The sequence below is a fragment of the Cavia porcellus genome, unplaced genomic scaffold (genome assembly GCF_034190915.1).
Source record: "Cavia porcellus strain 051 isolate PalLab524CR breed Dunkin Hartley unplaced genomic scaffold, mCavPor4.1 scaffold_8, whole genome shotgun sequence".
NCBI classification, from domain to species: Eukaryota; Metazoa; Chordata; class Mammalia; order Rodentia; family Caviidae; genus Cavia; species Cavia porcellus.
The window spans coordinates 3520267-3591523 of record NW_026947491.1 but is presented as its reverse complement, the minus strand read 5'-3'; the positions used below and the strand labels follow the sequence as shown (position 1 = coordinate 3591523).

At 47.2% G+C, this 71257-nt stretch overlaps 1 protein-coding gene across 2 annotated transcripts; it reads right to left on the bottom strand.

Annotated features, from left to right (window-relative positions):
• Window positions 1-26715: 26715 nt before the first annotated feature.
• Aqp9 (aquaporin 9) lies at window positions 26716-62408 on the bottom strand. 2 transcript variants are annotated; one of them, XM_063254282.1, is made up of 7 exons: window positions 62273-62408; window positions 61884-62133; window positions 39547-39673; window positions 35545-35682; window positions 34103-34221; window positions 30161-30378; window positions 26716-28063 (listed from the first exon to the last, which is right to left on the bottom strand). In XM_063254282.1, the coding sequence occupies exons 2-7, from the start codon at window positions 61992-61994 to the stop codon at window positions 27889-27891; spliced, it is 888 nt and encodes a 295-aa protein (XP_063110352.1). In that variant the 5' UTR covers window positions 61995-62133; window positions 62273-62408; the 3' UTR covers window positions 26716-27888. The 2 variants fall into 2 exon arrangements, with proteins under 2 accessions (XP_063110352.1, XP_003462107.1); XM_003462059.4 differs by lacking the exon at window positions 62273-62408 and having other exon boundaries at window positions 61884-62227.
• Between the last annotated feature and the right edge of the window lie 8849 nt (window positions 62409-71257).

The window sequence follows — 71257 nt, the reverse complement described above, 5'->3', positions numbered from 1 at the left end:
CTCTACAGGGACAAAAAGGGCTCTGGGTACAGGAAGGACAGGAGTTCCTGCTGCAGGAATTCCCAGTTCCTACCAGTACTGCCTGAGACCCTGCAAGCACGGTGGGTGCCACTGGTCCATTCCCACTTACACTGAATCTGCTGCCCCCATGGCATCAGGCTTACTTGGCAGCCTGTGGAAGAGCCAGATGGCAACCAAAAGGTACAAGAGAGGGAGTGTAATGTCCTATAGGGCGAGTCTGGCAAATGGAAACAAGAGCCAGGAGATTGGTTTTCCATTTTGCTTCTGGTTCACCGCGAAGGGAAGGGATGGAGAAGCGATTGCTTCACTTGTTACAAATCTATGCAGTAGCTACTTCCCTCCCTCACCAGCCCCCTGCCTGCTTTTCTGGAGCTGTCCTCCAATGCAGGGTTAGCAAGCGGACGTTTGCCTTGGGCTCTGTTTTGTGGGGAACCCAGATGGAGACACACAGAGTCTGTGAGCTCGAGCTCTAGCCTGGACAGCGGGTCAGACTCTTGGTTCTGGTCCAACTGCTCACAAAGGATTAGGCAAGTTTCTTAACCTTATCATGTGTCAGCTTCCTCTTATGGAAAATGGTGATGGTAGTAGGCTCACAGGCTTATGCGTAAGATTAAGTGATTTAAAAAAAAATATAGTAGACACCCAATAAACATTAGCTGCTATTTAGCTAATGTGAATTCCTTAATATCATTTTGGATGTTTTCTCCTTTTTGTTTTCTGGAACACCTGTTGTGTGTTTACTGGTCTTTCTAAATTGATTCTCTGCATTTTTTAAAAAAATATTTTCTACATATCTATTTTGTTGTTGTGGTGGTAATTTTATGAATGACCTCTTCTTTGTATTTTAAGGCTTGGTTTAGATTTGTTTTTTGGTATCATGCTTGGAATGTCCAGGATTATTTAGCCTTCTGGTTGTTGTGTTTTTATTCTGTCTTCTTCTTTTGGGGGTGGGTGAGGAAGTACATGTAGCCTCACCTCATGTATTTCAGGATGCTCATGAAAAGTTTTCAAGGTTTTCCTGCTCTATGTGAAGCCCTGACCTATTATCTAGTTTTCTTTATTAATGTTGCTTTCCGCTGGCCTTTGAAGGGTGGGAAATCCCACCAGGAGCAGCTCAGGCCAGGCGGGCTGCATTTCAGTCCACAGGGTGGGGATAGCAGGCAGCCTGGGTGCCGGGTCTCTGGGGCCTCCCTCTGGCCTCCTGCTGCTGCCTTCACAGAGCTTCTCTTGCTGCTACTGCTGTTTGTCCAGGCCACTTGTTCCTGTCCTTCCTACACTGGAGCCCTTTCTGTCGCACAGAGAACAGTTCTCTGGTCTCCTTCCATGATGCCAGCTGCCTTCTATGGAAGGATTTGGAGGCTCAAGGTTCCTACTCTTTGCATCTAGGCCTGAAGACAGAGCTGGACCTGCAGTCCTGGATGCCCAGGACACCAGGGGTCCCACAGTCTCCGAGCACGGGTCCCACAAACCCTGCCGAGGTGTGCACGGCAGGGCCATGGCTCCTTCCCTCCACCTCCAGAGCTTCCCTGAGGTCTGTGTCCGGCCTTACTCCACCCCCTGCTCCTTTGACCTGACCTCTGATTCCTCCCTCCGGGGGAACCAGAAGAGCCCTGCGAGGTGCCGGCCAGGGCACACCAGACAACATCACACCAGCGGGCACAGGGTGAGTGTGCCAGTGGTGAACTCTCGCAGGGGCCCTTCGGAGCGTTTCTCCTGGCTCCGAGGTTGGCCAGGGCCTGGGCATCTGCCCTCAGCAGCCTTGCAATAGCAGTAGTTCCCGCTGTCTGACACTGTCCCGCCTGTCTCCTGGAGAAGAGCTGCAGAGTTCGCAAAGAAGGGCATAGGATGCCCAGTCAGTCTGCATTCTGGAGACGCTCTGCACAGTGGTTTTAGTCCTCAGGGTGCCCCACACCACACTGGGAACACATCGATATTAAAAGTGCTTTTGTTGTGTGAGGTTTAAATTTAACCGGTGTCCTACATTTCCCCTGGCAGCTCTGTCCTGCGGAGCAAGGTGGTGCAGTCAGGCGGCTCAGCCACGCACACAAGGGCTTTGTCTTCCAGGAGCTCTGTTCTTAAAGGGACCGCCAGGCTTCATGTAACCCCAGCTCAGCAGCCAGGGACAGGCAGGTGCCCTGTCCTCGTACACAACAGAAGCGTTGTGTTACCATGTCACCTCTCTTTCTCTTCCCATCTCTGGGCCAATGTGTTCAGAACTAGCACCCCTGGGTGTCCCTGTGCTCACAAGGACCCTATGGCCAGCCCAGTGTGACCGGCCTTGAGGTTCGAGCCTCTGTTTAGGCCTCGGCTTCTGAGAACATTGCAGTGCCATCTTGCTCTCTTCACGGGCTGGGTGGACAGGTGACAGGTGAGCAGCAGGACTCGTCAGGACCGTGTGCCCTGGGAACACAGACTTGGGAAGGAACACTCACGCGAAAGCGAAGCTCAGCAACTACAAAGCTAATTACACGAGCGAGTACAGGGAATGCATGTGACGAATGTACACTGCTCTAGAAAGCAGCCCTGAGACAATGCAAATGTTTTCTTCTAGTCCCTGTGCAGCCGTCCTTGTCCCTTTTCAGGTCATTTCTTGATTGGTGTTTTTCAGGTTCCACACCTGTGTGGTTGTCTGACTCCTCGAATGTGCTTGGGGGAGGGGATGGGGTGAACTGTTTTCCAGGTGGGTAAGCAAACCTGCCCAGGAGACGTGGGCCCCTTCCGGGTCACTCCTGTGAGCTTGGGTCCCGCTGACACCAGGCAGCCTCTTCCGAGGCTTTGCAGACCAGCTTTCAACTCGAGACCCCCCAAAGGGCCTGTGTGCTCCCTGAGGTGGCCCTGAGTGTGGATCAAGCATAAAGCACAGCTCACTCAGCAGCCAGCTGGGCTGTACACTAAGGCAGGTTCTGTCCACGAGGTCACTGGGCTCCTCCAGTAGGGAACACAAAATGAAGGTCCTCCAGCTGAGGCTGTAGTTTTTCAGGTTTCTTTGGGACTCGGAAGTTTGCTGGACTTTCCCTATGGATGCTAGGACAGCGTTGGACAGAGCCAGCGACAGTTGGTCAGCCCCTGTCCAGCCTTCCTGTCACTTCCCTTCATGGGTCTTTCTTAAGCTGCTCCAGTGGGATTTCTTCATAAAAAAAACTCTTTTGGGCTACTTAAAATGTTGGGATGCAGCTTGCATTTCAACGTTTCTGGAAGTGTTTCTACCATGTAAAAAGCAGACAGGTTTGTCACTACAAATCGGTAGGGTTTGAATCCAGAACCTCCATCTGCAATTTTAACATATCCCCTGTCTAGTGTCTCCGGTCTCAGTTTGTGGCACTCTGCCTCCCCCTGGTGGCGGTGTGCCTTAATTAAGTTCTGCCGCTGTGTGTACGTGTGTGTGCATGTGTGTGTGTGTGTGTGTGTGTGTGTGTGTGTGTGACATGAATGCCTCCTTTCACCAAAGCAAATCCTACAAACCGAATTCTAAACATGCCTATTTAACCTATATGATACTATTGCCATTATTTGATTTGGGGGCAAAAAAAATCATGTCTTTATATTGCTGTTCAACCTTGCTATATAAAACAGTATGGGGACCTTTGAGCTACTTGACTGCCTTTACTGCTTAGAAAAGATAAGAATATTGTAAGCAGAGACCATGAAGAACACTATTTGTGGAAATATCGTGTGTGTAGATTTTATTAGATTATAACAATCTTCCAAAACCTGTAAGGATTCTATTAATCAGACATGCTTTCTCATCTATCCGCCCTCACACCGGCTTCCCTAGTTAGCAGGTACAAAGATTTGAAGTTCACCCCAGGGGCTGAGCCAGGACTGTTCTGCACAGATAATCACTGGGTCCCTGTCTGTATTTGTTAATTCTTTTCTTATCTCATCAATGCTCCAGCATCCAAGGTAATCGCTGAAATATGCACTGTGTTGACCTTACCGCACCCGGGTGAGGGCAGAAAACTCTTATCCATTTTGCATGTCTCTGGGGAAGGTCATTCTGTTCTGGGAAGGTGGTCTTCAGGGCACCTGCTGGGGTGAGGGTCGGGTACGGAAGTGCCCACCCTGAGGGCTTTGTTGTCACAGGCAAACTGAAGAAGAGTCCAGATGTTCTCCTGCTCCGAGTGCAGCCCTCTGTGCAGAGCCCGGGGAGCTGCCCTGCAGTAAAACCAGACATTCTGATTCTCTCTCACTCTCAGCCTCATTCCCGCCAGGGCCTCTCCCAAGCCTTGGTCTCCAACCTTTAGCCTCCACGGCAGCCAGGCTAGAAAGGAAAACAGGAAAGATGCAATACATAAAGAAATGTGAAATAAAAGGAGAGAGAGAGATACAGAGAGAGAGAGAGAGAGACAGAGAGAGAGATTGTCAGGTAGCATGAAGAATGTATCTAAAGCTGTACTTGATTTAATGTAACTGTTTTTATGTTTTATATAGTTTTTTGGCTTACTGGTCTGGTTGTTGGTTTGTATATAACTAACTTTATAATGGCTTATAAGACAAATCAATGCATCTGAGGCTGATCACATGAAAGGAGGTGGCGGGAAGGGGAGAGGAGGAACTGAGCTGTGTTCTGTCCTTGCACCAGTTCCCTGCAGCAAATGTGATGCTTGCGTACCATCCACACGTGCTAATAAAACTCAGAGAAAAAAGAGGACATGGCCTAGTCTGAGGGTGGGCTCTATGGGTGGGGCTGGGTCCACCCCTGTGACCAGGAGCCTTGTCTTGAGGGAGCAGGGGGAACAGAAGAAGGGAAGCAGGGCAGGGAGAGGGAGTGGGCTGGGGAGAGGGGCGTGGGGAGACAGGTGGCCTCCTCCTGGCCACCTCCACCAGGTCCACTGCTGCGAGCCTAGCCAGTCCACCTCCAGGCCCAGTCTCAGGGCCAGAGGATCCTCGCTCTCGCCCTGTCTGTCTTCATCTTTTTAAAAGGTGGGGGGATTTGGGGGACACGCATCTCACCATTGTCTCTTCTGCCACCCTGATGGTTCAGTCAGCTGAACCAAAGGTGAGAGCAGGACCCTGGGACCCACAGGGACCACAAGGAGCAGAGGCGACGTAGTCCTCTCTGGAAATGGCAAAGACCCCCACGCCGCTGTCCGTCCGCTGTGTGAGGACAACAGCGGCTTTTCCTGTCTAGTGAGTGCAGGGTCATGTGTGTGCATTTCCAGAGGCCCCTCTGGTGCCACCCTTCATCTTGGCAGGTGAATTGTATCCCGATCTCCCTCTGGATTTCTTGCTAAAGCAAAAGAGTACACACACACACCCCCAAAACTGCTTCACATCTCTTTTGGAAGGAGGTCGGGCTTTCCAGAATTTTGGCTGTCTTTAAAAGCACTCAGATTCAGAGCTCTGGTGTCTCTGCCAGCTCTCTTCTGTGTGTAGAAAGACAAAAGCCTTGGAGTCTGCTGCCTTGCTTCTGCTGTTGTTCCGGTCCCTGGAACTGCGGCTCTGACAGGAAACCGGGCTGCCTCCCTGCTCACAGCTGGGCCCAGTGCTGGGCTGCCAGGCTGCCGAGTGTCTTCCGGCAGGAGGAGAAAGCCGGCTTTTCCTCCTGTGGACACTTCCTGCAGTCTGGCAGGAATACACCGCAGCAAGTTTAACCTTCCAGGACAGAGCACGGTGTGGCCCTTGGGTCTGGGGGACCTGTACTACCGCAAGGAAGTGGCCAGAAACCTGTCAGACATCCTGGGGGCACATCCTCCACCTGGCGTGGCTGCAGAGGGGCCACTGGGGCATCTGGGGGGCATCCGTGCTCTCCAGGGGGACCTGGGCGTGGCAGCAGTAGGAGCCAGAGAACCGGGCCCTGTCCCCAGTTGTCCAGAGGGAAATTTTCTGAGCTGCAGTTTGCCTTCAGGGGATACTTCACAGGGGGTTTACGTTGCATTTGCAAAATCAGAGCTGCTGATATTGCCTCGCATCTCATGACGCACCTTGCACATAAAGCCAGTTGAAGTTTTTTTGTATGCAACTGTTGCCAGAAAACATTTTATCTCTGCAGATAAAACTCTGGTATGAAAAGGAAAATTAAACTAATTCATCACATTTTCCTCTAAGTCCTTTTTTTTTTTTTTTTTTTTTTTTTGTCTTTTTCATTTTTATCGGTACCAGGGATCAAACTCACGACTGCCTGCTTGCAAGGCAGGCGCTTATGCCACTGAGCTAAATCCCCAACCCCTTCCTCTAAGTCTTGACAGAGAATTTAAGGCTAAATTCATCGTTCAAATGTCTTCAGCTGCTCATCAGGGTCCCGGGGTCTATTCTCCTTCAGCTGTCCTTTTTCCTTCCCCTTTTAACTATGCTGTCTGTCCATGCATCTGTCTGTCTTCCCCTCCATGCAACCACACATCCATCTGTTTATCCATCCATCCATCTACCCACCCACCCATCTTTGGGGATAGTGCTGAGTTTGAATCTGTATGAAGCCCAAGTTCTTGGCAGAAGTTGATATAAACTTAAAGTTAGTTTCTCAGCCAGAAGTCCCAGGAGCACAGACAGCTGGTCTCTCCTCTTCAGTAGGACCCGGCTTTGGGAGGTCGGGGAGCCCGCAGTGGCAGGAGTGACTGTAGGTTTAGGATCACTGTCCTGACCCCTCCCCGGGGACGGGCCCTGGCCGCCTGTCTCTGCCTGGGTCCAGCCACATTCCTGGGCTGGCTTTTTGGCCCTTGGCCAGTTCCGTGAGTTCCCTGGTACTCTGCCCACAGATTCTCTTTCTGCTTACGTTCATCACATCGAGTTTCTGGTGTTTGCATGGAAGAACTTTGTCTCACGTACTCAGCAAATTAATTAGCTTGTGATGCACTCCCGCGGCCGAGGCTTCCTGAACAAAGCCCCCTGTGAGGAAGGATGCTTTGAAAATAAATATTATAACTTAATGTTTGGCATTTGAAGTGGTATTTTTCTGATTCTCCACGACCCTCTTGCAGGCAGTGGAGTCAATATTTCATTTCAAATCCTGCAAGATTAGGAACTCTGGTAATGAGCGGAGAAGCCCCTCTCTGCAGGACCCATCTGGGCATCAGTCTGGGGGAGCCTGGGGGTGATGCCTCTTACCAAAGGAGCCGCTCAGGCCCAGGCATGGGGAGCCCTGTGGGCCTCGCGGACCAGAGCCAGAGGACGACGACTGGGCTCACAGGACAAAGCTGGAGGTTTCACTGTCATTAGTCACAGGCACAATGCCCCTCATTTGAACAAATGACTCTCCCTATACCCCAAGGAGCAGGAGACTTCATAAACCACGTCTACCGAAACGTAGGTCATCTTCTTTGGGTACTGAACACCAAGGTGAGACCTTTCATTCCCTTCCAGGAAGAGAAAGAGAGAACAGTGTCAGCCATTGGTCTCTGATGAAACCTCCACTCCCCAGCTCAGTAAGGGTATCGATGACTGGCCAAGTGCACAGACAGCCAAGGCCACTGCTCCTGGTCACAGTGATGACGGTGGATAGAATCCACCCAGCTTTCCAAGTCTTCCTGATGAGCACAGGTAGTGCCCTGCCCCCGTGCTCCACAGGGGAAACAACTGGAGGGGAGACCCAGGCCCCTTTTGGGGTTCTAAGTGTAAAGAGTGGAGGAGAGGGAGGAGAAAGATATGTTCTCAGATTCAGGCTGCATTTTATTTTATTTTATTTTATTTTTGGTGTTTTTGAGACAGAGTCTCACTTGACAGCTCAGGCTGGCCTCAAACTCACAGCGATCCTCCTGCTTCAGCCTCCTGAGTGCTGAGATTATAGGCTGACATCACTATACCAAGCCCTTGGGCTGCATCGTTAACCACCCACAAAAGGGCCCTGGATGAGGTAGAGACCACTCACAGCTGAGGTGATGGTTCTCTCTGCCTGTTCTCACGGTGTCATCGACCAGCTCCGCACTGTTTTGTCCTGCGGTCACCACCGGTCACTCTCACCTCATCTGTGGGAAGGTGACTTAGTGGGCTTCCCTGCTACGCTCCAGCTCCCTGGAAAGGGAAGCATGGAGTGGCTCTGGGGACTCACAGGCCACCGGCTCTCTCCCTACCTCTGTGTCCTGACTCTGCTTTAATGAACACTTGACAGGGGGTATGACTTCCAGACCCCCGCGCTCTCATCCCCAGAGAGGAAAAGGGGATGTCCTTGTAGCTTTGATTGCTAGAACTAATCAGGTCCCCGGAAGAGACTCTGATCTCTGGGCCAACCACTGTGGCTGAAATAAACACAGGGAGGAAGAGAGGCACTCTGAGTTGGATCATGTACTACAGCATTGGGAGAAATCGATCCAGGAGCACCACTCCCAGAAGAGGCGGGTACTTACTGAGCACCTGCTGTGCACCAAACAGTGTGTTTAGAAGCAGAAGGTAGAGCCAGAGTTGTTTTAAGCACAGAAGCTCTTTGCGAATACTCAGAAATCTTGTTTAACACTGTGTGTGAAATTTGGTTTTACATCAATCTTATTCTGATCACAAAGGGTTGAGAGATCTTAGCTGGTATCCTACTCCCATGAAAACCCAATGAAAGTACTATCTTCGGTGACGGGTGACTCTGAAGAGTGAGACTCTTTTCCCGGAAGGAGGTTGGATTTCAGAGTTCTCAGCAGCGGCGAACTTGACAGAGAACTTCGAGATGACATGATGATGGCAGATTTAGGGTGAGGAAACTGGGTGTCTAGTTCTGATTCTACCCACAGGAAACTGGATATCTACGGGTGTCTTGGACCCCAACTCAAGTCCTGAGTTGGGGTGGGGTGCTGGGTTTTGGGTGCAGGCTGGGCAGCGGAGACTTGTGGTTGGAGCAGTTCTTCCTAGCATTCCTCCCCGCAGGACTGGCCTTCTCATGCCAAGGAAAATCGTGGTGGGAGAGTCTGATGCCCACTACACCGCTAGGTCCTCTCAGTGCCTCAGTCACTTGTGCAGTTGTAAAGTGGAGACACCCTGCCCAAGGGATCCATATGCCTATTTCCAACTGTAAATTGCCTGCATTTTGCAAATACGACTTTGAAAATTCCTGGTGAGACACACGACAAGTTGAAGAGGTTCTCTAAGTGAGTTTAGGTAACCCTAAGGAAATAAGGTTAAGTAAAAGAACACGGGTACAAACAAAGTATAATATAATAGGATATCCTTTGCCCGGAAAGAAAGGAAAGAGTGAGTGAGTGTGAGTGTGTGTGTGGAAAGAAACATCAGAAAGTTTATAAAACCTACAAAAGGCAGGGTGGGGGTGAAGTGGAGGGAATCACGTGGGAGCAGGGGAATGTCCTACATATTTATAAATTTAAATTAAGTCAAAAGCAATGCAAAGGAATACCCTCAAAGGTTAGCAAATGCTAAAAACAGCTATGCATCATACTGATGAAATCACCACACAGAGAAAAAACTGATTCAAGGAGAAGATTGTGATACTAAGTCTCTGGGCAACCATCCCTTCATGGGGTATATTTTAGGGACAAAAGACTTTTTAGAGGCATCTAAAATATTTATGTAGAATGCTTATTGATTTAGTAGTGCTAACTTTATATTAATAAGTAGCATAAACTAAATAAATATAGCATTATTAAGAATCAAGATTTTAATATAAGTGAAAATAAACAAAAGCAGAAATAAAATATGGTTTAAAAAGCCCCTTTCATGTGGGATTTGGGTTGGGGAAGCCTAGGGTAAATGCAGTTCCTAGCTTTGCCCCCTGAAAGGACTAAGAACAGACAATGTTTAGTCGCACATTTACTGCTTAGAGGTAAATACCATTGTCCACTTAGGAAAGGACTCCTAGACAATGTCTCAGTCAAAGTCTGGTGAAGGAAAATAAAAAGCTAATAGGAAATATTTCCTATTGGCAGAAAGCCAGAAGGAACTCAGAAGCCCACACATTTGCAAGAAGAGGACACAGGCTCTGTTGCCAAGGAGATCCCTCTAGCCAAGTTTAGAACCATTTGGGCATTCAACAGAATAAACAACTGATTGCAATTTACTAAACAACAAAGAAATTCATGAGACCATAGTTAGGTGAGGCAGAAGGTGAGGAAAGGAAGAACAGGCAAGGTGAACAGAGACAGAGAGTGGAAAACAGAGAAGAAAAGACCAACTTTACAGAATAAAATTGGCCAATAAAGACAGAGGGAAAAAAAGAATGAGCCTGTCTTACTGCCCAACATGGTGGGGATTCAAATAAGGATCTTCAGTGGATATTAAAATATCCACTGAAGGTAAAAGTTTTGAACAGTTTGTTCACATAATGTCAAAGTACTACCCTGCAAATTACTGATGACAAAGGAGGAGAAATGTGTCTCTGTTCTGGAGATATTTGATCATTGGCACATTAACCATGGACATAAATGTGACACAACAGGAATGTCAAAACAGTTTGTTTAACTGAAATGTGCCCAGTGCCAGCACCTAATTTTGACTTCACAGAAAACACAGGGATAGAGGCACAAGCTCAACAGCACAAGAAAGCCATCAGCCTTTTTCAGAAGGCATGGAACATTGTACCGAATGACCCCTCAAGAAGTCAGTGTCAACAAGTGTTTAAAAAAACAGGAAAAGGAGCACTGCTCATACTTTACAACATCAGTGGCCAAAATAATAAAATAATTCAACAGGCTGAAAATACAGTCAAGTACAAGAATTTGACACCATTGGATACAAATTAGAGATAATGTGGAAAAACTGTCATTTTTTGGATTGAATTACTACATTCTGGTTATGTAGGGAATGTCTTTAATTTTAGGAGATGCCTGAAGTACTTAGTGATAAAATTTCATGAATGATACCAACTTACTTTAAGTGATTTAACAAAATATAATTATATATATCTATATATCATGTGTATGTGTTATCTTCTGTATTTTCTCAACATAAAACAGTAGAAAAATATAAATGGAATAGAGTAAAACATTAAAAATAGATGTATCTAGGCAATGTGTGTATTGTTAGTTAAATTCCTTTGTTTTTCTATTGACTTAACTTTTTTTTTTGGTACTGGAGATCGAACTCAGGACCTCATGCTTGGCAGAGGGGTGCTTATACCACTAAACTAAATCCCTGGCCCTGACTTAACATTTTTTCAAAATAAAAGACTGGGAAGGAAATGCCTGACAATGTAACGTAAGACTTGGAAGAACCTGTGGATTTTTATATTTTCTAAAATTTCCACTTTATAAATTGTAAAGTGAAAACTCAAAAGATTAAGGCGTTCAGCCTCTGGTGCTATCTATGGTCATTGCACTTTTTCACATGTGAAAGTCTTTTTTGTCTCTTCCCTGTCACATAGGCTTCTCCTTCTCCAAAGGATTGGGGGACCTTGGGCACACAGGAGTCTCCGACGCGTCTCTGCCTGTCTCCTGTAGCCTGTGACCCCCCTGCTCCTCAGACCTGAGCTTCCGGATTGCAGGAATCCTCGGGCTCTCTCATCCTCCTGCTGGGTCCCCACCTCAAATCCCGGAGGCTTCAGGGACTCTGAGTCTCACTGACAAAGTGCTGCCTCGAGCTGATCTGAGAAAGGGTTCTTGGCCTTCTAGAGAGGACTCATAACCGATCTAAATTAACAGGACAACATCTTGGCTGTGTTTGTCGGCAGCCAGGGCTATCTAGGGGCAGGAGCTTCCCCAGTCTCTCTAGGGGTGACACCCTGTAAGTAAGCTTACAGCTCACTTTCCATCTTTGCCTAAAACAAAATGAGTTTCATCTTTCACATATATTGGAGAGTTTGATATTAAAAAACAATCCCAGACGCTTGACCCTTTTCCCTACCTATCTTCTGCTTATACCAAAACTTTTTTCAATGAATATCTAATGAAGGTAGCTGCTAAATAAACATGAATGTTATGTTTGAAATTGTGCAATGCTACTTTCTACCTTATAAAGGAAAAACCTATCAGTATGGCATGGATAATCTATAGTAGAGCTGGAAGGCTACAGTCCTTGAAATAGCACCAGGCATGGAATAGACAGAAAGCCTAAGGTCATCCAGGAAAGTGGAGGGTCTTTTGGCGCTTACAAGATAGTTCTCAGAGGTTTCATGTCTTTGCTGAGTCAGGTCCTTAGAAAAAACCTGCCAGTGAATTTGCAGTTTCTGCACTTCCCTCCCTTCTTCTCTTACATTCATTGGACTAAATCTATTATCGTTAGCCTTAAAAGCAGATGTAGCAAGCTGCTGGCCCAGACACTATATGTTCTGCACGGTATTTTTTGAAATATGAAATTTGCACATGCAAACACCGTTCCAACTTCTCTTGGAAGATCCAATAACACTGGGCTCAAACTTCCTCCTGGTGGAGGCTGGTTTTTTCCCATGGCTGTGGACTCTGGGCTGTCACCGTCCCTAGAAGTTTCTGATGCTGTTACATCAGACAGCCTCATTTCCATGGCTGGATCCTGGTGGCAAGAGTTTGAAAGCTGCGGTATTCACTTTCAGTTCCTTCAGGAAAAGTGATATCTCTTGACAATGACTAATGTTCACCTCTACTACAGCTCTGTGTGCCTTCCCAGCAAGAACTGGGTAAACATAATTATTATAATCACTTTGAAGATATGTTTCACTTTGAAGATATGTTTCCTTACGATGGCATGGAACTTCCCAACACCACACAGCTATAAGCAGGGTCAGGATTCAAACCCAAAGCCTGTGCCACAGAAGGCGGAGGCAAAAGAGATTTGGGGGCTGCAGCTGAAATACCTGGTTTCCCTGAAGAGCACGCTAGCACAGAGAAGACTGTGGTGCCAGCCCCTGGAAGTAGAACTTGTGTTTCTGAGGTGTGGGAAATCCCTTCTGAATTCTCAGCTTTGGCTTTGCAATCTCTGGAGTAGAGGGAGAGGCCTGATGAGCAAGAACTCTGAAAGCCCTCATCACCCATTTGGTACCTAATTCCACACGGGACTGTTCCTTTTCTTTTGCTCCCTCTGCTGGGCGTGGCGTGAGACAGCATCTTTGCTGCAGAAACTATCTTGGATTTTGTTTGGTTAATCCTCAAGGGCCTGGCCTGTGTAAGGTCCCCGGGTGACCTCCGGAAAGGACCCAAGCTAGCAGTGATTGTGAGTCACTTCCAGCTCACCTCAGAGCAGATTAAACTACTGAAGGTCAAAAGTGATGCAGGACCCTATTGTAGAGATGGAGATCATAGAATCAGAAATGATAATCCTGGAAATCATGACAGCTAACGTTGACAGGAGCTGACCGCATGCCAGGTACTGCCCCAAGTGCTTTTTCTGTGTCACTTTTACTTGGTCCCTAAGGGAATCACATGGAAGTTTTTTATTATCTTTGTTTTGCATTGGGAGGGAGGTGAGAACCTGAATCCTTTTTTTCCAAATGAATTGAGGCCTGGAGATATTAATGACTTCCACAAAGTCACACGGAAGCAGTCCAGTGGCAGAGCCAAGGCTAGAAGCTGGCCCTGAATTCTTTTCCTTCAATATTTCATTCAGTTTCTTCCATTTAAAATTTGACCAAGGAAATAGGATTAATATACCAATAACTAATTAGCAGGAGAAAGTATACATAACTGGAAACTTATTTTTTAAATTGAAATGGACCTTGGAGACACTCTGGTGTGATTTCCTACCCGAAAAGAAGCTTCTTTGTATTCCTGGAAATTGGGTACTTGGCACTCTGACCTTAATTTTGTTCCCCCGAGCTGAACAGTATGTACCTGTGCCTTCGTGTGTAGGTATAGACATATGCTTTCTTTTGTTCTTCCTCCAAGAACTTCAGAACAGCTCTTATGAACCCATAATTTGGCTAAAATGCCAAATTTGTCTATCTTTCATATCATTTCTGTGTTCCTCTGAAGTTTGACAGTCACGTCATGGATATTTTACTCAAGCCACTAATAAGACTGCTGAACAGAATCTGGCAAATTCCATCTTCGGTCAGGGCACTGGAGACTTCCTTCTGCGTAGCTTTTGATCCATGAGTTGAGTAACACTCGGGAAGAGACCGTTCCAGCTACAAGTCTGTTTGATCTCTTATCCAGGGAGCGTTGGTTTTGCTTTTGGTTCCTGAGGATGTAGAGAATTTGCTGAAGTCCGGGCACCTTTCCTCTCTAGCTTTCAGGGTCAAGTGCTCCAGTAAAGTGGTTTAAATTGAGTCTGACATGACTGGCTGCTAATCAGCTCCTGCTGGTGCCTGATGAGAACCACTTTATCTCCTACACGATCATGAATAATTTATTTTCAAATTTGAAGAGCATGGTTTGATAGTCAAACACATCTGGGCTGGAATTCTGGATCTTTTCTTTGCAAACTAAAGCAAATCACTCAGCTTCCCTGGTCCTCACTTGTCAAAGGAGAATGATGATATTTTCCTGGGTTTGATGATGCAAACAACACAAGGTAGGGACAGCACAGGGCCCTGGGCACCAATACATGTTGGTTGAGGTCCAGCACTGTTACTGCGGTGTCATGATGAGAAATTGTCCTCCAATCTGCAGGTTTGAAAATTGGCCTCCTTCTTTTCCCTTCTCTGGAAATTTGAGTAACACATGCCAGTCCCAGCGCTCATGGCACACAATTGTAGATAATGGCAAAAATAAAAACAGTGCTGCTTTCTGCCTGCCATCCACACCCACCATCTGCCCAAAGTGGGGTCTGTCTCCCCGTCGTTTTGTTGTTGTTCTGCTCAATGCATTAACAAAAACGTCTGCTCCCACTCCTGCCTACAGGTGCCTTTCGTGGCCCTAGGACGTTTCCAGTGGCTCAGATCATCCAGGGCTCCACTGATGTCACACAGACCCCTGAGGCCCCCATTCACATCCCCACTTCCTACATGCTGCAGGCTGACTTCTGCACCGATCTCTCACTGCTGGGATAGGGACCTGCCAGACCAAGAGGTCGATGGGGCAGAAACCTGGCCCACGTTCAGAAGTTGTAGGATCCTGAGTGAGGAGCAGGACTCTGAGGAGCAGAGGGGCACCCTAGCCTCGGGAGAACCCCGGCACCAGGAAGGAAAGAAGACAGAGTCACAACAGTCCAGCCTGGGAACCCGGTCACATGAACTGCCGCAAGGCTGCCGTGGTGTGGGACCCAGGATTCTCAGACCTGCTTGGAAAGTAGATCCCAACCCGGGTCTCTGTGAAACCTGTGCCCAGCACATGGCCACCCAGCAGGGGAAGTCACAGCACTGGCCCCTGGAACCCAGGAGGGCCTGGCGTGCTCTCCCAGGGAACAGCCGGGCTCCTGCAGCTTGCTAAGCTCTCTCTGTCCTTCTGCCAGTCCTGAGCGAAGCCCTGGAAAACCCTTCTCTGGCTGCTTCTGGGCAGAGACGATGTGGAGACCAGTCAGATGTCCTTCCTCAGACAGGCTGATACATGAGCTACGGTGACCCTGGTCACTACTGACCCTCGGAGTACTTAAATTGTCAGTTGAAGGCTTGAACATTCCAGGTCAGAATGGAGAGAGACAGGGATGGGTCAGATGTCACAGACAATCATTCTCAACCCACTTGAAAAGTCCAAGAGGTGGATACCGTTACAGTTCTCTGGCGGGCTGTGCCACCAAACTGTCCTTCAACATCCATCAAAAGCCATCTGAGACTTTTGCTATTTCTTAACCTTTAAAAACTGAAGCATAATCTAAGTAATTTTCTAAAGAATATGGAAGAATAAACCCCACTACAGACCATTTCCTGGAGAAAGATCCGTTAAAATTTTGAGGTGTAGCTGTACTAACCTCTCTTCTGCTACCCTCTCCCTCCTTTTTCTGTTCCTTCTCTTTATCACTTTGGACCTCCAGGGTGGAGAGTTATTTATACTTTTTTCACGGGGCCACTCCCTTCCGCCATGGTGCTCCTGCCTTGGAGCCAGCCAGCCACCCAGAGACTAACGCCTCTGCAACTATGAGCCAAGAACCCATTTCCTCCGTGAAGCTGTGAGTGCTGGGTATTTGTTTGCAGCAATGATCAGTATTGTTTCTCTGATCTATTTAAGGTGCAGTGTGTCTGTCTGACTCACTGGCTAACTGCCCCATGGTGTTGGAGAGAGTGTATTCTCCGCATTGTGTTTGTGCAACCCTCTGATAGCAGATTCTAGGTTACCGCTAACAATCAGATGCCCCAAACAGCACAGTGTAGGTGCCACGCATGAGCCTGCAGGGACCTCATTATTAGAGCTGTGCAGATGTGAGAGTGACTGCTGGTTCCAGACACACACATTCAATGTCACCGAGTGCCTCCAGATTGCACTTCTTTTTTCAATTAAGAAAGCATTCCCATGCATAAATATCATCCTGCTCAGCGTACAGCTCAGTGGCTTGTGGATTTGCAGGGATGTGGGTTCATCGTCATTCTCTAATTACAAAATGTTTGCATCCCTCCCCAGATAAATTCCACAACTGTTGAAAGTCACTCTCCATTTTTCCCTGTCCTTGGCCTCTGGAAACTACTAGGCTACTTTTTGTCTCTGTAAAGTTTCCTTTTCTGGACATTTCGTGTAAGGACAGACATTTGTAACCCTCTATGGCTGGCTCCCCACCCCTCATTTAACATACTGGTTTCCAAATGTACATGGTTTGTGTTAGTGCTTTGTTCTTTTCTACACACAAATAACACTCCATTGAATGGAGATACCACCTTTTATTCATCCATTCATCAGCCAATGGTTCTTTAGATTGTGTTCATGCTTTTGTGATTATAAATAATACTGCTTCTTTAGGTATTATGCTAAGATGCTGGGCATCTGTATATATACAGATGTTTTTGGTTCTCTTGGTGTAGCTTATGAGTAGAATAACAGCTAGGTAGTATGCTGTGTTTATGTAATCACTGAAAGCCTTTAGTCAGAGAACATAATCTGATCAACACTGTGAACTTAATACGTCCTATCTCGTGGTCTAACACAAGGTCCCTCATGGAGCACATGAGAAGGATGTGTACTCTGCCATTGTGAGCTAGAGTTCCTTGGAAGTTTGCTATGTCTGGCTGGCTTCCAGTGTTTTCTAAGTCTTGAATTTCTTTGTTGACTTGCTGTTTAGTTGTTTCATCCATTATTGAAAATGAAATACCAAGGTTGTGGAATCATCTGCCTCTCCCTCAATTCTACCAGTTTTTGATCGGTATACTTTGACCTTCTGTTGTTAAGTACTCATGATAATACTTGTCATGTCTTCTGGGTGGATTAGTCAGGCTATCATTTTTAAATCTTCTTCCTTGTCTCTACTGACAATCTGGTCGTGAGATCTTCGTCTACTGGGGAAGCATAGCTCTCCCAGATCTCTGTTGGTTACTGTTTATAATCTTTTCCATTCTTTTATTTTCTACTTTTCTGTGGCTTCCAACCTGAAGTGTGTCTCTTGTAGACATGTCTACATACTTTTATGTTCCGTCGCATCAATATGTATTTTCCGAGGGGAATGTTTCATCCATTTACATTTCATAGAAGTACTGAGAAGGTTTTGTGGCTTGCCATTGATATCATAAGTCGTTTGATTCCTCTCTTCCTCTATTTCTGCCTTTGGTTTTGTTAAATAGATATTTCCTACTGGACTATTTAATTCTTTTGTTGTGTGTTTTATTTTTTTAGTGGTTATTTTGAAGATTACAATTACTTTCTTAACTTACAAAAATTTAGTTCAGATTGATACCAACTATACCTCAATATTATATAGAAATTTACTCTTACATAGCTCTGTTCTCTCCCTACATTTGCTCTATTATTATGCAAATTATGTATGTATGCATTATAAGCCCATTAATAATGACTTCTAATTATTGTTGTATGTAGTTATCTTTTAAATTAGATCACAGGGGGAAAACAGAATTACCAACAAAAATAGACATTTACTGCTTTTTCTATTTCACCTTGAAGTTCCCTCTGCTAGTCTCTCTGTTTCTTTGTGTGAATTTGAGTTACAATACAATATAATTTCATTTTGAAGGAGTTCCATTGGTGTTTTCCTTAGGGTAGGTCTGTTAATGGCAAACTTTCTCAGAGTTTTTGTTTTTGCTTGTTTGTATATTTTATTTTTGTTTTTTTATTGGGGAATGTTTTCTGCTAGGATGTGTGGCTGGATACAGAATTCTTGGCTCAGAATCCTTTTCATTTATTCCTTTAAATATGTTACTGTGATAGAAAAAGTAAAAATCAGCAGTCTGATGCTCCATTAAGGCAAAATGTGCTCACCCAGCCCACCACACAGTTAGAGCATTTGACTTCATCAACCTTGACTGACCACGCCAGCTGTGACTTAGAGATAATCTGACCTGGCTCAGTCTGACCACATCCATCTGCACTGCCTGTTCTGTCTGATATGTAACCATATTCCATTTCCAAGGACTGTCCAACCAAAATAAACTAGTCAAGGACGTACTTGGTTTCAACCACCCACTCAGCCCCAGCTCCTCCCTAGTTTCTCACACTTCATGACAAACCACCCCTCTGACTAACCTGCCTGGAAAAAAACCTGCCTGACAACATACGACTGGATTCATGTAACCACTTGTGTGATAACTTGCTATCAGCTTTGTACTTCCTGCTTGCAAAATGTATGTAAGTTTCTGTTTCACTCTCAGCTGGGGCTGGTGATTTGGACTTGGTCCTGCCAGCCCATCAGTGTAATAAATAGTTGCCTTCCAGCTCCTCAGTGCAGAGGGCCTTCTATTTGGTTTGGTATCAGGTTTCTGTAACCCTGCCATGCTGCCTTCTACCTTCTGTGAGAAAGCAGCTGTAACCATTTTTGGAAGTTTTTTGTATAATGTCTACACAGCGAACTGCACAGATTTTTTTTTGCATTGCTGAGGATTTTTAGGTGTTAGATTTGGGGAATTTTAAGATATGTGTATATCTGTGTAGCATCCAATTCAACCAAAAAATATAAAATTTTCTGCTCCCCAGAATATTACTCAAGTCATTTTATAAATGATACCCCTTCCATCTTTCTATCACTATGAAATTTTTCTATTTTCAAACTCTATAAAAATAGAATTACACATATTGTGCACTCTGTTACCCCTGCCTGTTTACTCATGATGTTTTAAAGACTTATTCATGTGATAGCCTGTATTAACAATGGGCTGTCTTTATTGTTGGAATATACCACAAGTTGCTAAACCTCTTCTGTTGACTGACATGTGGATTCTTTCCAGTTCAAGGATATTATAAATAAAGATTTATGAACATTCTTTATAACAATGCTTGTATGTGGATGAATCTTTGGTTCTTGGGTGAATAGCTAGAAGTAGAGCTGAGAGATCCTAGTGTAGGCATTTGTTTTGCTGCTGAAGTGTTTCACACATCCATGGGGGATGGATTGAGAAGTCAGGGGAATCCTATCTTCCTATCTCTCTGTGGGGTATTGCCCATCCATCTGGGAGGTAACTACTTTAGTTCCTGTGACATGGTCAATCGCTGTGATTTTAATTTGAACTTCTGTGATATCCTCACTGGCTACATATACATATTCCTTAATAAGATTCAGTTCTAGTCCTTAATTCACTTAAAATTGGCTTGTCTTTAGTTTATATATTCAGGGGAACAACTCTTTTGTCAGCTGTAGCTATTACAAATATTTTCCCCCAGTCTGTGGTTTTGTCCATTTGTCTTCTTAATGATCTTTTTTAATGGGCATAAGCTTTAAACTTTACTGAAGTCCAATTGATCTATTTTTTTTAGTGATACCGTGCTCTCACACAAAAAAATTTTTGCCAAATCCCTGGATGCAAATATATTCTCCTGCATTTTGCTCTAGAAGCTTTATGGCTTTATCTTTCATATTTATGTCTATGATCCAAGTTGAATTCCATTTTGCATGTTATGTTTCTATGAGGCAGGAGTCAAGGTTTGGTGTCTTGTATTTCTAGTTGTTCAATACCATTTGTTGAAAACACAGCTTTGTCCGTAGGATCGCATTTACTTCGTTATTGAAAATCAATTTCTACACAGACGTGGAGCAAATTCTGGATTCTCTCACCATGTTCCACTGACCTCTCTGCCCTTCCCTGTGCTGATAGCACAGTGTCCTGGTCATCACGGCTCTACATACCCATCTAAAGTCAGTGTGTACAAGCCCTGCAATTTTGTTCCTCATTTTCAAATTTGCTATTTTACATTCCATGTGCAATTTAAAATCAGCTTAATTTCTGCCCCCAAAAAGGGGGCCTGGTGAATTTTTTATTGGCATTGCCTTAACTGTGTAAATTATTTTCAATTTACTTGAATAGAATTTCAAATTGATTTGGCAGCCCCTTTAGGCAATTAAATAATTTGGTTAATTTCTTTATCAATGCTACACTCTGCAATTCGTGAATGAAACATAGCTCTGTGCAGGGTCTTTGCACCTGATTACTTTAAAACTGTCAAAGCTAAGCCTTTCATATGAATTAAATTATTTACATGTCAGCAAATTTACATTCTTGAAGACTTTTCTTTAGGCTTCAAATTCATACATCAGCAGAGCAAGACATAGAGCTGAATTTGAAAATGTGAACTAGTTATAGAATTAACTGATGCTTATTAAGATGGCAACAACTTCCAGACACCATGTGATGGGTTTCAGAGTATTTTCTTAACATTTCCAACAGCCCATAGATTGCATGTGCTAGTGTCTTTCCCATCTAGTGGATGAAGACACTGAGGCTTATAAACCCTAAGGGCCAGTAGTGCATCACAAAACTGGTCCTGAGCCCTAGTGATAGTCTTCCAGCATGTGTACTTGGACTCCATCATGGTGCTGCTGAGCCCCCAGTCCTTTGCTGAAGACAAGCTCTGAGATGGGCAAGGCCTGGTGCTGTTTTCCATGATGCATGGGGGGTGATTTCTTAAGACATGACTTCCTTCATGTAAATATTGGCACCTGGAAGCATGGGGCCACTTTTTTTTTTTTTATCGGTACCAGGGATCGAACTCACAACTGCCTGCTTACAAGGCAGGCGCTTATGCTGCTGAGCTAAATCCACAGCTCCTAGCATGGGGCCACTTTTGTGCTAGTGTTTATTTCAGAAGGTTTGAGTAAGAATGAATAAATAAACATCAAACAACAATCATCGCTGCAGGTAACCCCTAGGGTCTCACTCACAGCGTCTTGCACAGGATTAAATTGTGTTATTTCAATTACTTTTCACAATGAATTTTAGCTTTAAAAGCATAAGTAATTTATAATGTGTGAATCTCTCAATGTAGCAATAGTTATTTAAGATATTCCCCACAATTTCAAATAAATGGACTCCCTCTTTGCTTAAAAATAATTTCATTCTTGAAATATAGCTACTTTTGGTAATAGTAGACAAGGGTGTTTTCTCTTTTGTATAAAAGGGAAAATGTTTGCAAAGTCTTACAAAAAACTCTGAAATAAAGGCACAAAACAGATGCAAACTATTGCAAAACTCTGATACTCTCCAGTACCATCAGACATCAGAGGACCTCAACTGTTTTCAAATTTCCCAGAATCCACTTCATGAAACATTGGAGGTGGAAAGCAATCACCCCTGAAATGTGCACCCTGACTGGGTACTTGCTGATATTAAGACAACACTGGAAGTGGAATTTATATGTGGTATATGGTTATTCTTTTAAAAGAACCTCTATCTTTTAGAGATACACATTTAACATTAGCAGACACCATGACATTATCTTTGGGCTTTGCAGACAGACACAGAAGGGTGAAGAAATGAAGCAGTCCTGGGCGTAGCTGGCGTCTGCCGCAGCTGGTTGAAAAGTGGGGTATCCATATATGATTTTCTCACAATTGTGTATTTCTCAGATATTTCACAATAAAAAATTTTAAGGTGATCCTGACGACTTCTGTCGAAGACGGAAAACAAAACTGAGCACTTAGTTCCCAAAACATACATGAGCTGAAAATGATTAAGTTATGGCAAGTGAGATTCAATCCCTGAATGCTGAGTATCTTACTCTGTGTTCTCACGCAACAACACATTGTCACGATGTCTGTGACAGTGGCCATAGGAGCAGCTATAGCGGTGCAGTTTGCATTTATCAAAGCCATGTAAGACCACAGCTGTCCTCGGGGCTTCCCCCTGTGTCCATATTGCTGCCCCCCGGGAGTAATCTGAGGCTAAATAACTTGGCTATGGACTGGTAAGTAGAGAAGGCAGGCTTCAGCGCTAGCTTTCCGGTGCTATGCTTTGATTCACACATTCCTTAAGTTGCGTGGAGTGAGAGGCTACCAAGTGCTAAGCACTGTGGTAGGAATGGTGAGGAGTGGGAAGACTTCTCACCAGTTCCTGTCTTCTTATCCAGTGCGAGAAAACAGACACAGGCTAGGAAGTCTAATAGATCATGGCTCGACCACCACGGTGATGGCCGAGCTGCAGCAACAGTGGGTGCAGGGACTTCATGGTGGGGGCTGAAAGGGCAGAAGGGGACGGCAGTGGTCAGAGCGTGGGATGCTTTGGGAATGTATCTAGGTATCACACAGGCAGCTCTGCCGATTCCCGTCCGTGGGAATTGATGCAGGAAGCCGCAGGCCTGTCTGGCAGCTCCTCTAAGACCCTGGGAGTGAGGGCAGTGGGGTGGAAGAGGTCAGGCTCAGAATGTGCCTTGCAGACAGAGACGACAGCATGTTCATTGAAAGCCCATTTTCTTATCTACTGTGGCACTCGGAACGCACCCATTTATGCTGAAATCTCAATGATGACGGTTCATCTTTCGGTTGGGTGAATACACATTGCACCTGCTGGGGAGCCATGGGCCTAAAGCAGGCCCAGAGGTGGGAGGGACCTGGGTCTGACTTGGGAAGCCAGGTGTTAGCGCTGACTCCCATATCCCAGAAAACCTCTGAGTGCTGAGACAGAACAGAAAGGGCCTTTATTCCTCACCGAGATTCTCTTCCATGGCCCAAGGGATTTCAGAAGCTGTTTCCACCAGGGGTGAGGCTCAGGCTGCTGGCTATGCCTCAGGCTTTCCAGCCACTGGTATGTACTGCAAGCCAGCTCTCGCTGTGGTCTGACCTTCCTGGGGTGGTGGGAGCCGGGCAGCCCCAACGTTCTTCCTCCCTGGTCGAGTGATTTTGCACAGACAGACTCAGTGTGGCCATGTCAGATGCAAAGGCTGGTGCCGAGGGCAAAGACTGACAAGTGCTGCACGGGAATTCCAGGCTCATGAGCAACAGCCTACTGGGTGCTCCTGCAAGCCTGCTTCTTTTCTGTATGAGCTTATCCCCCTGTATCCTTGGGGAGCAGTCTGGGGACCCTCTTCCAGGTACTGCCTCCCTTATGGTTGAGCATAAGCACCAAAACCCCTCACTCACATGTACCGCTTCCCTTCTGTGACGTATACTTCAAGCAGCAGAACCCAGGGCCGACGGCAACTGTAAGAGTTGTTAATGCCGGGAGCTTTCTTTGCTTTTCCCTAGGAGCTTTCAAGATTGTTAACGGGACAGCTGGTCATCCTGCCCAGATGTGTGACCCATTACCTAGCCCTCCCATTCTTCACTCTTGAGTTGGGGTGACTCTTTCCGTGCCTCGAGGGATCAGTTTCTTATTGCTCAGTGATGACAACTGTTCTCTTGGCTGCTCTTTTGGGGAAATGGACCTGAATGTGCTTTGCCAGCTATGGGATGATACATTCTTTAGCTTAGGGCGCTCAGGCCCTGGCACCTCCTGGGGGGTCCTGCTTTCTGGGTGCTGGAGGAGGAAAAGGAAGAAAGAAGGAAGAGAAAGGAGAGCCTGGAAGGGAGAGCTCCCCGGGGGTCTTGAGCACCCTGTCACACTCCCGGCCTCCTGAGACTTGGTACTGTTTCCTGAGTCTCTGGAGCAGGGCGTTGTGTACTGTGAGGAGGGCGTGGCTGAGCTGAACTGAGCCCCGGGACATTGAGGGGACATAGAGGGGAAGAGTGGGAGGGAGTGCCTGGGGCCCACAGTACCTTTCAGAGCACAGGAAGATGTTTTAATCTTTCCTAAAACCATGGGAAGAACAAAGGAATACAATCCACTGCATCAGCAGCACAGTCACAATGTTTGATTTGAATCAATCACTTGTCTTGTGTGTGGGGGTGAAGAGTCTCACCAAGGCAACGGGGCCTGAAGCCCAGGAAAAATAAAATACAGCCCTGGTGGGAGATGGTCAGCATGGGAGCATCTCCATCCACATGGGGCTCTGTGGGTTTTCTCAGCTGACTCAGTTTATTTACGTTCAGCTGATGTGGGGTCCCTTTCTAGTAACAGGGACTCAGTTTCCTTGGGATAAGAACCACTCCATTTTTATAACACTAAAGAGATTGGGGCTCGGTTATCTAGCTATCATCATTGTCACCATCTGTTTATTTTGGTACAGTGTTAGCCCACACAAGAAGCCTCACCATGGTTATGTTGCCTATGATTAGTCAAAAGTGTTATCTCAGAGAATCTCAACTCTCGGTCTGAAAACTGACACACAGCATCTCTCGGTGAGTGACACTGGTGGGCTGAGTGATTCTTTTTATAATGACTCATGTATTGAACTAACATGACTCCTACAGATTGAGTCTACGTTGGCCCCTAAAGGGCTCCAGCAGAAGGCCAGGTCTGGGGCGCTCTGAGGAAATGTTGGAGCTATGAGGAGACAGGGCCTGGTGGAAGGAAGTTAGGTCACTTATGGGCCCCTGAAGGTGATACAGGGCCCCTGCCTTTCCTTTCTCTCCTTTTGCTTCTGGTCTCCATAGAAGACAAGCTGTATTGCCCATGCTTCTGTTGTGAGGTACTGTATCTCTACTAGCCCCAGAGTAACAAGCCGAGTGGCTATGGGCTGACTGAAATCCTGCGTGAAAGTAAACCTTTCTTCCTTTCAGTTGTTTACATCTTGGCTATTCTGAGATTGAAAAGCTGCCTGATGCAATGGCCTTTGGTAGATTCCATCCTTCAAACTTATATTAAAATATTCCTCAACATCTTATACCATGTTTTTCAGTAGTTTACAAACTATGACACTGCTCTGGACTCCACCTCAAACCCAAGACACTTATGTGCAGGCATTTCTCTTTGGAGCCACCTCGGATGTCATCTTGGGTGATGATGTCACAGCAGCAGGACGCCCCTGACCCTCCTTCCCTGCAGTGTGTAGCAGCTCCAGGTCACTTGTGGGTGTCGCACCAGGTTCCATTTCAACAATAGATTCTAATAGCCCAATAAAATGTGTAATCCATTCTTTATAACTGAAAGTTGCGATTCTTTTCCCATAATGATATTGTGGAACATCGACACACCTTCTAGTAAGATGGATCATGGTTTGTATCTTAAGGACTTAAGTATGACATTGTAAATTCTATTTATCCTGTCTAAAAGCTGAATATTGATTATAGTTTTCAGAGGCTGGAAAACTCTGTCCTCCGACAATGCTCTGGGAACTCCACTGGTTAGGAAATCACAGAGAAATTCTATTTCCGACACTGAGGTAGATGCTTCTGTGAAGCTTTCCCCTGACAAGGGGGAGAAGAGGGAGCACCACAATTTCAACTCCTAAAGATGCTGCTTAAGAAATAGGATGTTAGCTCTGACTTCTGATGCAGGCAATTCAAACTCATAAACATTTTCGTAGTGAAGAACCCGATAAAAGCAAATGAAATTGCAAACTGGAGGAGAGGAGAGGACTTAAGTGTGAACACCTGGAATATGGGGACTTTTTCACCTATTAAGAAGCCATCCTGGGGTAGATTACTATGGGTTTCTGCTTTGTAACCCTGGGTGTCAATCATGAGGGCTCAGGGAGCACCTGTACCAATCCCACTTCCTTCAACCCACCTCAAAATCTCAACCTTGCTGTGAGAATTGCAGTCCACCCTGAGATCCTGTAGCTGACTTACTTGACATCTTTGTTCCTGGCAGAACTTGAATGTTCTTCAGGGTTTCTGTGTCTCCTCTGACTTCTTCCCACAGCCCCTGTGTCTCTGAATCTCAGCACTACGGGGCCACTTTTGGGCCAGATAGTTCTTGTGGTGAGAGGTTGTTCTTCTATTGGAGGACACTGGGTTGCATGCGTGGTCTCCAGCCACTGGATACCATTGTCACTCCTCTTCCCAGAGATGCCTCCAAAATGTTACCAAACATTCCCTTGGGGAGCAGGGGGAGGAAGGAGCAAGACTGGCCCTTGTGAGAACTACTGTTCTAATCCATGGGGTCCCCCAGTCTCAGAATGCTACCAGGAGTCACCTGGTCAGCAGGGCTTGAAAAGAAACCTTCATGGGGAACCTGAAAATATGAGGAATTCATATTCTTCACACACGCCCATTTGCAGACAGGATGGAGAGCTTCTGAACCAAGTATGTTTAGTAGTCTTAGAACTTATACAAATGAGAGAGAGAGAGAGAGAGAGAGAGAGAGAGAGAGAGAGAGAGAGAGACACCCCTTTGAAAAACCCCAGCAATTTTATTTCAAATTGGGAAAATCTAGGCGGCTTCAGAGCAAGAACCAATTTCTGTCTCTCCACTGGCTGCAGATCAGAGGCCATCAGAGACCTCTCCCATTTGGTTTTTGTTTTTCTGTTGTTATCACAAACTTGGTGGGAAGCCAAACACTTCTTGGGAATGCCCGGCTCTTAACAGATGTGAAGGTGTCTCTTGCTGGAGAGCGATTCTCAGGGTGACTTAGCTCACAGAGACACTCTGGTTGAAATGAACATGAATCAGAGAGCTTCAGAGGGAAGAGGCTGAGGAAGAGTAAATTCTCTGAAAGCCATGTTTGGAGTTGGCTGGGAGGGAAGACCAAGGGTGGCTTAGGAAGGCCTTCTGCTGTTTTCCAGCAGACAAGAGTTACCAAACTGCCACCTCTTTCCTTCATTTGTAGTTTAGTAACAGAGGGAACAAAACCAGACAATGCAAGGTCTTAAGATTTTATGCTGTAACATCACAGAACATCGTGTTCGCAAGGTATACATCCCCTGGAAGCTGTAAATCCCACTACTGGCCAACCAGGATGGTTGGCAGAGATTCTCAGCCAGTTACTGGTCTTCTGGAAAGTGGAGAGTTGCCTTAGACAGTGTTCAGCTTTCCAAGAAATCTTGGCCAACTCAGTATCCCTGAGATTTTGTTTCTTTATCTGAGAAATGGGTATCATGGAATTTCTCATTAAACTAATGATGAATACAAGGTGCTTTATGAGTGGTAAAACCCAATGATGGATTAATGTCCTTCCAGGGAACCCCCACTTTAAACGCTCTGCTAAGACCAGACTGAGATGGTTTTTGGGCTTCTGGGACACCAGTAAAACAATGGCCCACCGTGCTCATTGACTTCCCTTGTCAAACATCTGTCCTTGAGTGGGCAATTAGGACGATACATTTCAGGTCAAAAGGCAGAGTGATGTATTTTTCATGACTGAGGTTACAATTGTATTTTAGGTTATTATAGACTAAAGACCAGGAAATTAATTGGTGCCCTCTAAAATGCAGAAGAGCAAGAGATTAACCTGATAAATGGTTTCCATTAAAAAATTCCATTTGGTTTCCCAAATTTATCTTGTCTCTTGAGATTTCTAAATGCCACCTTGTCCTTCCCCTGCACTTCCTAGTGTATTCAGCTGCTTTCTGCCTCCCTAGGCTTGGAGAGTGTCAGACGTTCCACACACACAGCAGCGGCTCAATGGAACCAGCGTTAACCCTCGTGTTCCCTAGTTCATCGCTGTTCATGGACACGCCTGTTCTGCCTTTCAGATTCAGTTTCAGGTGACACTCAGAATACAGTATTTGTGGAGATTGAAGAAGAGGCTTTGGGTGAGTTATTTCATTGAGACCATCAAAGAAGGACTCCGGTCAAGGATGGAACAAGCAGGGCAGGAGAAAAGGCTGCTCAGGGCTGTCAGTGCTATGCTGAGGAGAGAGGAGGTCAGTGTTTCCAGACCTTCACTCAGGCACATTTGCAGCTGGATGACCCGCCGAACCAGCAGAGACAAAAGGGTGGGCTCTATCCTAGTTGTACAGAAAGACAGACACATGGACGCCAACTTTTCTGAAATGAATACCAAACCAATTGCAAACAGAGCAGAGCCCGTCACTACATTATCACGCTAAGTTCATATTTCTCTTGTTTGTCTTCCGGCTGCTCTGCACTGAAGTTCTGTTCAGGCTCCGGGTGGTGGATTTCAATAAGAAGCACATAGACAAGACCTCCAAGGGCACCCCCGACCAAAGGGCCCACCACGGGGATCCACCAGAAGTGATGTCCGGCTCTGAAACCAAACAAGACGTTAGTGGCACAGATCTTGGCCTTCCTCTTGGGATTTTTACCTTGTAATTCACTACCCAGCAGGTCTCTGTCATGTACACAGCACCCTTCTAACTCAGAAAAGCTCAGGCATTGCCCTTCCTTTATCCTGAAATAAGCATAAGCCTGAATGGAAAGAAGGAGCTTGGGATGGGGGAAGATTTCGAGGCACCACTGATGGGGCAGAAATCAGAATAAATAAAGATGTGCTCTGAGAAGGCTCTGGGGCCACGATCCAAACTTCTCTCCAGAAATCTTCCAGGTCTGCATGTTCTAGTAAAGGCATTGCGAGAAAGCAAGTGGCCTTGCAAACTGTCACCGTATTTTTTTGAAAAGAAGAAATCGATTCAAATAACTGCCCAGAAAGGACCAGCCAGAAGCTCCCAGCTTGGTGGAGGATATAAGTACTTGCAGCAGAACTATATTTTAAGAGCAAGGAAAATCGTAAACACTGGAAAGCAGAGTGAGAGCTGGAAGGCAGGAGCAGGGGCAGGGGAGGCACGTGAGGACGCACGTGCAGAAGTCACCGCGTTCCGGCTGGGTTCTAACGTCTCAACTGGAAATAGCAGAGAGCACTTTGATGCTGGAATGATTTTGATCATCATGCCTGACAATGACAGACCAATCCAGCGGCCTTTTGTTTATATCAGAATTGGTTAGAAAAGATAATAAAAGAAACCTGCAGAAGTCAATAACTTGCCCTGGGCTCCTTCAGAGGAGGTCTTGGGGCTAATCCCTCTCTCTGAGGTCTGGATTCTCCAGCTACATAACTGCTTTCTCCCCCAGGGGATGGGAACTCTCAGACCTTATCACCACTCCTGGCTCAAGGCTGGCCTGTAACTGTGCAGAGCAGCCACCAGATGTCAGTCTTGCTGTATGGCAGAGGGCACTACACTGCTGTGCTCACCCAGCCCTCAGCAGTCCTGGAGGGGCACAGAGGCGCTTGGGACTTCTGTCTCCTGGGCCTGCAGAGCTGGAAGACGGCTCTGGTGGTGTCACTTCCTTTAAAGGTGGTCTCCTCTCTGTTATTTAACAGAGTAAGGGCCAAGCTATCTGCCAGGGTGCGTGACCACATACCCTGGGCCAGGGCCTCGAGCCCAGAGTGGATAGTCACCACAAGTGGTGGTCACTGGCCTGACTCTGTCTTCCAGGCGCACAGGGTAGTGGCTGTTCATGCACTGTGGCTTAGGGGCTGCCAGGAACACGCCTGACACTGCCCAAGAGACCGTCTTTACGAGCTCGTTATTTGGAGTAAAGTATTTTTAAAATTTCCTAACATTCCAGAGGTCTTTTACCTATTAAATCGTTAACATCCTAACTAGAAGAAACAGAAAGAACTCTGATTGCCAGTGTCTTGATCTCCAAGCGCAAGGTAGGAGTTGGCCCTGTGTGTTGGCTCTCGCCCTGTCTGGCCCTCTGGCTGCCATCACCCTGCCAGCTTCCCCTCCGGCCCCTCAAGGGCAGCTTGGGCTATGTCTCTGCAGCTAGAGTGGGGCTGAGGCCTGGGGGCCAGGGCTGGACTAGGAGATTTGAGGTGCTCACACCTTGGATTGAGCTCTGGAAGGACAGGACACTCTGGGGACCCTGAAGAGGCCTGCTGCCCCTCTGAGTTTTGAGGGAATGTTTTTGGGTGAAGATGAGCAGCCGCCCTAGCTCTTCCCCAGTGAGTTTCTGCCCCTCTATTTTATCCTTTTTCAGCCCATCTTGTCTGTGTTGCCTGGTTCCTTGTGCTGCGCTGACATCCTGAACATGCAAGGTTCCGCCTCCAATGCTTTGCTGCTCTCCTTCACCTCAGAACACGGAGGAGGAAACCCCAGAATTCTCATCTTGGAGATGACATTTTCTGCGACCTGGTGGTCTCTCCTTTCTAGCCTTCTTCAGTCATATAATGCAAGATCACTTGTAGATCACTTGAATCAGGTTCCTCTAACCAGAACTATCCTTTCTTGTCCATGGGAGCACATCCGAGGACTTCCAGGTGCCCCTGCCCTCCCTGGGAATTCCTGGCCCCACCCTGATGACCAGGTGTCCCTCCTTCTCCCCGCCCATGACTCTCCCTTACCTGAAGACATCGAATCCCCACCCGGCCAAGGCAGTGAAAAGCCTGGGGCTTAGGTCTCTGGCAGGGTTCATGGCACAGCCACTGTTCAGCCCCAAGGAAGAAGAGAGGACGATAATCAGCAGCCCAATGACAACGGGCTCCAGGCCTTTGGGGACCCCCAAGTTTCTGGAGTCAAAGATGGCAAAGACCATCATGAGGAGGAACATGGTGGACATTACCTGGAGGGAGAAGATGTGCGGAGACTTAGCTTGCACTCCACTTTCACGCCCATTTCTGGGCTCACACTTCCTTTTCAAAAATAAATCCAGCAATACTGTCATCCACTCGGTGAGCACTTAACCTTTTTCTGCACCATTCCCTAAATAAACGCTAAAAGAAGGATTCTTCCTTCACAGATCGGTTATCTGCCCAAGGTGGAGCATGTGGCCGGAGGCGGCAAATCTGAACCCAAAGCCCTTGATCCTTTGTTTGAACTCCTGGGAAGGGCTGCCGAGCTGCCACCCCGTGAAGCAGAAAGGCAAGCACAGGCTGGCAAGGTGAACAGAGAGAAAAACAGCCAGCGGTGGCCATCGATGCCCACGCAGAGGAAGTGGGCACAAAATTCATACAAGAGAAACTGGACGAGAAAGCAAATGGGAAAGTGATACAAGCAATATCACACACTAGGGGGAGAAGGCCAGGTCTTCCAGGAGTTCCTATAGAATTGAGGATGTGCTGTACTCCGGGAAGGACAGTCAACAACAAACTGGCAATATGCTTACATTTAAAAACATGCACTGATAATCAGACGCTGTTGGGTATTTGAGAATTCTACCGTGGAAATATTCTAAGTCATGGAGAATTATAAAACTCTTCAGCACCCACTGGAAAGGCCCGAGCTGACTGTGTTGGCACACCCAGCTCCTCCGTTACATAACCATCAAGAACACCATGATAGCATAAAGTGTTTATGATGTTAAATTAAAAATCACATGGGCCTTGTTTTATATTTAAAGATGCATAAATGAAAAATTATAAGAGAGTTTACGGAAATGACAGCAACTGTTCTGAAATGGTGGGTTAGAGCTGGTATTTCCCCCTTCCTTTTTAAAACACATTTTCTAAACTATTTACTGTACTCTAAGAGCTAAGTGCTAGCTATTATGTCCCGAGCGTTCCTTATGCTTCGTAGGGGCTCACGATTGGCACATTCTGTCTCCTTTGGTCCTGGTACTTCACATGCCTTGTCCAATTAAGCCTCATAATAACCCTGTGATGCCAGCCCTGTTTTCCTCAGATCACGGATAAAGACTCTTGAGTAGAAGAAGCTAAGACACTGGCTTGGCGGCATGCTGCTCAGGGGCAGAAGAATCAGATGGGAACTAGGAAAGTGGTTTTGTAGAGTCTAAGCGCTGTAGAATTTAAGCAGTTTTCCAAATAATGAGTTAGAAGACTCTGGCTTCAAAGGGACAGAAGGTTCTCCCAGAGCACGGGTTCTCTAGAAGCCCCTCCTGGCTCTCTTCCTCGCAGAAGTGCCTGCCTCTGAGCTCCACTATGTGGGGCCTTTGCTTCTGTTGTTGCCCTTATGCTTTGCAAAAGGGTGACCTGCTCGTTTGCTCTACTGGGTCGCTAAGCCTGAGCAGCTTGAAGCAGTGCCTACCTCGCAAAATGCCTAATAGATATTTATTGGCTAAAAGGATGATTGACTATTGATTAAATTTTGAAATAATATTGAAAGCCAAACAATAATTTTGACGTAAGGTGGCCCAAGAATATCATCATGATAGACAACGGCTCTGCTGGGTGCTGGCAGACTGGTCCTCGGCATTTGTTACACAGAATAGCTGCCTTTGAGAAGCTGGCAAGTCTCTCCAAGATAAGAACAGAGTGGCCAGAAGTGTGGGGATGGACTTGGACAAGCCTAGGGAGGCTGGACATCCACCCACTGGACACGGAGCTGTTTCCTGTGACCAAGGTATTTGGCGAAACATCTTGAGCCTAGCAATTGGGAGAGGGTGAGGAATTCTACAAGGTTCCACTAGAACAACAAAAGAGGGCAGGAAGTGAAGAGAGGGAGGAACGGAGGGTTGAACAATCTCTGCGTGTTGTATGCCTGCTCTGTTCACTGGAAATGTTGATGCCACTTCTCTGCAGACTGAACTGGGCCTAATCTCCCTGGGGCAGTGCTTAATTCTGAGGTAGGCTTGTACCACTCCCTTGTCCTTGGGGTGGCCTCAGGTCAGGGAGGCCTCTGGGGTCCTGGACGTCCCCCCAGGGGTAAGGGAAAGGCTGTGGAATGGAGAAAGCATGGCTCCAGGGCTGTGTGAGGATGGGCTGGCTCCAGGACAAATTCTGAGTGGTTTAAGAAGCCAAGGAAGTGGCTTCGTAGTCCCAAAGAGCGGGGAAGACAAAAGGCCTTTGTGATGGCAGTCAGGGTTTGAGGAAATCAGCAGAAGCCTTTGTCTCTTGCCTCCAGAGAAATGACCTAAAATCACAGAACCCTCCAAAAGTCCTCATCCAGCCCTCCACTCCACTGCTAGCTTCTTCTTCCTAAGAGAAATTTGGCCTGAACTGACTAGGGTTCATCAAGAAACCCGCCCTTGGGCTGGGGACTTAGTTCAGTGGCATAAGCACCTGCCTTGCGAGTGCACAGTCATGATTTCGATCCCTGGTACCAAAAAATCAAAAAATTTAAAAAAAAATAAAAATAAAAGAAACCTGCCCTGGAAATCCATTTGGAGGCTCGGCAGACAGCTGGCTTATGGAGCTGGGTCTTGACGGTCCTTCCTGACTCTGCCCATGAGAATAGACTGCCACTCTGAAGCTCAGAGGAGAAGTCTTGGTGCCCCCTCTCCTATAGACACTGACTCCAGAGACAACCATTCCGCCTTAGGCGAGTCCTTCCCTCACTTATTCCTCTCGCTCCTAAGGAGTCCTAAGATTGTAAAACCACTCATGACCCTTCAGATGGCTACAATTTTCCCTCCTTAGAAAACTTCGATTTCGGGCCAGCTATAAGCCAGTGGACTTCCCTCCAGCTCCACTATCCTGGGGAGACGTGGTCTGTATTTAACTTATTTTCTAGAATGGTCTTCCTTTCACTGAATGTAACTATTTTATCATAATTTCACTCATTTATGGACTCACACACTCATTAAGACACATTTTTTGATCCTCATTGGTACAACCCTAACTTAGCATGTGTGAGGTCCTGGGTTCAATTCCCAGCACCATAGAAACACAAAATATTTTTTTTGAGCACCTCTTGTGTGCTAGGCATTGTGTTTCAGCCAATCGCCTTAGGGATAGGAGGGTAACCTACTTTCACTTGATGTCCTTTCAGTATTTTTATTTGTATTTTATCTTTCTGTGACAGGGTCTCGATATGCAGTTCAGATTGGCCCTGAGCTCTCTTTGTAGCCTAGGCTGGTCTCAAACTTGCAAATATCCTTTTGTCTCAGCCTCCCAAATGCTGGGATAACAGGCATGAGCCACCCCACCCTGCTTGTCACTCTGAAAGTTTCATGTTTCATTTCTTTCCCTCCCTTTGCATTGAAACCCAAAGACACCTTATCTAGACCAATGCCAGGCTGTCCACTCGCCATCCGTGTGATATCACTGTGATATCACTGTGTTTCTGCCCCTTGTCCCTCAGTAGCACGGTCCTAAATGGCCTCAGATTCTCTGGATAGAGAAGGATAACACCCTGTCACTAGTCATCTTCTCTTCTCTGGACCTCAAGTGATATGGAACAGCTTTTCGTGTTAAAGAGGAAGCAGGAACCCTTTCTAGAGGTATTAACTTTTGCAAGGGCCAAAGATTGTCAAGTGTGTTTCTCTCTGGTGACTTCTTGTTTTGGGAAACACAGCTTTTCCTTCCTAAGTGGTCCGTCCCTCTCTATCTCATTCCCATGTTTGGTCCTGTATTTTCACTAAGGGATGTCCTCGTGGGATCCACACTTACTTGGTCTGCGAACACATTCGCCAGAGACAGGTAAGGAGCTGGGTACGTGGCGAAGATGTGTGCTGTTGCATTCTCTCCTGTGATGAGCAGTTTCCCACCCGCAAAGGCCATGAGTCTGTCTGTGGAGGACAGAGTTCGGTCACATCAGTGTTCTCTGGAAGGGCAGAGGGCAGCCCGCACGAGGCCGGGTACTAACCCATGGCAGTCACCCAGGCTGAGCTGCCACATCCCTATCACCAGTTTCTTGGGGTGGCACGTTCAGTGGCCTTAGGAATGCCCAGGGCACCCTGGGAAGGTGCATCAAGGGAAGAGAGCCCTTGGCAGCCCTGGCTGCTCACCCCAAACTTGGACCAAATCCTGAGTGAGTGGATGCAAACCAATCCTCTTCCAGCAGAGTTCTTGGAATTTTGGAGACTAACATAAGGCCAATATGGGGCTCAGACCTGTTCCAGGGAGAGTTTACAGTTCCTACAGGGTTCCCAGTGGCCCTCAGCAGCATATCTAATCTCGAAGGTGTCACGGCCTAGTGAGAGCTGGGGAATGGTCCACAGACCCCTTAGCCTAGGAGGATAGTAGCCAACAAGCCAGCACCAGCCCCAGGCCAATATCAGCCAGTTCTGAATTTCTGGCCGGGCCTTCAGTTCCCTGGGGGTCTCCTTGGGACTTTAAATCCCAGAGAGGTTAACTACAAGGCAGATGAGCCTTGGTTCATCAGCTCTTGCTCCCAAGGCGCTCTTTTGAGTGTTGCAAGGTACTGAGCTCCCCATGGGTTTGGTGGAAGGAACCCCAAGATTTCCTAGTCTAAAGGTTTGGGAGTCATCTAGCTCAGTCCCCTCTTTTTCTAGAGGAGGAAACTGAGGGAAGTCAGGCCAGAGGACTCATTTCAGTCACACAGCCTCTGACGGACCCAGCCGGAACTGGAGTCTGGGCCTTTGTTCCCAGCTGTGTTTTCCCTGGGGACAGCTACAGAACGGAAGCACCGGCTGCTTGGTAGAAGGGGCTCGAGGCCCCCATCAGCCCATTTCTCTGCTACGTTTCCTCCTCCTCCAAAGACATTTCCCAGAGTCCTCCTCCAAATACTTCCAGCTCATATCCTGGGCCTCCAGATGGCACCCTTTTCTTGGCCAAGCCAGAGGGAAGGGAGGAGACTCCAGCCTGCTACTTCCTTTGTGTCCCTGCACACACATACTGCACATACAGTCTGCATAACACGGCTTGGCTTACAGCGCGCCTCCCCACTTCTGATGTCATCATCTTCCTTAAGAGGCTCCATAAATTTGCCCTAATGACAATGTTGGCCTCATCGTCTTCCATTTAGAATTTCTCATCAATTACTGAACATTTCCAGTATTTGCTGTCTCTCGCCTCTTCCTACCAAATAACTGTGACTTTCCGGTGTCACCCAGCGCCCTATGACCCTCGAATCCAGGCTTCCTACTCACCATAGTAAATGCCAAAGAGGACTGCAGATCCTGCGAAGGCCCCCAAAAACTGGGCTCCCACATAGAAGGGCAGTTTGTACCACGTCATCCTCCCAAAGAGACACATTGCGAAGGACACAGCTGGGTTGATGTGGCCACCTACAGGGAGGAAAAAATGGGTGGGGACATCAGAGGAAAAACCAGCAAGGAGAGAACTCACAAGAAAACCCTGCGGAGAGACCTCAGCTAGAAGTCAGTCTGCTAGGTAGAGAATGCTAAATAGAGAACTAGGAGAGAGAGAGAGAGAGAGAGAGAGAGAGAGACAGAGAGAGAGACAGAGAGAGAGAGAGAGAGAGAGAGACAGAGACAGAGACAGAGAGACAGAGACAGAGACACAGTGTTTGGGAGAGAGGACATCACCCTGTGACATCACCAAATACTGCTTAGAATGTTTGTCCTTATGAAAACGAATGTTTGTCCTTATTCCAGATGTAATACGGAACTCGATGTGCTGAAATAGCTCATTTTTATGGGCTTCTATCTATCGATAAAGCAATAAGCCCATACAGATTGATGCAAACTATTAATGTCAATATATTTTTAAAAATCAATATACTCACACAATGTACGGATGAGGTTTAAATCGATATTAGTGCTTCCTGTGTCCATGCCCAGAGGCTATAAAAGCAGCCCTAACCCTGATGGCTCTCGAAGGGGATCAGCCTCTGGATGGATGCTTTCGACTGGTCCCTGAAGTAAGGGGCCTTGTTTATTTTGAGGCAATCTGGGGTGGATTCTCCTCCTCTGCTGCTCCATAGAAAGTGTGTTTCTCTGAGACAACTTGAGTGAAATTAGCTCTTGACTTGCATTTTCTCAGAAGAGCAGAGGGAAGATTTGCGCAGAATAACCACACTTACTGAACACGTACTGTGTGCATTCGCTGCCCCTGAGGCCCCAGCGAGAGGGGCACTGCTCCACTGGGCAGGCGAGGAAACCAAGAAACAGAGCAAAGTGACTTTGTCCCGCTCAGTGGCCAGCGGGACAGGACCAGGATCACAGGATCACAGCCCAGGTTCCGGAAACTCCAGAGTCATGTCCCGTTATCCAATGTCACATGTCCCCATGTCCCACATATCCGCATGTCACAAAGGCCCCTTTGCTTTACTGAGTGAGGGGAGAAAAATATAAAAAGTTACTCTGAGCCCATGGACTCACTTTGTGTGCGGGGAAACATGCTGTCTTAGGAACCCAGGGGACCTTTCATGCAGAAGAAGCATCAGAGCTGTAGTCACAGTGATCACACTGAAAAGTGCACTTTCAGGCAGTGGGCATAGCTGCCCATGCGGGGGCACTGGACAGGTATTCAAGGTAAAATATTGGGAGCAGCAGTCAGAGGCCTGCGATAGCTCTGAGATCCCCAGAGAGGAGAAGCTGTTTAGGTCCAAAGGGGTGACAGAAGGGTTCAGAAAGGGAGGGGCCAGTGGTGTCCATGCCCTGAGGCTGGGTGCCAAGTGGCTGCTGGAAAGTTCTCCTGGGTTTACCACCAGGACCCAGCAGGACAGCAGTGGAAAGGACTTGAGTGCTGGCGTATGAGAGCCTTGTACTGAAACCCTGGCCCTGCGAAGATTGGAGTGATGATCAGAATGAGCCCAGGCTGCAGCTGGGTGCAGGAGGCATAAGGTGAGTGGAGGGAACTCTTTCCCGGCTGTGCACTAAGCAAATACCTCCTCCCCACCCGTCCCTAGACAAGTCTGTGAGACAGAGGTCTTGCACTGTACTTGCCCGTAAGCATGGCTACTTTGCTTTTTCAATGACTTCATGTCAGTCATAAATCCTACAGCAAGAGTAACTAGCGGCCAGCAGCCCATACCCAGTAGCAGGTGGTGCTCTGCGAGATGTTCTGAGTTCTGCTTGGTGGGCTTTGGTTGGCACATTCACAGAGGAGCAGGCTGCTGTAACTGCTCTACATGAAGGTGATGTCGTGTATTTAGAAGCCACACGGCAGCTGACCCGACCAGCGTGCAGTCATTGGGTGAGTCACATTTGTAGCTATGCTTCGTATTCTTCAGATATTTTTGGAGTCCTTTAAGAGGGCCTCGCAGGAGGCTGTAAAGCAATGTGTCAGCTGCAGCTGCCATGAAGAGGCCGCCTCCTGTCCCTGCAGCTGCAGACGCCTGCACTGAGGCTGCCAGGTGGGGCCCACACTTGTCCCTGTGTGTCCCTGGAACATCAGTCTTGAGGGATCCGGAATGTGCTAGGTTCTAGAGAGGGTGCTGGTTTCCTCAATTCTGTTCAGACCAGGCTCCATTTGTACTTGAGGTCTCTCAGTCTGTCCTAAACAACCAGATCAGGTCCCGATCCCTTTCTTAGAAATGCAGTCCTGACTCTGACCCCTTTTTCCACTGTGGTTTGATTCTTGCTCCAGAACCAGAGGAGAGGCCTCCCTGCCCCCTCATCTTACCTTTCTCACGGGCCATGGCTCATTTTCCTCCTATGATGCCTCCCACATTTCCAAGCACAGCAATGGATTCAAACAGACACTGCCCTCAGCGATGGCGAGGGTAACTCCACGGGCAGAGCCTAGAGAACTCTTGGAGGAGCTTCAGTCCAAGGAGTTCTGCAAACTGTAGCTCCCTAGCACAGAGCTGACAATAGCCCAACCCACCCTGCAGGAGCCAGTGAATATGGTGGAGACTCGCAGGGGAGAGCGGTGGGTCACCTTCGTGCTCAGTTTGGGCTGAGAGCAGCTCTTGCCTGGCGTCCAGGCCTGTGCCATCTCCAGCCCCAGCCTCATTGCTGCAGTCCTGAGTGCTCTAGGCTCTGCTAGTGTGGTGGGGAATCACAGCACAAGCTCAGTGAGAGCCTGGATGTAGACACTGCTCATGCCCAATGCATGCACACATGCACACGCATGTGCCCGTGCACATACACACACACACACACCCACACACACACACACACACACACACACACACAGTGACTGGACCACCCCAGAGCCTGTGTCTGGCTGTAATATGGAAAGGATGCTACCAGCCAACCACCATGCAGGGGTCCCACCCAAGGCTCCAGGGGTCCAGGCGATCAGTCTGGGATACTTGAATGCAGCATCTGTCACAGTGCCAGATACCTTAATGGCAGGAACCCCAGCTGGGGTCACTTTGTCCATAATAGACCCCTGGAAATGCTACAGAAGAATGTGAGCTTTCCTGGCGAGTAGACCTGGGTCAGCTCTTTGCTCTGTCTCTTTGCCTCTTACAGGGCTTCCTGGGGCTCCCATGGCCCTACTTCTCCCTGTAGAACAAGACACTGTGGAGCGCTGCTGTGAAGGAGAAGAAAAACTAAAGCTGTCCAGGGCCCTGCACAGTGCCCAGGATGCCGCAGCTTCCCGGATGCCGGCACTGTCCCCGGGGTCCAGTGGCTCCCTGGTTCCCTTTGCTCTCTGTTGCCACAGCCTCGCATCCGGGCTCACCTACACTGGGCTGCTCGGAGTGCCTTCTGCAGTCTCAGGTTACTCTCTGTTTTGGTTCACTTTGCTCCTCAGAGCCTTGCGAATGGTTTCTAATCAGCCTGCAAGGGCAGAATTAGATGACGACTTTCTAGATCACATCAGTTGCCACAAAAGCAATGTCCCTTCTGCAGGAGCCCCAAACCCTGTCTAACAGCTCTGGATAAATGTCCAGCAGCTTGTCTCTGTCGGCCTGATCTTCGATGGTCTCATCGATGGGCTGGGAGATGACTTCCAGAGCACGAAAGACCACACTGACTGTGGAAGACTGTGATGGAGAGGCCAGGCTTAGGGGCAAATCCAAGGTGAGCACCAACCCCCACCTCTGTCTCTTGCTAAATGTTGCTTTTACACAATCACTCACCTTCTGTTTGCCTTGTTGTCACCTATACACATGGGGTCAAATGCATTTTCTTGCAAAATTGATAATCAACATAAACGAAGGTATGCGAAGTACGCAGCACCATGCTAGCATGGTGGAATCATTTCTAGCAGCTGTTACCATATCTTCTGCTTACCAGAGACACCTCCAGTTGCATAAATGGCCATTGCTGCGGACATTGCAAATCCCACATTGATAGTGATGATGCTTCCAAAAATTCCTCGGCTGAGGACAGCTTGGGCCACGCAGCCACATCCCAGGACCTGGAAGGAGAGGAGAGGAAGGAGGTGGGTGTGGCTGCTGTTGAAAAGCACAGAAACTCACATAAAAAAACTACTTTTAAAGCAAGGTTGTGGGTTGGGATCGTGGGGCTCTAACACATCAAATTGTAATCCTCCAGCTAAGCACAGAGGGCTGGAATGGGGCCCAGCCCACATGTGGCCCACAGATGAGCTTTGCTGCCTGCACGGTGTGGGTGTGATGATGTCTACATCTGTAAATTATGTTGTTTCACACGGTGATCTAGACTTCTGGCTTTCCCGAGTTAAGCCTTCAATTCTGAGAGAATTGTAGTTCCCCATGAGCTTGTAAGAAACAACACAGAAAGACCCATCTGTCTTTTACCCACCTATTCTCATTTGTCTACCAGAAGATGTGGCTGCCCTTCCCATCCCTGGACATGGAATCAGCATTCAGAAAGGTTTGGGATAAATATATTATGGTATGTCCATTCAGTAAATCGCTAGATAGTGATAAAACAGAGTGATGGAGATCCTTGTGTCACAAAGGGGAGAAGGCATCATATTATATCATCAAAAGTTAAAAAACAGATGCAGAGTAGTGTTTAAACATAATTATACTAAAATACATGATGTATTTGTTTTTACATACACGGGCTCTTTCCTTGAAAGTAGCAGGAAAGGGGCTAACACCTATTGGTGAAGTTGGGTGTGGTAGCAGATACTTTTAATCCACGCACTCAGGAGGCTGAGGCAGGAAGCTCACTGTAAGTTTCAGGCCTGTCTGTGCTGCATAATGAATTCAAGTCCAGCCTGAACTACACAGCAAGACCCCATCTCAAAAAAAACAACAACTCCTCTCTCCCTGCCACCCCAAAAAACCTGTTGGTGAGCTAGAAAGGGAGCTGCACTGGGATGGGTATTGAAAAAACATTTTTTACTGCCCTACTCCATCTTCAGCCATATGTTTCCTCATTTTTTAAAAAAAGGCTCATACACATTCATTGAATAATCAGTTAAAACTAATTGCAGCTCTTTGAAGGAACATTTCATGAAGAGGAGTTTGTGGGAAACACAGAATTCAAGTTTGGTTGGAAAATAAGGCAATAAATGACCACCAGTGACCACCAGGGTGTCGCTGAGAAGGCCACCTCGGCTATGAAGACAGAATTCAGATTAGCAGGATCGTAGAGTGATGGCTTTTATGCTGGCCAAGCTGCTTGTTGAATGTAGAGTCCAGTGTAGATTTCCTAACCAAAGAACAACTGCACAAGCTACTTCCATAGGGGCTGTATTGCAAGATCCTCTGTGGACACCTGAAGCCAGGGAAAAACCCACGTGGGTATTGGCCCTGTGCATACATACCTGCTATAGTTTGGATGTTAACTCTCCCAGGTTCCCCTGTGTCATGCCTTCCTATCTCTCTTTGCCTCTGGCCACGAGGTGAGCATTTCTTCTATCTGGGCTCCCACTGTGATAAACTGGCTTGCCACAGGCCCGGACAAGGGTGCCCACTGCTCAGGGACTGGACCCTCCGAAACCATGAGCCAAGTAGAACTTTTCTCTTTGTAAGTTAATTTATCCTGAAATTTGTTGCAGTGACAGAAATCTCTCTCTCTCTCTCTCTCTCTCTCTCTCTCTCTCTCTCTCTCTCTCTCCCTCCCCCTCCCTATAATATCTTCTACTGTGCTCACTCTTACTGTTGATTGCAGGAACTGAAACTGGAGATCAATGCCACTTCTTGAAGGAGGGCTCAATAGCCAATACTAAGTATGCTTTAATGGCAGGGAAATGGAAGACACGAGGAAACACTTCAGAGCCAAGTGCCTTTAGGAAGTTGAGATTAATAATGTGAAGGCGGTGGATCAAGAAGATCATAACCCTCTGCTGTGTTCCTCCCAGGGAATGAAAGAAAAGGGCCAGAACCGCAGCAGGAAGACCATGCACGATTCAGTGGTCCTGACGGGTTGGCCCTAACCGGCCCCCATGGAGCTCACAGTGAGGTCCCGCGGAGGAGTATCACTAAATACACACAGTGTGATTTCCCCTAGCTCTCCTTAGAAACAGAGGCAGGGGCACCCCGCTGATCTTTGGCTGTCCCATCTGCCCCTAGCTCTGAAACGAATCCACCTGTCCACCTTCTGCCTGCTGCACTGTGGGGGACACAGCCATGGGGCCTCCTGGGGGAAGCCCTGAGTCTGTGTGGCCCCTTCTCATGGCCACCTTTGGATTTCCTCGTTCTGCTCTGGGCACTGCACTGAGCATTCGATAAAGTTGTGGCAGGAACATATTCTCTTTCCCTTCTTAAAAATTCCTCTGTGTCCATGTCACAGTCTGTCTCATCTACATTTGGCATTATTTTTGTTTTTGACATTATCTTTCTAGAATCCCTGTCTGTGGGGCTGGAGATTTAGCTCAGCAGGATAAGCACCTGCCTTGCAAGTGTGAGGTCTTGAGTTCGATTCCTGGTACTGATAATAGAAAAAAAGTGTAGTAGAATCCCTGTTAGAGAAACTGTCAGAATTAAAACCACATTGGTGTCTTTCTTTCACATTTAAAGCTAATCAAAGGCTCTGGGCCCCAGGGCTGGGGTCGCACAGTGGTAGAGAGCTTGCTAAGCATGCATGAATGGGGAAAAAAGTAGCTCTGGGCACGACATCCAACTAAGACTTTGGTGTCTCCTGCAAAGAAGGTGAACCAGTAGGGACAGCTGAGGTCATGTGACCTGGACAGGTGGGAGGCAGAGTGCCTGGAGGAGGCTGACCCTCAGGCGGAGCCATCCCTCTGTGAGGTCACAGCGCCTGGCTCTTCTGCCTTCTGGAGGGAGTGGAAGAGCTTCAGACATGAGCCCAGGAGGTGTCGGCCCCGAATCTCACTGTGGTTAATCCCCACTCCTCCTGCTCAGTGCTGGAGTTGCTTTCATGGAAAGATGATGGATGCAGTGTGCCGTGAGAGAGGAGAGGTGCGGAGAGGAGCTCCGTCCTCCTCTCCGACACAGCAGCCCGATCTGCATCACTGCAAGTTCTTCTTAGAACCCATTTACTGCAGCCTGAGAGTGGTGAGACAGTTGATGTACTTCACCTGGTAACAGGCTCTACATCAGCTCCTGACACTGCTTTCGGTCTTCGTGCCCCTTATTTCAGAGTCCCTTCCACCCATGCCGCTCCCGTACCGCTTCGGTAAACCAACAAGCCAACCCCTGCCAAAACCAGTGAAAAACTAAAGTCGTCAGAAAGCTTCTTTGAAAATGGGGGACAGACTCAATGATGGGACAGCAGGAAACGCTAAGAGCCAGCAAAAAGAAAACTGCATTTAAACAAAATTACTGAGTCCTACGTAGACGATGGGCTCCATTGCCAGTGATAACTCACGCTCTCCAAGCCCGCTCTGCATAGTATGTGAAGACTGCTATCCGACAACACCCAGACTCTCAAAACTACTTTGCCACAAGGAAGCTAAGCACTTGCATGAAAAGACAGATTTTTCCCCCCAAACAGACAAAATGAGCGTTAAAAGCACCCTTCTTAGCAGCTCCCCACAGCGCTAAGGCTGAGAGCTTCTCACCATTGCTCAGCTTCTCACCCTGCCTGCTACAGACACAGTGTCAGTCAGCTTCTAGGGAGGCTGCCATTAAAAGGTGGTGTGTGTTCCTCTCTGGGCAACACCTTAACTAGGCGAACTGATGAAACAGCAGAGGCTGTGGAGGCACATTTGTTAGAGGGTTAATGAGTCGCCACAGTATAAAATCCAGGCTGAATACTCTGCCGGTGTTGACAGTGATGTTGTGATTGTGTGATGTGTTATTCATAAGGATGTGTGTGAGGACATGCTATGTATACTTTTGTTGCCAGCCAACACCATCGCCGCAGAACTGTTCATGTCTTTGACTGACTACATAGCAAGAAAACAGAACTGGCCGCTTCCTCTCATTGTAGGAACAGAGCAGCTGCCGTGTCTAGACGGCTTTGTGGTTTCACTTCTCAGGTCCAAAAAGGTCACTTCCGGATGTCACTTCTATGCACTATGTCACCCATCGGCAAATGCTGGCTGGCTGAAAAACGTCACCCTCACTTAACGTTTTGCAGGATGTGATTAAATGCACACCTCAATTTGCACGTGTATGCACAGCTCTGTGGGAGATAGACTCAGAACACACCTGTCTTCTCATACATGGAAGTAAGCTGGCTTCAAAAGTAGATCACTACCTAGAGTTTTGTTTTCATCTATCAGAACCACTTGGGATCCTTTTAGAAGACACCCCTGGCAGCACAGCTCAGTGGCACAGAGTGAGTTGCAAAACACGCTTGCTTGTGTGACATATTTGATCTACTGCACGAACGCTATCCTATCTGCCATTTCAGGGGAGAGTAACAGTGTTCAAGCCGGCAGATAAAGTGGCTGCCTTCAAAATCAAACTGAAGTTATGGGGCTGAGAAGTGGAAATTGGGAACTTAGATGTGTCTCAAACATTAGCAGAGATTTTGAAGTCAGGGCTTGCTTCCTCCCAGCTGATGCACTATCACCTGCCTCAGTGTTCAAAACAGTTTGAGTGTTTCTTTCCAATGACAACAGACCCTGGCCCATGACTCATTTGTGAATAAACAAGATGAACTGACTTTATGTGTGCTAGAAGAGGGTCAGCTGCTTGAGATTGCAAATGCTAATAGTCATAAAAGTATGTCAGAGACAACTTCAAATTTCCATATATTTTGGATTAATGTCCAGGCAAGCATATCCTGAGTTTGCCACAAAAGCACTGAAAAGTCTGTTTACATTTCTGATACCTTACATGTGCAAAGCAGCATTTCATGCAGCAAGAGCTGTCAAAATGAGATCATGGAACAGACCAGGCACAAGCTGCATGCTTCGGGCATCAGTGTCTCCTGTTACTTCCCACTGGGACCTCCTAAGTACAGGAAGGCAGCTTGGGTGCCCCACTGATTCTGCACTGCAGAAAATGTCCTCAACTCTCCTTGTCTGTGGAAAAATTTTCTTCCATGAAACCAGCCCCTGGCACCAAAATGTTGGGGACCACTGACATAGAGAACTGAAATTATAACGAAGCCACAAATCTAGTCCTTCCCTGTATCCTCAAAGTTCCTCATTCATTTTTTATTCATAGTCTCTCAATGATTTCACCAAACCTTCTCTTACCCAACCCAACCACCTAGCTTCATGCAAACAATGCCTCCTCGTACTTGACGCCTGTTAACGACCGTGGGCGTCAGTGTGGGTTTAGACCACTCAGGTACGCTGTGTTCCAGTTGGCCAGCAAGGTGTAACTCACTACTCTGAAACTTCATGGCTTAAAATATTCGTACTCATTTTGGTTATAAGTCTTCAGCCTGGCCAGGAAGCAGCAGGGCTCTCATCTCTGCTTCACACCTGCTCAGAGGTGGTGGTCCCCTCTCATGAGTGAACCGTGGTTATCTGAAGGCTTGTTCGCTTGTGCATTTGGTGCTGGCAGATCCCTTAGCTGGAGCACCAGGCAGAACACCTACAAATGGCTCTGTCACATTGCCTTGCTTCTTTGCCACTGGGTAGCTGGTTTCAAAAGGTATCACACAGGCTCTAGAGCTCCTTAATCACTGTGCCGTGGCCCTGGACTCAGGAGCACACAGAGGACCATGACAGGATATTCTAACCACAGCACCCCTCGGAGCGCACCTGGCCAGTGAGAGTCATCTGCAAGGTCAGGGAGCACTTTGCCTTGTGAGACAGCTCACTCACTATTTTGCTGTTCCAGTGCCTGGGGATTCCATTCTTACATGAAGTTAGAGGCTTCTTTCCTACAACTTTTGTCCAGTAGCTCCACATCTACTCTTGGGACCACATAGAATAAATTTCTTCTAGAAACCAGACATCCACCTATGTGGAGGGGCACATAGGTTTCCCTGACTTCTCTGTCCTCCTGCACACCTGTCCCTTCATCCCTGATGAGAAAGACATCCAGCTAGGCTCCCCGAGGCAGTCCCGGACTGTCAAGAGCAACATCATCCTTCTGGGCTGTGTCACGTGTGATGTGGTGACAAACTGTGTCTGACTTGTGGCTCCTGTTACTGCCTGGCAGGACATTTGGCCACAGGAAGTGCTTTAACCTCTCACCTGATTATGTCTGGTTTTTGTAATCTTATAAGAAAATACTCAAGATTGTGTGTGACATTTCTTCGCTTCAATACCAGTTTCTAGCACAGCAGAGGTAATCAAACCATCAGGTCTCAGATGGGAGGAATACACCTAACACAGACATTAGAGATAGTTGCCATTTCTTTCATCGTGGAATCAAATTCGGGGAGGAGTGGGGAAATGGAACCCCGACAGGACTCCTCGGTGGTTTTGCTTATCTGTGATTACTCTCCAAAGACAGCTCATTTCCCAGTCGAGATTTTAGTCCCTTCAGTAGGAAAAAACAATATGCAAAGGAAGTAAATGCCGCCCTTATTATTAGGTCCTACACATAGCAGAGGCAAGAGGGAGCATTGCAAAGGGAAGTCAGAAAGGGTGTGTGGGCAGCAGGTGTGCAGGGTTACTCTCTGGAATCATTGGCTCTTTTCCTGTCCTCTCTGTTACTCAATGCTGGCCAGCGACTCCCGGCTCTGGTTGAGCCTCACCCTGTAACCTTCAGCCTGCGGACCCACTTCCGCTTTCTTGTTATCCTGTGGCAATACCAGGCGACCCCTCCCTGGCACAGTGAGGGCCACAGCAAAGCCTCACACCAGCATGTGGGGCGCTTGGCTGCCTGGTCTCCTGGATCCATGCTGCTGCTTAGTGTGAGTCTCCAGCACCTGCCACTCATTCAAGCCTTGCAGCAGACAGCAATCACTCTCGCCTGCACGTGCCCACTCATTCGGTGCCTTCCTGAAGGAATGGCCTTGCCCGTACTTCCCCAGACTCATGGACCTGCAGATTCCTTATTCACAGTGCTCTTCCTTAGTGCAAATTGAGCTCTAATTGGCCTTTTCAGCTATGTCCATACATTGCCACTTGATCATTTGACAACTTCCTTGCAGTACCTACCGAGATTACAGTGTCTACCTGGGCAATACATTCTTCTTTATATTCCATGCTCCAGTAACAGTTGGTGAAAGACTGAAATATTTCCCACAAGGAGGAGAACAAGATGGTTTCTGCACTATCAAGAGGAAGCAGGAAAACAGAAAAGGTCATTTTGGGAGGAATATGTGCAAAAAGTGACGTGGGCGTGGGGAGGTTCTCATGAACCTCAGCCCTGTGACACCGAGTGAAACCCAGCAGGGCGATGGGATGACCACGAACCCAGCTGCTCAGGTTGGGAGAGGTAAGAAACAGGCCACTGAGTTCAGTGTATTTGATCTTTCTTAAATCTCTCACATATTTATTACTTCTTTTAATGTTTAAGACAAGATGTTCCTAGTGGAACACAATGCATGACAGATGACAAACATTTGCTCCAAGAGTATGTCAAAACTAAGCATTTTTAAAAAACCCAGCAGTTAATGAACTTCAGGAATTCTTTGCAAAGGGCTCATGAATGCACTCAAGCTGGGATTAGGAACTACCAGAGAAACCTGTGATTATTAGAAGGAGGTTGAGATTACTTGTGAGTACAAGACACTGTCTAAAGTTGGAAAAATGATATGTCCTCTCTCTGCCTGTTGTGAAATGTTCTCATCTGTCTAGGAAGAGGAAGAGGAATAGTAATATGGACTTAGTGCACAGTTCATGCCAGAGCCATGCTAAGCACATGACACTGCTTCCACGTTATCCCATTATTCACAGACAGTGGTCCTGGGAAGATGTCTCCTCATCTCCAGGTCAGCAATGAGTGAGAAAAATGAGGAGAGATGAGAAGCAACTGGGTCAATTTTGCATCAGAGCTGGGACTTGGTCATAGACCTGTCTTGGCCAGAGAACTGAGTTCTAATCCATGACACAGTAGACAGGGTGGGAGTCATTAGAAGCAACCAGCACCCCAAAGAACAAATGGATATATTCAGGAAGGACACAGTTTTCCATGGGGTATTGGTGGGGGGCACTGGGCTTTCATCCATTTGTAGGTAGGAAACCAAGGGCTGTCCATGAAGGCCAAGTACTTGGGGAGCCAGGTAGCTGCCACCTGCTAATCCATCTGTCTGGTATAAATGGAACCGCTGTAAGCTACACATGTGTGAAGAGAAATGACTGAGGCTGACACTGATTGAATGCCTTTTTGTTGTGCCTTTCGGGGTGAAAACAACGGTGGTTCCCTTGGTTCAGAAAATACCCAACTCTTGGGCTTTATACTAATCTTCCCAGTGATCTGGAAAGAAATCTCCCAGCTCTTGTGTTCCTTCTTTTTTAGTGGTTGATGATTATGCCTAGAGCATAATTTATGCAAAACCCATCTTTCAGAATTTCTGCTCACCAGATGGGAAACTAAGACAGGCATTGTCAAACCCCTTCCTCTTCTCTTCACAGCATGTCCTGGTCCCCCAGGGTTGACCAAAGTTGCCAAATGGTGGAAATGAGTGGCTCAGGCAGAATGAGGCCACTGGAATGAGCCATTCCCACACTGACAAAACTTCACACTGGCCACCGAGACTGCCTCGGCCCTGGCCTGTATTTAAGGGATTCCTGAGGATTTATATCTATTCTCAACACTGAGATTCAAAGAGTCAAATGATTTCCCCAACTCTTCCATTACTTTTAGGACATTGTGCTGAACCGTAGCCCATGAAGTAATTTAGGCAGCCATTCTAAAATGCCTGAACCTCCCAATCATACTCAATCCGTACTGATGTATTATTTTTTTTTCCAAAAAGACTTTTCCAGGAAGCAACTTATCCCCAGTAAAGCCTGATCTGGGCAGTTTTGTTGTTCCCCAAGTAGACAACAATGATGGAACCCAAGAATGCCCATTGCACTGTCTGCTCTGCTACTGGTCTTGTTGGAAATAGGAAAGAGATACATTATCAGTTAAAAACAGCCACACAGATGATCTGTCACTAAGTGATATAAATATTCACAAAACAGAAATCAGCATTTAACACCCCACCCCATATGTCTTAAATCTCCTGAATTATGCTCAGAGAAAGTGCATGTGGAACTATGGAGGCCCCTGAGATGGCACATGCTGTCCAGGTCCTCAAAGCCCAGCTGACCTTGTTCACATTGTCATAAAATATAAGATGCTTACAGGAGTAGGGATGCCCCTGAGAGGAAGCCCCGAGGCCTCAGACCACATTTTTACCTGGTCTCCAAAAGCTTTGGGGTTTAAGAGTCCTGTCTGAATGTCTGGGGAATGAAACTCACCAAGCTTTTGTGGCCCCATAAACACCACGGTGACAACAGACCCGGGCTCCAGTCTCAGTCTCTGGAGGATGGATCTGCTCACAGGCAAAATGTAGTCTGAGGTGATGGTACCTGCCATCCCTGTCCTTGAGAATGGAGTCGCCTTGGGGCTCCCTGCTCCTGTAAGTGTCTTATATTTTATGACTGCTTTGTATCAGATGACATTCTCAGCACAGAATTCCTTGCACACTTGGCCCTCTGGTCTGTATCCTAGACCACCTGCATCAGGGACGGTAAGACTTCCAGAGATGAGGGCCCAAGGTGCAACCCAAGCCCACGTACTTATCACTAGGTGCCAGCACCATAACTCAACCTGGATGCTGAGGTGTTGGTTTAGAAAGGAAACAACTCTATATGAACAGCTTTGGTCTTAAAGCAACCCACGTGGCACAGGTTCACCACCACTGCTCCACACCTGTCTGTTCCTGCGGGTTTATGTGCACCTGCTGGGTTCCTATGACTCCACCCCTCAAACACAGAGTGATGACAGGAGCAATGATGATGGCTCATTTGCTGAGTGCTCTTGGAGAACTGAGCTTTCCCCACATTAACACCTCCCAACCCTCCTGATGGCCCATGTGTCGGGTCCTTTTTATCAATAAGGACGCTGGAGCTCTATGTAGTCAAGACACTTCTCACATTCACACGCGTCTCACAGAGGAAGGCTGGGGCAGCAGGTGATCGCTGGTCACTCTGACCACTGCAGTGCTCATAGCCTGCCCTCATCACCCTCCCAGTATGCCATGCCCACTTAAAAATGCACCGATGAGTGACTTTGCAAAAGCCATGCTGCTGCAAAGCCACTCACCGGAATCTGGAGCGGGTACTCTGATGTGGTGTCCAGTGTGCATCCCGGGTCAGCTCTGCTGCTCCCTGGGTCCTTCTGTTCCTCTTATGAGGACACAGTGTGTAGATGCGCACAGCTTTCCAGGCTGTTAGCTTTCCAATTAGAGAAGAAAATGTTCTCAACCAGAAGAAAAAGAGTCACAAAGAACCAAGACTAAAAACCTGGATAATCTGGTTAAAAATAAGCCTTTGGTGGCTTGCAGCCCACGGGAATATCTGGGTGAGATCAACACGCCACAGGAACCGGCCATACCTGAAAAGAGCCATGTTCGGGCCAGACTCATAAAGAGAAAGGAATCTGTGACGGGGGCCCCAGGTGGGTAGGCAAGGGGCCAGCTCTGGGTTCTTCAAGCAGAAAAGCAAACTGAGAACCAACGCAGGCCTCAGAAATGAAAGGTGAGCAAACACCATCACCTCTGCCAGGCCGACAGGAACAATGGTCTCTCTTCGGGCCTCCACCTGGCATTTGTATCCCTCAGCCCAGCCTGGGCACTGACATGGATAGGAACTTGATGGTGACCTCAAGGCGGGCATAAGGGATGAATGACTCATTTATTTCTTAAGAGGGGTGTGTGTGTGCACGTCCAAATGTCTGTGGGTCTGCTTGTGCTCTGTGGATGGTTCTCCCTCTCTCCAGACCCGTGACCCCGAGTCAGTCTTAGCCCAGAAGGAGACTGAAGATACATGAGCTCTGGGACTGGGAAGCTTGCTGGGTTCACCCCAGGGCTTGCAGTTCTCAAAGTACATTTCTGGGCTCGCCTGTTGCACGAGGGGCTCCTCAAATGTTGGGGGAGGGTATATATTCTGCTTTCTTCTTACAGAGTCTTGGTGAACATGGAAAACTCTGGTCACTCCCACTGAACTCTGTTGAACCCAGAGTTCCCCAGTATATCTGGGAATTGGGGTTCTACAGAACTGGAACTAGAGTTCTTCAGAACACTTCTGGAAAATTCCCTAAACCACTTGGAAGTGATACATTTCACTGGGTAAACTTTCATGGGGAGCAGGAGGGTAAAGAATACACACATAAAATGGAAAACTTTTCAGTTTACAAAAGGGTGACCAAATAAAATAAGAACTTTGTCTTCTTTCCACCCCATGTTTCAAATTTTATTCCTCATAGGTAGCTAATACCAATACGAATACCAATATGAATACCAATACCAATACCAATACTAATACCAAGTTGACAACTACTGGTCAACTTGGTGTCAGCGCGATGCTGGGTGTGGAGGGCCCCCTGAGAATCGCTGCTAGCATCGTAAGAGCAGAACTGGAGGGGAAGATGTGCGCTGGTGATTCTCCTGGAGAAGCTTGTCACACTGGTTTTTCTGATATGAACTCGGCTTTTCTCGCTGTTAGAGGAGTTTGGGACCTCATTGTTGCTGATGGCTGTGGTACTTTTTGGGGAGCTCTGGTCCTTGCTTTGAGCATTGCTTCCTGGTTCCAGTGTAGAACCCTCAGCCTGCTGGCACAGCTCCTTCACCCTGCTGGCACAGACTTTCTAGCTTCTACTACTGACCTTGGGGCCTTTCCAGTGCAGGTCTGTAAACAGACTTGCATGGGACACTGTGGTGGGCTCTAGGTCTTCATCTGGACTCATGTAGGACGTTGCCATGGCATCCAGGGCCTCAGCTGGATTCTTTAATGTATGGGTAGATTTCCCATACTTTTTGTGTTTGACTCTTTGGGTGACTATTATAAAGTAATTCTGTAAACTATGTGTCCTGTAATAAATTGTTTATTGTCCTTGCAATTGTCCTTGCAAACTCGGACTATTGCAAACAGGAGTACTCAATACTTTCTGAAATGTTCTCCAAAGTGTATATGCATGTGTGCATGTGTGTGTGTGTGTGTGTGTGTGTGTGTGTGTGTGTATTCAAGTGAAGAGTATTTTTCACTGGAATAGCTGAGGGAGTCTCTCCAAATCAGACAAACTCATCATTTTTAATGGCTGCAAAGAATCCAGTTCATAGATAAACGCTACGTCTTTACCCAATTGCCTGCGGATAAAACAAGTATTGCAGGACATTTTCTTGTGAGAAGGCCTGGACTTCCAGACCTGTCTTGGGGGTAGGTGGGCTGGTTCTGGGCTGAGAGGGACCTGGTCCTCAGGCCCTTTACGTCCTAGCCAGCCAGGCAGACCCCTGCCTTTTTGTGATTGGCCAATGTGGTGAAACAGAGAAGCGAGGGGCACGGGTTCCTGACATGTTTTCCTTTGCACGATTTGCTTTGCTTAGCGGGGTCACAGACTCAGCAGTCTTAGCACAGACCTGAGATGACCGGTGCAGCCTTGGGCTGTGTACCTTCGCTGCCAGCCTGGCTCAGCAGCGTGCCAGGCGCTCCTGGCGGCCGCGCATGTGGCTTTTCTCCTTGCGGCCTGTGCTTTCTCACATCTTTATCACCGGGCTGCTGAGCAAAGGCAGCCAACTTCTGCTCTTGCGGCTGTGTTCTCCTTTCTCGTCAAGTGAGGAGACCGTGCAGTCTGTCACTAGGGAAACACCAGCCAAACCCACCTCTGGAAAGTAAAAGGACCGTGGTTCCTCTGTGAAAGTGAGGGAGAAGGTGAGTTTGTGGCCAACATGAAAAGTTAGGAATGAACAGCAGAACCGTTTGGCTCTGGGTGCCTGTAGCCTTGGGTCAGGGACTCGCAGCAGGCTGTTCTCCCACATCCTGGGAACTAGCTGTGAAATGTCCAGCAGGTCTGGCCCTGCATGCCCACCAGTGAGGGAATCACGGGCCCCTATGTCAGCTGCTGCTACTGAAGGGCAGAGACCTGAGAAGCAGCAGCCTCTTGGGGAGGAAGCGTTGGTCTCTCAGGTGACAGCTGACCCTGCCAGAAAGGGGCCTGGGAGCTGCCCCTTGGGGAGCAAGAGCTTTGGTAGGCACCAGTATCCCCCCCCTCTTCTATTTTCAGTTTCCTACTGTGCAAAGTCTTTCCCAGCTTGCTGTAGCTCTGGAGATCCCAGCAGAAGCACACACGAGCTTTCCCTGGAGGAAAGACCCCCCTCTCCCATGCGGGCTTCACACAGGGAAACCAAACCTCCCCTGCAGAGTTCATAGCATGGCTTCACAAAATACTAAGGGCAATGAATGAGGCTCGGTGGGCATGGTGAGGTGAACAGCCACCTTCCCTAAAGAGTTACGCTATGAACAAACCAGGCTTTGGCGAGTCAAAGAGATGAAAGAAATCACCCCTTAAGTGGGGAAAAGAAACTAAGAAAAGAACTGAACAAAACTGGTAGGAGTAAAATGTCACTAAAACTGAAGACTTTCTATTTCTTTTTTATTTTATTTATTTATTTGGTACCAGGGATCGAACTCACAACTCCGCACTTTCAAGGCAGGCACTTATGCCACTGAGCTAAATCCCCAGCCCCTCTTTCTTCTTTTAGACAAGGTCTTGTTATGTAGTCCAGGCTGGCCTTGAAGTTGCATAATCTTCCTGCCTCAGCCTCCTGAGTACTGGGGTTACAGATGTGAGTCACTACACACAGCCAAAACCAAAGGCTTAATGAAATTGTGAAACAAAGATGAGATACAATTAACAGGCAATTTCGTGGAAGGTAGATTTTAGATTATGATCAAACAAAATTCAGCAGGGGTGAACAGCATAGAGGAACAAATGAAAGAATGATGGAGACAGAGAAAAAGTGAGAAGCTCAAGGCTGTCTGTAAGTATAACAGGAGTCCTAAAAAGAGAAAGGAGAGAGACACAGAAAGACAAGGTGACAACGATCAGGATTTTCCACAACTGGCAGAAAACTGGAAATCTTTAAATTGGAGATGAACAATGAATTCTGGACACTAGAAATAAATTCATCCTAAACTGGGAATGTTTGCTCACGCCTATAATTCCAGCACTCAGGAGGCTGAGGCAGCAAGATTCTTGTTGTGTTCGAGGCCAGCCTGGCTTACAAAGTGAGCTCAAGCCCAGCCTGAACTGTACAGAGAAACCCTGTCTCAAAAAGACAAAAACAAAAACATAAAAAGTTTATATAGCGAAATTTCAGGATAAGAAACAAAGAGAAAATGTTGCGACTGGAGGTTTCTAAGGGCTGCATGAAGCTGACAACAAGAAGTGTCAAGAGCAGAAAAAGGGACCTTGGAATGACACCAGAAAGAAGTTGATCAGAAATAACCAACCACCAAAAGGTTATCAGGTAATCTACCCTCAGCCCCCCCCCCCGTGCCCCTCCCCCGGGAGTGAACCCTTATTCAAAGACTGATACAGTTCGGCCCTTCATCCCTTTCTGGGAATCTTCCTAAAAGAAATACTGCACAAGAAGAGGACCCCTAAAGAACACCAAGAGATGCATGCAAAATGATCAGCAAACAAGCCAGTAACTGATAACAACTTTAAATAAGTACTCAATTTGAAAACCAGTAGTAATAGTTAAAAAATTTAAACAACAGGCAATGGCCTGCATGATGGAATGACTGATTGGAGTTAGGATTTTCAAATGCTTTGTTGCTGTTTGGGAGAGAAGAGAGGTTGATTTACTGTAACTTTGATTCAAGGATACATTGTAGGACACAGAAAAGGAAGAGATACAGAAAGCTGTTGGGTGCAGTGGGAAGTTATCAGAAGGGTCAAAGCAGAAATCAGCCGCACAGGAAACAAACCTTTTAAAAATTAATTTTTCATCCAAAAGATCTCATCAGATACAGCAGAGATTTTAAAAGCCATAGCAAATAGTACGAACAATGGTCCAAAATCATTGCTTTCAAAATACTAGTTTTGAAAGTACTAACAATTTGGAAAAACTGCAACTAAAATATAATTTTTAGATAAATATGCAAATTTCCAAAATGGAGTCAAGAACAGAGAACCTAAATTTAACTTAGAATTTTTCAATAAACCTGCCTCAATTCTTTAACTTAAAGCATTAACTTTTTATGATATCTAAGTTTAATTTTCATTTAAGTAGTTAACCACATATAGGTAATGACTCATATTTGATAGCCCTTCTGTATGCTGAAGTGCAAAACAAACTTAATAAAATTACAAATTTTATTGAACACAAGACCAATGAATATAAGGCTGGGGATTTAGCTCAGCGGCATAAGTGCCTGCCTTGCGAGCTCGAGGTTTTAAGTTTGATCTCTGGTACAAAAAAAAAAAAAAAAAATCAGTGACTACACTAAGTATTGTCCCAGAACCTGTAAATAAGAACCAAAATGTACAGATATTATCAAATAGGAAGAAAATATTTAAATAAGAAGGAGACCTAGGAAGGGGAGAGGGGGGGAAGAATGGAAAAAAATGAAAAAAGAAAGAAATGGGCGCAAAGCATTTGTCAGTAGGAAGGGGAAGAAAGGTTGAAGGGAGATGGGGGAAGAAAAAGCATCCAGTGATAGCAGGCACAGATGCGAATTCCCTGTGATACCTCTGATCGTTATGTATACCTAAAATGTATTGATAAGCTTAACTAACAAAAAAAAGAAATGTCTCGAGGGGAAAGCCCAAGTAGTAGGAGGTATATGGGCTACGCAGTCCTGTGCGCAAATTTTTAGCTCCGGTAAATTGATATGTACTGTTACAAGAGACAGTCACAGAAACCCGCAAGCACACATGAGAATGCTCACTGCAGCGTGGTGAAGAGAGACCAGGGAGCGGAGGTTTTAACCCCAGCTCCTCCTCACTAGTGGGCAAGGTGCATAACCACGCTGAGCCATGATTTCCTCATCTGTAAAATGGGAACACCTAATGTACATGAGGTGAATTGTTAAGGATTGAACATGTGGGGAGTACAGAGCTTGCTGGGTGGTGCTGACCCCCCAGCCTCCCTGGCTCTGGTCCCCTGCTTGGAGGGAGGGGTTCTGGGGCTGGCTCTCTGTGGCCTTCTGCTCCTGACAGCCCGAGGGTGATGGCCCGAGGGACCCTCGGTGTGTAGGTCTGCTTCACTTTATTGTTTCCTGCTCATGAAGGTACAGAAGGCCCAGGGGCAGAAGTGCAGATCCATGGAGGACTGAGCACTAAACATCAATCAAAAACAAAAACAGGAAGCAGGCAGGGCTGCTCCCCCTTGGTGGAAGGAGCACTTGAGGATTCTGTAAGACCGTGGTCTTTACCGCCTTGTCAAGAGGATGGACAGACCAGATAACAGGGGCCACTCTATTCTGAGGCTCCCGCTTGCAGCTGGAGGACATCAGATGCCTCTAAGGGACCATCTTCAGTCACTGCGACAGAACACCCAGCACAACCCATTTGTAAGGAGGAAAGTTTGGCTTTCTAAAGTTTTACTTTGTGGTTGTTTGGCGCTCTTATCTCATGGCTGCTGGGGAAGCAAAGAGAAAGAGAAAGGGGTGGCCAGGGTCCCTGCCTCTCCTTCAAAGGGGGCCCCAACGTCCTAACTTCCTTCCATGAGGCCAGACCTCTTAAGGTTTCCACCATCTCTCAGCAGTGCTCCAGGCTGGGGATCAATCCTTTGACAGTGGGTTTTTGGGGAGACATTAAGATCCAAACAGCAGCACCGTCTGTGGCCAGAGTTGTCCAGGATGCTGCTGATGGTAGAGACCTCTCACTTTCGCCATCTGCAGGCCAGGAAATGGCTCCAGCTACAGGGGACCCTCACACTGTTCCTCCTGAGCCTGGGCAGGCAAGGACTTTGCCAAGCAATGAGCCAGCAGAGTATAGAGGCATTACCGGGTCTCCTGAGGCTTTGCTCGGGGCCATAAACGTGATCTCTAAGAGAATCTAGAAGGTAAAATGCTCAAGAGAAAACAGAGCAACGAGTGCTAAACTGCTCATCCAAGCCGTGCAGCGAGGGCTGGCACCTCTCCACCCAGGTTTACAGGAGGTGGGGGACCCAAAACTCTGCTAGGAGGTCTTCTGTGGGGCATACCTGCCATGACAGCTTCTGACCCCGCTAACGGCTACTGCATTTTCTGCTGCAAAATAAGACGGAGTCAAATCTCTTGGGCTTTCTGGTGAGAGGAGTTAATTCTCACCAATCCACCGTGCGTTAGGGAGGATTGGAAGCAGGGTATCAAGCCCAGTTCCTGTGCTCAGGGGCTGGGTGATCCCGGGTGAATCTCTTAATTCTGTTACATCTGTAACACCTGGGAAAGAGTAGCTGATTATTTTCTAGGCGCTCTCTTCCAGGAGGGACATACAGGAAAACAGGGTTTAGTGGGTGGAGGAGGCCCAAGAGCCTGAGGCCAGTCAGCTGGGCGTAGTGGTGAGTCACGGACTTGTAATTGCATCAGCCTGGAGCTCAGCATCTCCACTAACAAACAGGGTCAAACACGCCAGGGCCTTTCCATCACGGTCCTGGTTATTCTGAATCACATCGAGCAAATCTGCGGCCCACAAAGTCTCTATCTCCTTGAGTCTGGCTTATTTGAAGGACTTCCCAATGTCATTCTCAATGCAGACCATGTATTCTTTTGTTCAAAAGCACCCCAATATGGAAGATCAGAATACACTTTGTAAGAGTGATTTTAGCTCTAGAGCTGGCATGTCTTTCATGTCTGCCTGAGAATCATTTCAAAATAGAATTATGAGACTTGACAGAATAAGGAAAGAATTTAGGGTAGTGACAGTGAACCTTTTAGAGTTTTAGTGACACACACAGCCTGCAGTGGCCGGCAAGCCATAGGTCCACCACTGATTTAGGGCCTTTCCACTCTGTGAGATGTCCCCTATTCAGAAGCTCCGCCCCAGAAACTGCCCTTCCAGCGCAGGAGGAAATCAGGAAGCCTGCTGGGGTCACTTCGGTGTCTTCAACAAGATAAACCTGTATTAGGGTCCTGAAAAGACTGGAGAGAGAAGCCGGTACACAGAGTAACAAAGAGTGAACTCGGCCCCTCCAAAAATCTCTTGAACTGACTAGGGATTAGGGGAAGTTGAGCCCAGGGAAGAGATCTGTATGCTGTGCTTTTATGGGTCCACATGTGCATAGGTGCCAAGCTTGGGAAAGGCGCCTTAAGGTGCCCAGGAGAAGACAAAACAGCTGTTTTCGAATACTAGGCTCCCAGGTGGAGGAGGGAGAGGCACTGGGAAGGGGAAGGGAGCATATTTTAAGGGAGCATTTCCTACAAGCTGGCAAAATCTACCCAAACACCCAAGCCATGGATTCCGCAGGGTGGGACCGGTGTGGAGGAGGCGGCTCCAGATTGAAACAGAAATGCAGGCTGATGTCTTGCCTTGATGGTTCCTTTATCTCTCTGAGCCCTCACACCCCCCCACCCCAGTTATTTACAGGTGAAAATAAAACAGCTAAGTCCTTGTCATTATTAATGACATCATAATACCATCATTGATTGGTAATAACACTGACTACGTAAGGCCCAAGCCTAATATGTGTAGGGCACTCAACACGCTCCCTCTTCTTGCAGCGTAAACCTTCCCTGTGAGAAGGGAGTTGCACTGCGCAGCTGCCCCCTGACAGAGTAAAGGCGATCGACCAGTCAGCTACAACTGCATTACTGATGGTCTTTCTCAGAGTTTGGGGAGGGCTTTTCGGGGCCTGCCCTTCCCTCAGGGTTGCCATGGGCAACCCTTGTCTGCTGTTTCCATCCTGGTGTGAGGGGTCTGAGATTTTGAGAAGGGGAGAAAAGTGACTTCAGACTCCCAGGGTGGGGTAGAGACAAATCGAGCAAATTTGGAGGACCCACGCATCCTGTTTGTCCTTGGCCATCTTTCCAGTGTCCCTTTTCCCCAAGCCTGATGGCCATGCAAAGATTCTGAGTAGGAAAAGCAACGCAAAACACACCTTTTCTAACAAATCGGAAACAACTGATTTGGATGATGTCTGAGCAAAACCACACAGATTGGGTAAAATAGTATTATGCATGTGTGGATTCCTTGTTTACACTTTTCCACAGGCCTCAGTAAAACTGAAGATTATAATCACAAGGACAGATTTCATGGGGTTGCTCTTAGAAAATACACATATAAATACATAGCATAAACAGGAATTAATCCATTTGTCATGTACTTTGGCCAGAAGATACAAACGTTAATTTTTCAACAGAGTGCTAAGCTTTGTATTTTGAGAGCCCACCTTGAACACTAGGAAGATAAACTTTTCTCCTACTCCCACATGAGCAAGATCAACACGAAGACCCCCGTGATCCCAGCAGTGGGGTTCCCCCTGCATCTGCTCTGCAGTGGATGCCTGGTAGATGTCCCGCCAGATCAATCCCATTTGGACAACTTCTCCCTGGAGACGCAGCCAGCTCCCACTGGTCGAGGACTGAGTCCTGAGACCCTTCAACTGCAGTTGCTGGGCGCAGGCTGTCTTACTGGTGCTGACAGACCAGCTGCAACTCGAGGTTCCCAAGGCCTCCTCTTGTATTGGATTAATTTGCTTGTGTGGCTCACAGAACTCAGAGAAATACTGCTCAGTTTTACAGGCTTATTAGTACAGTATTATTAGTATAATATGATGGAGAAGAAAAAAGATGCAAAGGGTAAGGTGTGTGTGTGTGTGTGTGTGTGTGTGTGTTGGATGCACTGCCGTGCCGTGTAGAATATACTGCCCTCCGGGTCCCTACACACATTCTGCTGGCTTTGAGTGTAGATGCAGATCCATTGCATAGACATGACCCAAGCCTGAATGACTAGACTCTAGCTGGTGCCAAAAGCCGGGGAGAGGCTGTAGCTGTAGTTCAGTGGTGGTTTGATCACAGCATTTATAGTGTCCTGTGTTCCATCCCCAGCACCAAAAACAAACACAGGCACTGACTGGGTGGGAAATCCTGCAAGGCCATCTGTTCCGAGGCCCCCAGCCTCTCTGGGGAGCAGTCCTCCCTCCGCAGGTGGGGAAGACACCTTCTGAGGAGGGTCTGATGACCTGCTTGCTTTCAGAGTTTGGGTAGGGGGAATCAGAAGGAGAAGAGAGAATGCAAAAGCCCACCATGGTGCCCCTGGTTCTAGTTCACTGGAAAATCATCTCAGTAAGCTGTATTCCAGCAAGGCAGGCCACGAATTCCTTGATAAACGGTTTGAAAATGGAAAGGTGCAGACAGCTCCTGGAGGAAGAGAATTCTAGGTTCTACAGCCTGTCATAGGGAAGGAGTCACAAGCCAGAAACCGTGGTGAAAACCCAGGGCTGGGTCCCAGCGGATCAGACTGGGGAAGGGAAACACACAGCTCGTGGATTGAGTCGAGCACTTAGAAGTGACTTCCGCCTTCTCAATTTCAAAAGAATGGGGTGATGAAAGAGGTTCTCATTTAGACATAGGAGGGGCTAAGTTCTCCAGTTGCGAAAGGAGGATGTTTAGTTCACTTCTTCCTTGTTGCTTTCTGCATAAATGTAATAGAATTTGCTTCATTTTTCTTATCTCAGGTCCTGCAGGGCTGAGATAAGTCTGTGGTAACAACTTACTATCTTCTTTGGGGCCAGATTGTCAAACATCATAACACAAGAGGGTCTGTCTCATCCAGAGCGATTTTCCAGGAAACAGTGAATGGGAATGAGAGAAATCACCCACTTGTGTTTCCTCTTTTCTGCCCAACTCCCCATCCCTAAATTCTGAGCATAGCCAGCACCTTGCCAGGAGAAGTGACGAACTCTGGAGGCCACCTAAAATCCACCTTTCCCCCATTCTTGAGTGACAGGCTCCTAAGAGTCTGAGATTACAAAATTACGATACTCCGCTGGTTATTTTGGTTCAAGTTTTGAGTTCAGGTTCATTTCTAAATCTTGGCTTAACTGACACATTCTATGCTCATTCTTCTGCCTTAGTATCTATGTAGTCAAGGCAAAGAATTTTTAATTTTTTTTTATTTTAAAAAGCAAAATGGAAAAAAAAGAAATGATGCTGAAATTTTAAAAAAACAGTAGGAAATTAATACTAGTTAATATACTGCATATTGTTATCTTAGAACTAGCTGTTCAGGTTTCAAGGCATAAAAAGGCATAAAAAGTGCTCAAACAGTGAAAGCACAAACTGTTCTTTTTGATGAACTAACAGAGACTAGTAGTATACTTATCTATCTTATATATATATTTATATATGTGTATATACCTATATACATACAATCTTTTTCTTTCTTCCTTTTCTCCTTTCTTCTATCCTAGCTTTTTTTTTTTCTTCCCTGAGACAACGTCTCTCTGTGCAGTTCAGGCTGGTCTTGAGCTCACTTTGGAGCCTAGGCTGGTCTTAAACTTGCAAGAGTTCTCCTGCCTCAGCCTCCAGAGTGCTGGGATTATAGGCCTGTACCACCATGCCTATAATTCCAGGAAAATGATTTTTAATGTGCAAAATTTGGGGGCAGTTGTCTAGAAACACGAAACATGAAACAACTCAGAGCAGGAGTGGGGAATCTTTGAGTGTGTTTTTTTTAAGTTAACATCAATAGTTGCCAATTTTCTATTTCACAAGGGCTCTGACTGCAGGTAAAACTCTGGGCTCCAAAGAAGGCCCCGGCAAGGCAGGGGAGGAAAGTGTGACACCTACACTGACCAAGCAAACTCGGCTGGCCGTTGTTTCTGGCTGAGTGGGTCTCGGGACAAACCCTCGGGATGTTCTTAGAATCGGCCCCTCTCTTACATCCACCAGTCCTTGTAACTGTCTGTTTCAGGATCTCTAGACATCTGCCTGAGCTAAAGGGGGGAAAAGACCAAAACCAAAGCTAGAGTAGCCCATGTCCAGAGCGGTGGGTGACACGATTCCCGACTGATTGCAAAGCCCCACGACCTGACGAATCTTTCTAGCCCCGCTGCCCAGCCCTTACTGACTGTCAGTACTTTTTCAGACGCCTGAGCCATCTCCGTGTTTGTGGGAAGCAAGCAGGGTACAAATCAACTACTCACTGAGAAAAGTTTCCAGCAACTAACCTCCTCATCACAAAACGATCTGAGATCTGGGGGAAGTGGCTCCCTGCAGTGAGAAGAAGCCCAGCACTCCTCTTCCCTCCCCACCTGTCTTAGATACCAGCATCGAGGAAACAGCAAAACCCGTTGCTACGGCCACTATGCAGCCCAGCAATGTGCCGCTTCCAGGAGGATATGGACCTGATAACCAGTTCAAAGGAAACCAGCGCAGACCACACTCCACACCCCCAGCTTGGCAGCGAAGGAGGCACAGGTGGGTCGGAACTCAGCAAGGCAGAAAAAGTACTCACGATCATGATGAAGGTGCCCAGGAACTCCGACATGGTCTCCCTGGCCAAGCTGCTCTTTAAGGCCAGTCTGTGCTTGAAGCCCTTGCCCGGCTCTGCCGTGTTGGCCGGCATGGTGGGGCTCCTGCTCTGGTGATGCTCCCCCAGAGCTGGCTCGGGGCCTCTCCCTCACGGGCACATGGACACCGGAACTCGCGGACAGCTCTGCGTGGATTCCCGGAGAAGTCCAGGGGCCCCTCCGACTGCCCGAACGCTGTCCAAACAAAAGCAGAGACTTAATCTTCTTCCAGAGAAGCCGTCATCCCCTGCTTGTTGCTATTTATTTGGATTAATGAGCTCTACCCTGAAATCTTCAGAATGGTCCTTTGCATGCCCGATAGATTAATCATTACCTTTATGCTCCAGGTATTTTTTTCTTTGTTGGCTCTTTTTCTCTTCCAGGAGATGAGAGAAGACATGTGCTGCTGGTGTTGCCAAACCGCAATGACAGCGGGCCTGGTCCAGGAGAGATTTACATGTTACACAATTGCAGGCTTCTGATACTTTAAAAAAAACTCTTCAGAAGTGGGTGGTTGGGGTGTAACTTGGAATCGTCAAATCAGATATATGTGTAGTATAAACACTCTTTACTAAAGCAGGTTTTCATCCAAATTAGAGAAAATGAAAGAAATTTGTTCTTCTGAGGCTCAAGCCTCAGAAGAGGGCAAGCAGCACCTTGAAATTCTCCCAAAGAGCCATACCAAGTTATTCCCCTTCATTTACCATGAAATAGCTGAGCAAAAACACAGGAAGAAAACACAGAATCTTGAGGTTCTATACGCAGGCGATCCCTGAGCCAAACAGTCTGAGTGTATCTCATCCCCAGTATCAAGGAGGGGTGACGCTGCCTCACGAAGCCCCGGGTCCTACCGGTTAAATCTATGAGCTGACATTCTCGCAGGCAGCAAGCTGCATGTCCCACTAGCTTCCCAACCTGCTGCGTTTCTGAAAACTAACTTGTCCGGGGAAAGAGGACCCAGTGTTATTCCTGCATACCAAGGCAGCCGGGCAAGCACAGCACCCACCCCACGTGCTCCCCATGGCGCTCCCCCAGGTGCTAGCTCGGCAGCTGCCCTCCCCTATCCAGGCTCCAAATGTGAACTTTGCAGACCGGAATGGAGCTCAGCACAGGGCTCTCGCTCCTCTTAGAGCATCACAGGTCCCATTGTCTCAGAGTTCCCTCAGTGGCCCAGTCCCGGTGGACAGACCAGAGGAACAGGACCTTGATATTGCGACTTCGAGGAGGAAAACACAAGGGTGTTCTCTGCCTGCTTAGCTCACTCATCTGACAAGTATTTATGGCACAATCACTGGGTGCAAAGCACTCTCCTGAGGAAAGGCACATGCAGTTCTGGCCAGGAGCAAAGGAGGGAGCCAGGCATGAGGAAAATCACTGTGTGTGCCCGGTACAGGACCACAGTCGAAGCTGTGCACCCCACACGTACACAGTGGGGAGCACTGCACCCAAACACACCAAAGGCGCTCACCTGGCCGGACTGAGATCTGCCAGTGTCACCCCGGGAATCAGGTCCGAGCTGAGGTCAGGGAGATGCGTGGGGCGGGTTACCTGCAATGGGGAAGGAAGTGTGCAAACCACGACTCTAAGTCTTCAAGTGAGGTGGGAACCACAAGGCACCTGTGGAAGAATGAAGGCTGCACCCATGCAGGGCCCAGGTGCAGAGTGAACCCAGAGCTGTGGGTGGTGATCAAACCACAGCAAGCCCTGTAAATCACTAGTTGGTTCTAAGGAAAACCAAACTGTATTGGCAACTAAAATCAATGTGTGACTATTTAAACATAATAATCATTGGCACACCTCCAGCAACTGAGACCAGAGACACCAAGAGAGGAAAACATAAAGATACTAATGTTTGGGGCCTGGGATTTAGCTCAGTGGCATAAGTGCCAGCACGCAGTTGTGAGTTCGATCCTCAGTACCAAAAAAAAAAAAAAAAAAAAAAAACCAACAAAACAAACAAACAAAGACACTAATGTTGTAAATTCTTTCTTATAGAAGCAATGAACAGAACTGTCTTGGGATGTTTGGATTTATCTTCTCCCCATGTTCCTGGGGAGTAGGGTTCCTGGGCTCCCTCTTGGAAGGGTGCAGCATTAGCAGAGAACCTGCGTGCACTCTCCTATGCACCTCCTTCACCCCTGGAACCTTCTAGAACCTCCTGGAGTATGGCTGTGTGGAAGTATCCTCTCAGGGATGACGGCGATGGACAGAGCTGAGTTCAGGGCAGCTGCAGTTACTGCTAATATTTCTGATCCATGGCTCAACCTGTGGATTTAGAACTTGTGGAGACAGAGGTGTGACTGTGTCCTTTCGTTGTTTCTAAACCTTAAAAGTCATTTTGTGCTACATGGGAACCGAGCCCAGGGCTGTGACTCTGATGTGCATCTTCAGCTTATTTTGCATGAGGAAGGAAATATAGGGTCTGTCTAAATTGCCCAGGCTTTGCTCAAACTTGTGATCCTCCTGCTTCAGCCTCCTAGAGTGCTGGATTGCAGATTTGCACCACCATGCCTGGCTGAGAAAGTCTGGTATTTCTGTTTTGATTTGATTTCCCATAGGCCAAAGAGGTGGGGTTTTGTTTGTTTGTTTGATTTTGTTTTGTTTTTGAGACAGGATCTGGCTATGTAATTCAGGCTGGCCTCGAATTCACCACGTAGCCCAGGCTGGCCTCGAGCTTGCAGTGATCCTCCTGGACTGTGTGACTTCCGGCTCTTCCCCGAGGTCAAAACAACCCTGTTTTGAGTCAGTTTAGGACATCAAGGTGACCAGGACAGAGCAACTAAAGACACTCATGAAAGAGGACTCACAGAGCTGCTTCAAACTGTGGTGAGAAAGAAGAACGGGACGGGGGCGTGTGAGGCAGGGGAGTATTCTGAGGGGACGATACATTCCCATGGGTCGTATTAATAATGAGAATACTAGAGCACTATGGAAAGGTAGAGAGAATGAGCTTCTCCCTTCCTTGGCTCACTGATTCACCCTGTAGGCCACCTGGTCTAAAGGAGAAATCCTCAGAAAACATTATACATTTATAATATTCCTTTCCTAAACCTCGAGATTCGTTGTCAGCTAAAGGAGGCGCAGACCTGCTGGGCTGCTGTTTGAGGTCTCCCGCCCTGAATGCATCCCTGAGAGCTCATGTGTTAGAACTCAGTGCTTGGGGCATCGAGCTGGAGGAGGGCTGTGGGTAGGTGACTGGGTCATCCACTCACAGGTTAGTGGATTACTGGGTTATGAGAGAGTGGCTTTGTTATAAAAATGGTGAGCTCTGTCTGGCATGCTTGTTCTGTCTCACAATGTGATAAGGAAGCCCTCCCCAGAAACTGAGCCTGCATCTGCATCACGCTGGCCTTCACAGCTTCCAGAACTGTGAGCTCCATGAGCCTTTTTATTAATATGTTGTCCAGTCTCAAGGATTTTGTGATAGCAATATAAATGGACAAAGATACCAACAAGCATGATTTTATAGCTACCTAATATAGATCTAAGTATTCTTTCTTTCTTTTGAAAAAGGGTCTCACTGTGTAGTTCAGGCTGGCCTTGAACCATTTTGTAGTCCAAGCTGGGCTCAAGCTCACAGCAATCCTCCTGCCTCAGCCTCCTGAGTTCTGGGATTATAGGTGTACACCACTAGGCATGGCTGTTCTAAGTAGTATTAACATGAATTCCATTTTATCTGAAAGGGATTTCACAGCCCCCCTTTCTCATTTCTGCCTATGAGCCCTTGCCTGTGTGTATTCTCTCATCTAGAGTGGCCTTTGGCCTCCTCTCTTCCTGTCCAAACCTTGTTTACCGTCTCTTTTAAATGCCAAGCCCAGTTTGTAACTTATTTATGAACTTTATCCTCCCAATTCCTCTGAACTGGAATTGTGTACCATCAACTGCCAATACCAGCAGTTATATATGCATTACTTCCTTGGTCCTTAAGCATATGAAAATTCTCTTCTTGCATATGTATGCATGTATATGAGGTGTGGTCAAACATAGGGTGTGTGGTCTAAATAAGAAGTGATTGCTGTGAAAATCACACGGAGGGAAATCATTATTTCCCTCAAAATACTCTCCCTGGCTCCAAGTACATTTATCCCATCTTTCTTGCTATTCATAGGTTCTTTTATACAAGCTTATGTTTTCTCTGTTTAAACTGACTAGAAATTCTTTAAAAATAAGAATGATGAGGCGGGTGTGGTGGCTCACACCTGTAATCCCAGCACTTGGGAGGCTGAGGCAGGAGGATCGTTGCAAGTTTGAGACCAACCTGGGCTACAAAGTGAGCTCAAGTCCAGCCTGAACTGCATAGTGAGAGCCTGTCTCAAAAAAAGAATGATGTTTTGATGTTTTGTATTTCTTGCCATGGCCTCTCGGGCTTGGCCCAGTGAATATGTATTGTATAAACAGATACACTGTATTGCATCTTTTTCATAGCATACGATACCTTGAAAATGGCTGGAGACACAATAAAACTTGGGACTAGCTTTCCAAAGTGGACACCAACAATAACACACTGGCATGTGCCAAGTTTACGACTGACAGTGCCATTTGAAGACGGATGTCAACATTTGCCCACAGGCTCCATGGGCAGCTACGTGACCTAAGAAACAAAGTTTTTCTTTTTTTATGAGTTTTCAAATTTTAGTTTAATTCAGATCTGAGAGGGCAAAGGAAGCACATTGTGGAAACGCATAGACAAGAACCCTGGTCAGCCCCAGACCATGTTCTGCTTCACAGCGTAACAGGACGACCACAGATCCAAAGGCCCAACCGAGTCTACCAGTGCTGGACACAACTGCATATTGGGCTTAAGTGGCCGGTGAACTTCGAGCATCACCAAGGTCTCTCAAACCCCCGAGTGACACCCACATCCTCAGAAAGGGTTTTGCTGCAGTCTCAGAAGAAACCCCGGGCATCTGCTGACCTCTTGGCTCTTTGGAGTCACTGCTACTCAGGCAAAGATACAGGCAGGTTCCCAGTTCCCTGCTTAGCTTCGAGTGGCTAAGCAGATGTGGGATGGACCCTTCCACCGTGGTCCAGCACCAGTGGGCTCTAGAGAGGCATGGGCCTAGCTGGCTGGTGTGGCTGTCACATAAATTTAGTCATTATTATAATTTAGACCCAGCAGAAAATTATTTCCTACCAATCATTTCTTCATATAAAATTCATATAGCAACCTCCGGGGATTTAGCTCAGCGGTGTAAGCACCTGCCTTGCAAGCGCGAGGTCGTGAGTTCAATCCCCAGTACCAAAAAAAAAAAAAAATTCACGTAGCATTAAAATTATTATGGGTTTAATCAGGATGGAGAATCCTTGGAAAACTAGGAATAGAGGTCCAATTATTCCCCTTTTTTGGTATCTTCTCAAAAGAATTGGAAGCATCATACCGCAGTGATATAAATACAGCCATGTTTATAGTAGCACATTTTGCAGCAGTCAAATCTTGCAAACGACCCAAATAGTCATCAACCCATGATATGGTTTTTTTTAATATGATGGAGCACTACTCTGCCATAAAGAAGGATAAACTTGAGACATTTCTAGTTAAATGAACGCACCTTGAGATCACACTCTTAAGTGAAATAAATCGGACACATGTGTGAATATCACATGATCTCTCCAGTACGGGAAACTGAAAGTGTACCTAAGAATAATAGATAATGTGATATTAGATAATATAATAGATATTGTGAAACAGGGAAAAATTGTCCAAGAGGAAAGGGGAACTAGGGAAGGGGAAGAAGGAAAGGAAGGAAAGGAAAAAAGGAGAAAATGAAAAAATAATGATAAAATGGGAATAAAGCTTTGTAAATAAGGGGACAAGGGGGTTGAAGAGAAGGGAAGTGAGTGGGGGAAAGGAGGGATCAAGCTGTGTCATGTACAGGTGTGAACTCCCTATAAGGGATGTGGGCATTATGTGTATCTACAATACGCCAATACTCTTAATAATTTAAAAATTATGATGGGCTAATGACGAGGACGTGAAGGGAAATGTGTCACTCTCCTTTGCCAAAATAGAACCGTCCTAGTTTTGACTCTTGTATGGTTTAAAAAAGGAAAAAAGAAAGAAAAAAAGTCCAAGGAAGAGAAAAATTCATATCCACCTTTGTTACTGTGTCTTTCACACAAAGTTGTGCATGCCGAGTTGCTTAATTAAATGTTATCTTGTTGCTTAATTAAATGTTATCTTGTTGACAGACTCAAAGGCAAATATTCCTGCCTCAGAGCTTTTTGAGAAGCCCAGCCCACCACTATTTTTTTTAATTAATTATTTTTTTTTTAAGTTTTTAGGTTTTTTGGAGACAGGGTCTCACTATGGAGTGCAAGCTGGCCTTGAACTCACAGTGATCCTCCTGCCTCAGCCTCTCAAGTGCTGAGGTTATGGGTGTGACCACCACACCCAGTACAGCAATCTCTTCTCTTTTATACTGGTCAGTTTCTGGGTATTTTTGAGTGGTTTGGGGTTGTGTTTGTGCCTGTGTCTTTTTTCCCTGGTCTTCTACAGCATTCAGAGCGATTAGATGAATGCTCTGTCGAGCATTTTTACTCGTGACTATTTTTGACAGGTTCCCTGCAGCTTGGGTGACCCCTGCCACTTTAGCACAGAGCAGGTGAGAGACATGCCCCTAGCACCCAGTATGGCGCAGATTGCTAAACAGATTCTCCCTCTCGTAAAGATTGATCTTCTGCTAATAAAGTCAGGAAACATATTTATCAAGAGTTGCCTGATGGAGGAGATTGCTTTCAATGACAAATCTTGGTCAGGCCGAGGAGTGGCTCGCCTGACATTTCTAAAGCATTACAGGCCGGGAGCCTTCAAGCGGCTGACATGGCCTATTCTGCGTCACTGGAGAGATGGTCACCTGCACCTTTACGGGGGTTTCCAGGAAGAAATCTGTTAACACTTCTCTGTTTGCAAAATGCCAGGGCACTGCAGCTGTGTTTCAAAGGATGCTTGTATCTTGCTTTTGGCTTTTCACCTGGGAGATAAGACACAGTCTCTAGCATAGGCGAAGGCTGGAAGAGGCCTTTGCCTACCCATCCCGCCTCTGTAAAAGCAGTTCTTTGTCCTGGCTCGAGCCACAGTGCTGGCCCTGCAGCTCTGACAGCGTTCACTGGGCCTGGGTTGTAACCCCGCAGTCAGGTTTGAATACCTGCTGGTACCTAGCACATAATAATACCTTGTTAGTAGAAGGTGCTTAGCAATTGTTTTATTTTCAAAATAAATCCAGCAAGGGAGAAGAATATGAATCTTACATACTATTTCCTTGAGATGCTTTTTTGGGTGAATTTGAAATCATCTATAATAAGCTAGAGTGTCAGATGGACTATTTGGCTGCTTCAAAGACCATAGAGAAAATATGGTTTCCTATTCCTTACTTATGGCGTCTCACTGTTTTTGCCGGAGTTCACAGACCCAAAGACACGATTTCAGTCCTTCTAGACACCTGGCGAGCCCACCCCACTCGGTTCCAGTTCCTTCAGCAAGGGCTCTCCCTGTCTCCTGCATCTCCTGAGGCTGCAGCAGGGCAGGTTGGGCAGCTGGGGGCCACGCTGGTCATTCTGCTTCCCTCTTTTTGGATGGACTCTATTGATAACTTTTAGAAACTAGATGAAAAGTCCTGAGTCTCTCTCTTTCCCTTGCTTTCTTAATACTTTTAGGTAGTGGCATTTGATTGCCAAGAAACAAACTTTTTGTAGCATTCAGTTTCAACAAGATTTGCTGGTTAAGTTCCCGAGCTGTGAGCTGTGCTCTGTCCCCGTCTCGCCCCTTGCAGCAGGAGGAGAGTCACTGCGGGTGACCAGCTGGTCGGGGAGCCAAGGGACAGGAAAAGAACCGCAAATCCTGGAGACCGTTGAGAGGTGGGTAAGGTTCAGAAAGGAAAGGACGAGGGTGCAGAGCCACAGCGCTGGGGTTGTGTCAGATGTTCTCCTTCTAAACTGTCTAACGTATTTTATGTTTTCATGAATTACAAAAAAACAAAAACCCTACGCTTTTGTCTTCACCACACACCAAAAACATCTCGCCATAGAATTACCATCATGGACGTGCAGCTCGATAAACATGTATGGAGAACCAAGTAGAGAAAAAAATGCTGGAACTTTCTTTTTAAACAGCCTTTCTGGTTCACCGTGAAGTTGTCCACATTGTTTTATTTATGTCTCGAGACGAGCATGGGGAGCTCCTTGCGGGTTCTAGTTTCCTGCCAGGTTCTCCTGCCACACCTGGATGGGGCACAAGGCCAGTGCAGAAACGACGCTGCAGGTGACACCCAGGACCTCGGCGTCTGTGACACGAGCCGTGCCCAGTTAGATGAGAGAGGCCTCAGGGAGCAGCGGAGGCCAGGAGGCCAGTCCAGGGCCACCCCTCCCTCTACCCTTTTGGATTCTGGATCTGATGCTGTGTTGCTCAATTACAGTAGAGAAATCTGATTTTTGCCTGAACTGAAAGGCTGCTTTGGCCGACGGATAGGTTCTTGTTTGGATTGTATACTTTTCTTTATAACTCTGCTGCCTCACTGAAGGAACCTGGCAGTAGGGGGCAGAGACTCCTCCGCCAGCAGCGGCGCTGCTCCCTGCGGAGGGAAGCTGAGGCCCAGTTCTCTGGCTCCCTGCACGCTGCCAGCTGGACAGCACCGTGGGCCCTGCCCAGCGCTCATCTCAGTCTCACCCGGTGGGTCACACGCCAATCTCATGAGCACCCAAGTGCAGAGCTCCTCGAGAGACCTGGGCCAAGAGCTGTGCACACCAGTTAGTGCAACAGCGGCTGGGTCAGCATCTCACCACGTTGGGGGTGGGCAGGAGACACAGGGACTGCGTGGACCTGGGGTTTCCCTGCCCTGCAAGGCTCTAGCAAGGATCTGAACACAGTACCCAGAGATGACAGTGCCCCTGCTGGCCACTCCAGCTCTGCTGGGGAGACCCCAAAGGCCTGCTGCAGCCCAGCGTGCCACAAGGTGCCCCCAGAGCCCGAGACTCGGAGTCTGGAAAGTAACGAGGGCTCCTGCAATGGACACACAGTAGCCTGTCTGTGAGCACTGGTCAGTTCTCCTTCCAGAAGCTTCTCTACAAGTTCCAGTTCCCACTGCCCTGTCAAACACAGGACATGCACCCAGAGCCCCTCCCAAGGTCAAGCTCTTCTCTGGACCTCTGTTCATTGTGACTCAGGAGGGAAAAATGGTGGTCACTGGTCCAGTTTCCAGATAGGTGACCCTTACTTTGTCCTCACAGAAGCCCTGGGGACCCACCTGAGGGACGCCCTGGCCATCCTCTGCCTTCCAGGAGAAACCAGATAGCTGTGTGGGGGAAATTTACTTCTCTTCTTGAA

What these genes read in the sequence shown, in the direction of transcription:
- Aqp9 (XM_063254282.1), bottom strand. Translation starts at nt 61,994, where the DNA reads ATGCCGGCCAACACGGCAGAGCCGGGCAAGGGCTTCAAGCACAGACTG. An exon ending in TGGGCACCTTCATCATGATC is followed by an intron (nt 39,674 to 61,883) that starts GTGAGTACTTTT and finishes CTCTCCTTCCAG; the next exon opens with GTCCTGGGATGTGGCTGCGT. An exon ending in TGCAACTGGAGGTGTCTCTG is followed by an intron (nt 35,683 to 39,546) that starts GTAAGCAGAAGA and finishes TCCTCCCTGTAG; the next exon opens with GTGGCCACATCAACCCAGCT.